Raw genomic sequence first — 72,089 nt, forward strand, 5'->3', positions numbered from 1 at the left:
AAATCTTTATCAATGTGCTATAGAAAGTGCCCTGTCTGCATGTGTAATAGCTTGGTTTGACAACTACTCTGCCTATGACTGCAAGAAACTGTAGAAAGTTCCTCAGACACTTCAGCACATCACAGAAAACCATCTCTCCTCAATGGATTTTGGTGGCATTTCTCTCTACCTCGATATATCAGACAGCATAGTCGAAAATGCCACGTACCCCTCCCTTCAGGCAGAAGGTATAAAAGCTTGAAAGCACATATAATCAGTTTCAAGAACTGCTTCTATCCTGGTGATATGACTATTGAATGGCTCTCTAGTATGATAAGATGAATTCTTGACCTCACAGTTTTTATGATCTTGCAACTTATTGTCTGCCTGCACTGCACTTTCTCTGTGACCGTAACACTTTATCCTGCATTTTCCTGTTGTTTTCCCTTTTACTACCTCAATGCATGGTTGTATGAAATAATCTGTATGGATGAGATGCAAAATAAGGTTTTTCACTATACTCCAGTACATGTGACAATAATAAACCAATTTACCAATCTAAGTGTGTACTTGTGTACTAAATCCATGGGATGCCTTCAAAAGCATCCTGGATATAACACTTTGGACTGGGACATATGAAAATCTGGAGTATAATGTCTACTAAAGAAGCCTATGAACTCAATTGAATTTTATCATTCATGAGTGCCATTGACATTCAGCTTTCCCTATTTAAGATTGATTATTGGTTCCCGCAGCTCCTAATAATAGAAGTCACTAATTTCTGTCCTTTAAGAAACTGCTGTGTAATTCAAAGAAAGAGGAATAATCTCAGAGTCTCCAGAAATTGTAATTGTCTCTAGGCTCCAAACTGACAAAGCAAAACACTCCAATTCAGGCTTCCAATTGGACTGCTGTTAGTGAACAGGTACTGACCTCTTAATTTGTAAGGCCACTCTGGAGTGTGATTGATTCTGTTCCAACCCAAGGACAATGTCCTCTGAACATTCTGATTGAAGGTTCAGGATACATTGCTCAACGAAACATTTCAACCTAAAGTGAAGTCTTGCATAAAATCGAACTAATCTCTGTACACTAAAATTCCATAATGTCTCAGACTTCCTACCGAGGCTCTCAAAGAACAGGATATGGTGGAGTACATTCCGGGACAATACATTCAGTCCACAGTTAATCTGGGATGTGATCACCTCAGTTAGTACTCTTCAATTCCTCCTGCTTCCTCACCATCCTTAATTACATCATTTTCCTCTTCTGCTTCACACTGAAGGTTTTCCTCTCCTTGTTGCATGTATTAATCGTTTTGATTAATAACCAAAGCTTTAATGTATAGGCATCTCAAAGGGAAAATTTGTAGGATAACTTTTTAGACAATGTTATATTTCAGTATTTCTAAAATTCTTATCATTGCTTACTGAGAGGTAGAATCTCTCAATTAACTTTCTGTTTGATATTTTTTTCTTCTAGTGATAAATGATTGGTATGTGTGCGTGTGTGTGCGTGTGTGTGTGCATGTGTGTGTGTATTTTCATGGAAAATTATAGCTCTGTATGCAGGAGGTAACATGTTTACATAGATTGCTGGCTAAGCAGAAAAAGAGAACGGACATGAGTGTCTTGCACTCTGAATGGTACATCCCTACTCGGATTGCAAGACATAATGAGCATTGTGCTGTAGGGATTAGTGCCACAGACTTTTTAAAACATTTATATTTATGACTTGGATAAAGGTACCATATGTTTGGTTGCTAATTTTCCTCTGGGCGTAAAGGTAAATAGCAAAGTAATTCTTGAAGAGGTTAGAAGGAAGCTATAAAGGCATATGGATAGATAAAGCAATTGGGCAAAAATGTGGCATCTGGAGTATGGGGGGTGGGGTGGTTGTTGTGAAATTAGGAAATCAAAAGAGAAGCATGTTATCTAGATGGTGAGAAACTGCACGAAGAGGCATCTGGGTGTATTAGATTCGAGCGGCATGATTTATGAAAGTCAAGGAGCAGTTAGCAAGTAATATGTAATTAGGAGAGCTGACAGAAAACTATTGTTTAATACTGAAGGCACTGAATACAAAAGCAAGGAAGTAAAGATTTGTAATATTGAGGATCAGTGAGGTCATGTCTGGAGTACTGTATTATGAACTGTATTGTGCTCCTTATTTAAGACGTTGAAAACAATACAGAATTGTACCTGGAATAGATGAATAATTTTTTTGACAAAGGGTAAGACAGAAACATTTATATCTGTTGTATCTGTGAGAGTTCTTTATTGAACATAAAAGATCCTGAAGAATTTTAAATGAGTGAATGTGGGTCACACATTTAAGATGGAGATGAGGCATTTTTCACTCTGAGGGTCATGAGTTTTCGGAACTCTATTCCTGAAAGAACATTGGAAGTAACTCTTCAGAAGTTTTATGACAAAGATAGACAGGTTCTTGATAAACAAGGTAGTTAAAGGTTAAGGTTGCGAGTCAGAAATACGGAGTTAAACCAACAAGCATATGATACTAAATAGCAGAGCAGGCTTGAGTGGCTGAGTGGGCTATTTCTACTCCTAAGATCTTTGCAATGTCGGTTTTTGAAATGCAAGAAGGGAAAGGGTATTAAGCCAGGCTTCAGTTATCATAATCATAGGCAGATCTCAGTAATATTTAATTATTAGCACTATCAGATAGACATGATAGATGTTAGATTGTATAATTTATAGAACTTTGCGGTAAGTTTCCAGAATAATATTCTGACTGAAATACAATAGCCCAGGAAACTATGCAATATTGATGATCCTATTCTTCATATAAAACAGAAAATGGTGGAAGCATTATTGCATATTAACTGAGGTTAAATATAATATCTTAGAATATGGACCTAGACATTAGACCTACTTGTACATACTGTATTTATAAATTTGTTTAATAAAATAAATTGCAGCAGAAAGCTGTGATTCAATAACCATCTGGGTCTTGAATTAAAAGGGATAGCTACACTCACTGGCCTCTTCTCTGAAATGTTCCTACAACCAATAATTTCACTTTAAGGACTTTTTAATCTCATGATTTCATTATTTATTGCTATTTATTTATACTTGTATTGGCACAGTTTGTGTCTTTTGCACTCTGGTTGATCTTTCATTGATCCTGATATAGTTACTATTCTATAGATTTACTGAGTATGCCCACAAGGAAATGAATCTTCGGGTTGTTTATGATGACATATATGTGCTTTGACAATAAAATTTACTTTGATATACAAACTTGATAAATAGATCTCAATGAAATGAGGTGATATGTGCATGAATTAATGACCACCATTCCCCCCACCCTACCAATCTCCATGACTCCCCGCATTATTTCTATGTGTATAAAATATTCCCTTAGTTTAATTTTAAAATATGATCATTTAGAAAAGTTGGAAATATCTGTCAGTTGCTGACTGTAGCCCACAGTCTATGTGTGGACTTGATGCTGTTGCTGATTGTGGTGGAGATCACAGAAACTGCAGATGCCAGAATATGGAGCAATAAACAGGCTGCTGAAGGAACTCAGCAGATTAAGCAGAAATATTTTTGAGGGGAAGAAGCAACTGTCAATATTTCAGGTGGAAACACTGCATCAGGACTGATGTCTGATAAACACCCTATCCTCACACAGATGCTGCTCAACCTATTGAGCTCTTCAAGCAGATTGTTTTGCAATTATAGTGCTTGGGGCCCTCCACAGCAACTGGATGCAATCTAACCATAGCTAGGGGATTTTCACCCCAGGACACTCAAGTCATCTCCCCATTTCCACTATTTTCAATGGTTTCTCCAGCCCTCACCCATCAGTTCTTACCTCTGCTGACATGGAGGGCTTTTTCTCAAGGTGCTGGCCTTTACAGATATCAGTGTGTCTGCCTGCCTTGCAAGAGGAATATCTGTACCAGTCGCTGCTCCGCTGATAGTGCAATTAAAGGAAAGGAAACAATGGAAATTTCTCAATGCTGTTTCTAATTTCATGTTTTTGCACTCTAAACTACAAATTATGATAAGTTCTATATATATATATATAATGAGACCTAATTATGGCATATAAACCATTAATTACTAAGCGCTTACTAGCTCTGTATTAAATACACCCAGACATTATTCTCTGTACTTAATGGCAATAAAATAATTTATCAGAGTGGCAAATAGTAGATATCTCCTTTCATACTGATGCAGGATACATAAATCTTTACTACAACATGTGTATTAATCAAAGTAACCCAAAGTTCAGTAGAAGGGTAGCCCTCTCAGAATTGTGCCCAAGTAGAGTGCATCTCAAGACAATTTGCTGCTTATGCAGAGGGCACCTCAGAGCACTTAGCATGTAAAGATGAGGGATCTGATGTGGGGAGAAGGGAAAGTCACATGGAGCTCAGGACAGAGACTTGATGACAGAATGAAAGGCATGAGACTGTGGTCACTTTTGAAGGTAGGGAGGTGGAAGACCAGAAGAATTAGCAAACATCTCAGAAAAGATAATTACCGAATGAATGGTGCTGATCAGAATATTTTTGATAGAATTGAAATCACTTAAAATCAATGCCTTAATTTAGCATTGAATACACTTAGATATTCAAATTGTTAATGCTAGTGATATTAGTGCGATGGATATTATCAGCACTAGCTCACAGCTCTGATTTGCGTTCACAGGTCTTCATCAAACAACATTGACCCAGTCTAAAAAAGGATGCCAGACTGAAGAATGTTAATTAAAGCTCGTCTCTTGCCTGCAATCACTTTGAAAGTTATAGAATTATTGATCAAACCATGGAGAAAAAGACCCCCTTGGCCTACCCCATCCATGGCAACTGTGAAGCTTATCTATGGCAATCCCTATTTGTCTGCATTAGGCCGGTATTCCTCTGTGCCTTCCTTATCTAGGTACTATCTAGATGCCCTTTAAATGTCATTGTATCTGTCTGTACCACCTCCTCTGGCAGCTCATTCCAGATAACCACCATACTTCATGTGGGAAACAGCCCTCAGACCTTCAAATTTCTCCCAACTCTCCATAATTCAGTCCCATCTAATTCTAAACTCCCCTGTACTGGTAAAAATAATTTTGCTATCTATTGGTCATATTTAATAAAATTTGTGGTCCACAAGAATGTACACAAGTAATAATTATCATTATTTCAAGAACTGCAGGGTACAATATTGCAAGTGAAGACAGAATTGTTATATTATTCAAATATAAAATTATTAATAATTCAAATTATTCAAATAAGGAAAATGATCAAGGCTGATAATTCAGAATAAGCCAAACGTTAAAATAGTTAATCAGTCAAACTCCTCTAACTTTATTAGCCCAGTTGATTTGCTATAAATGGACTAGAATAACTAACCACCTCAAAATGCTTTCTGGAGAAATGCAAGAATTAAACAGCTGATCGCTAAGTCAATTTCAACTGAACCTCTTGACCATGTCGGCATGCTTTTGTGCATTATGTTGCTGCCATGTGATGGCTGATTAAATAATTGCATGAATGAGAAGGTGCACAGGTGTACCTAATAAAGTAGCCACTGAATGTATGTATCCATTTCTGTGAATGGATAAAAAAATTCTCTGGGATTGTTGTCGACGGAAGGAGTGAATGAGAGGTAGGTTGTAAAATCATTGAGTCTGTGTTCTACTCCATTTGTGCCCTCTTTACTTCGTACAAAGTTGAATGGGTATTAAAGCACAATGCACTTAACCTCAAACACAAGAAAATCTGCAGATGCTGGAAATCCAAAGCAGCACACACAAAATACGGGAGGAGCTCAGCAGGCCAGGCAGCATCTATGGAAAAGAGTAAACAATGGAAGTTTCAGGCTAAGACCCTTCTTCAGGACTGGAAATGAAGGGGAGAAGTCAGAATAAGAAGGTGGGGGGAGGGGAAGAAGAAGTACAAGGTGGCAGGTGAAAGGTGAAACTGGGAAAAAGGGAGGGGGTAAAGTAAAAAAACTGGGAAGTTCATGGGAGAAAGCGATAAGGGGCTGGGGAAGTGGAAAGAAAGGGAAGGCAGAGGTGATGGGCAGGTAAGGAGATAAGGTGAGAGAGGGAAACAGGAATAGGGAATGGTAAGAGGGGTGGCAATTACCATAAGGATGAGAGATCGATGTTTATGCCATCAGGTTGGAAGCTACTTAACTTCTCGTTTCTAACAAAAGAAGTTTGAATTGAAAATATAAGTATATTTTGTAAAGTAGTGATTTTCACAAAAGAACTCGTTAGTCAAAATAGGGAGTTAATATTAGTTTTTAAATAATAATATATTTTGGGATAATTCAGTGAGTCTTAAAGGTTTTAAAAGAATATTATTGTTAGTTTTTAATTGTACTTTGATAATTTTCAATAAATCACAGCTGAATAAATTTACAAGAGATAGCAATGACATTAGAATTGTGTTTATGGAGGTTAGAATACTTTAGAAACACATTATATAAATAACTCAATTGTATTTACTATCAACGTAATTGTTAATCTGTAAGGTTAGTTACTGCACTGTAAAAATGGAGGGGATGTGGGAGATTAGATGTGAATTTAGATACTTGTTTGTCTCAAGAAAAGCCAGGAAACTAACTTTGATACAAGTTTGCTGGTGATAAAATCCAAACTATTAATATAGGATAAAATGGATTTTATTTTGGCTTTTATTTAGAAGTTTATTGAGGTTTGTTGAGTTTCCCTGTTGAGGTCATCCACGAGATGATGAAACTGACCATGTGCCCATCTGCTCAATCTTCTTATTTCCTCACAAGGATAGACAGATGAGGTGATCTACCCCTGAGAATTAGAGTGGGCTCTGAGTAGTAAATGGGCCTCAAGAGCCCATGTCCCACTCTCTCCTCCACCCCGACTCACCCTCCAACTTCTAACATAGCCTTTGACTGTTTGTTGCTGACAATGTCATCAATTTCTTTTGGCCTGGATGACACGGCTCATAGAGCTTCACAGCTCCAGAGAACAGGGTTCTAACCTGAAAGGATGCAATCTGTGCGTTCCCTCTCCGAATGCATGGGATTCCTCTGGATGCTCCAGTTTTCTCTCACATCCCAAAGCATGCTGGTTGCAGGTTAATTGACCACTATAGATTGTCCCTAGTGCTGATGGGAGTAGAAATAGAAAGAAATGGTTTAAGACTAGGTTGCAAGGAATATCAGTAGGGGAATGGGATTACTTTGTGAACCATATAACCATATATAACCATTTAACAATCGCAGCACGGAAACAGGCCATTCCGGCCCTCCTAGTCCGTGCCAAACTCTTAATCTCACCTAGTCCCACCTACCCGCACTCAGCCCATAACCCTCCACTACTTTCCTGTCCATATACCTATCCAATTTTACCTTAAATGACACAACTGAACTGGCCTCTACTACTTCTACAGGAAGCTCATTCCACACAGCTATCACTCTCTGAGTAAAGAAATACCCCCTCGTGTTTCCCTTAAACTTTTGCCCCCTAACTCTCAAATCATGTTCTCTCGTTTGAATCTCCCCTACTCTCAATGGAAACAGCCTATTCACGTCAACTCTATCTATCCCTCTCAACATTTTAAATACCTCGATCAAATCCCCCCTCAACCTTCTACGCTCCAATGAATAGAGACCTAACTTGTTCAACCTTTCTCTGTAACTTAAGTGCTGAAACCCAGGTAACATCCTAGTAAATCGTCTCTGCACTCTCTCTAATTTATTGATATCTTTCCTATAATTCGGTGACCAGAACTGTACACAATATTCCAAATTTGACCTTACCAATGCCTTGTACAATTTTAACATTACATCCCAACTTCTGTACTCAATGCTCTGATTTATAAAGGCCAGCGTTCCAAAAGCCTTCTTCACCACCCTATCTACATGAGACTCCACCTTCAGGGAACTATGCACTGTTATTCCTAGATCTCTCTGTTCCACTGCATTCCTCAATGCCCTACCATTTACCCTGTATGTTCTATTTGGATTATTCCTGCCAAAATGTAGAACCTCACACTTCTCAGCATTAAACTCCATCTGCCAACATTCAGCCCATTCTTCTAACCGGCATAAATCTCCCTGCAAGCTTTGAAAACCCACCTCATTATCCACAACACCTCCTACCTTAGTATCATCAGCATACTTACTAATCCAATTTACCACCCCATCATCCAGATCATTTATGTATATTACAAACAACATTGGGCCCAAAACAGATCCCTGAGGCACCCCGCTAGTCACCGGCCTCCATCCCGATAAACAATTATCCACCACTACTCTCTGGTATCTCCCATCTAGCCACTGTTGAATCCATTTTATTACTCCAGCATTAATACCTAACGACTGAACCTTCTTAACTAACCTTCCATGTGGAACTTTGTCAAAGGCCTTGCTGAAGTCCATATAGACTACATCCACTGCCTTACCCTCATCAACATTCCTCGTAACTACTTCAAAAAATTCAATAAGGTTTGTCAAACATGACCTTCCACGCACAAATCCATGCTGGCTACTCCTAATCAGATCCTGTCTATCCAGATAATTATAAATACTATCTCTAAGAATACTTTCCATTAATTTACCCACCACTGATGTCAAACTGACAGGTCTATAATTGCCAGGCTTACTTCTAGAACCCTTTTTAAACAATGGAACCACATGAGCAATACGCCAAACCAACGTAGACTTGATGGGCCAAATGGCCTTCTATTTGTTGCAAGAAAATATTCATAAGAAACATGAATTGTTTGTCCATGATAGTCAGTCTGCCAATATAAGGAGATCAAATTAAAACATAACCGGCACCTGACCTCCTGGTCATTTCAGACTTCTGTTGTTGGCTTTACAAAGACAGAGATGGTGTAAGATTCGATATTGAACACCAAGAGTTGTTGGTCAGATTCCTTCTTGCTGAAGATGGTTTGCCTGATATTAAGCACCACAAATGTTACTTACCAAGGTCAAGTCTGGTTGTCTGAAGACAAAGTGGCCCTTTTACCTAGGAAAAGAGTACAGTTGACATTTCGGGCTGAAACGCTTTAGCAGGACTGGAGAAAACAAGCTGAGGAGTAGATTTAAAAGGTGGGAGGAGGGAAGAGAGAAACACAATGTGATGAGTAAAACCTGAAGGGGAAGGGATGAAATAAAGAGCTTGGGAAGCTGATTGGCGAAAGAGACAGAAGGCCCTGGAAGAAAGAAAAGGGGGAGGAGCACAACAGGGAGGGGATGGGCAGGCAAGAAGAGAAGGTGAGAGAGGGAAAGGTGGATGGGGAATGATGAAGGCATGGGGTGGTGGGGGGCATTACCAGAAGTTCAAGAAATCGATATTCATGCCATCAGGATGGAGGCTACCAAATAGAACTTAAGGTGTTGTTCCTTCAATCTAAATGTGAATTCATCACAACATTGGAGGAGGCCATGGAAAGACATATCAGAATGGGAATGGGAAGTGGAATTAAAATGGGTGGCCACTGAGAGATCATGCTTTTTCGCAGGTGCTCGGCGAAGCGATCTCCCAATCTATGTCAGGTCTCACTGCTATACAGGAGGCCATACCGGGAGCACTGAACATAGTATATGACTCTAATAGACTCACAGGTGAAGTGCCGCTTCACCTGAAGGACTGTTTAGGGCCCTGAATGGTAGTGAGCTACACCTCAGCTTTTATTTTACTCCAGTCCTGCCGAAGAGTTTCAACCCGAAATGTCGACTATTCTCTCTTCCATAGATGCTGCCTGGCCCGCTAAGTTCCAGCATCTGCAGATTTTCTTTTGTTTGTGATTAGATGGCCCCTGTACCTGAAGAGTAGTGCAAGGAAGAGTCAGTGTAGTCATCATTTTACTTCTCCACTCTAACTGTATGATGGGGGAGAAGATTACTGATTGCTGGGTCGCAATTAATTCCTGCAGTAGGGTCTTTAAGGGGCAAAATCCTCATTCCTGCCCCACTATTGATCCTCAACAACACCACTCTCATTCCTGCCTATCATTTTTTATTAACGAACCTCAATGACACACTCAAATACTGTCTTGAAGGGTTAGGCAGCCGTTCTTGTTTGGACTCAGACTGTGATTAAATCTAGAGCTCCACTTCTAATGCAGAATCTGAAATGAAATCACAAGATGCTGTAAACGGGCCAGACAGCAACAGTGGAGAGAGAAAGAATGAATGGTTCCACCTCATAAACCTAGAATGTTTGCTTTGTTTCTTCCTCTGTCATGATGTTTAACTGATTTATTATATGGTCTATGACCTTACAAGAAACAGTAACGTTATTGAATGAACCGAGGTTTCCAACTCCTTCAATGAATGGGCTGTACGGTGTGACATGGAGCAGATCTCAACAGATGTTGTTCAGGGTTTTGTTTCCAAAGTCCAGCTAGTTTGAAAGGAAGGAAATCAATAAAGAGTGTGATCTATCTCCTCCCTTCCACTCTCCCTCCCCCTCTCCCCTCCTCCTTCCCCCTCCACCCTCCTTCCCCTCCCCTCCTCCCCATCTTCCTCCCCTCCTCTGTTCTCCTCTGTCTCTTTCCTCCTCCTCACTTTAATTCTCCCTCCCTTCTCCCATCACTTTCCCTCCCCATCCTCTCCCCTCCTTCTCTCCTCTCCCCTCTCTTCTTTCCTCCCATGCTCCCCTCCCTCTCACTCTCTCTCCTCTTCTCTCTCCCTTTCTCCTCCTCTCTATTTCCCCTCTATCTACCCCACCTCTCTCTCCCCCTCACCACTCTCACTCCCTCTCCCTTCTCTCTGCACCTCACCCCTCTCACTCCCTCCTCTCTGCCCTCCTGTCCCCCTCTCTTTCTCCCTCCCTCCACCTCCCCCTCTCTCCCCCGTCTTTCTCCCTCCCGCTCCCCTTTCTCTCTCCGAGTCTGGCTGTGCGGATAGTGCTGACATACACCATCCCCCCTCCCTTCTCGAGATCAGATTCCGTTGTTTTTTTTTTCTCCTCGGAGCTGCCTCCTTATCTCAGAGAAGTTGAACTGCAATTTCGGGCTGACGACTCGACGCTTCGCAAGGCTGACCGCTGGTATCGGCGCTATTTGAAGAGGTGACATGCAGTTACTTCTAACCCAGATAATGTGTGTCCTGTCCCTGCCTGGCACCACAGGTAAGTGCCTGCATCCCTCTTGCTAATGGCCCAATTTGCAAATAAATCATACGAGGAAAATAAGAATTGTATGAGTTTCAATCATTATAATTGCTCGCAGGAAGCAGGCTTGGCTGAACGGCAGACAAATGAATTTATGCGACTGGCGTGTCTTTTTGGACTCAGCGACAGAACAGGACCACTTATAGAAGATGGAGAATAATGATAATAGATTGGGAACCACAGTGACTTCACTCGTTGAGTTTACTGGCATATAATTACTTAAGCGTTTTATTTACTACTCAGCCGTTTAATCACCAGATTAATATTTAGGACGCAGGTATCAGGATTTGATGGCGGGCGAGTATTGCCCCTGAAGAATACTGCATTGGGCATATGGTTAAGATTAGAGGACATGATATAGGAAATTCTTCAGTTCATATTAGACCGCACAGGCAGCGCACAAGGGGTTATTCTAACCAAGAACACGCAGGCTCTTAAACAAATGGTAAAGTAAATTATTTAACTAAACTCGGCAACGTCTCGGGATCTAAGAGCTGACTGTTTCAATCGATTCCGCGCTCCACCATCTGGATGGTTCTTAATCCGATGATATTTGAAGTACTTTCATCAGGAAATACAACTGCTTTGCATTCAGACACTTTCAAAAACATATTGTTCAGGATTCACTCTACAGAAGAACAAGGGCTAAAACATTATGAAACATCCAGTACGTACATTGATTTAGTACACAATGAGTGAGCAGTAACATCTGGGATAAAGCTCCCTTGCTTAACTGAGATAGTAAAATGAAAGCACAATGAGTCAGGTCCGTGTGTAATTTAATAGCTGTTTTATACCACAAGACATAACACCAGAAACTACAAGCGGGATAGACAACTAAAGCCTGCCATAACATTCTACAGCAGATCATGGTAGATCTCTGCTGCCTTCAGATCTTCCTTAGATCCTGTTCCTTATAAACCTTAATTATTCCATCTTTCAGCTATTTAAGTATCTCCACCATAAGTACATTTAATGCTCTGGGCTCCACTGCCCTCTGAGCAGAGACTTCCAGAGATAATTTTTTCAGTGACTGTATCACCACTTGGTCAAGACCTGCACATTAGTGGAAACACCTCAACATCTACCCTATCAAACCCCTTAGGGTCTTGTATGCTTGAATAATGTCACCCCTCATTCTTTGAAACTCTGTGGAATTGTGACCCAAATAGTTTAAATCTCTCTTGACAGGACAAGGATAAGAATGATGTTTTATTCCATTCTAAGATACATTAAAGCATTCTGAACTGAGGGCTCAGTTTTAACATAGCACTCAAAATTAAAATTAATGAGCTAAATTTGCATAGGAAGTAAATGCTTATACAGAGATAGATTTAGACCATTTGTGTGTAAGCATACTTACTATTAAAATGAAATATTCATAACAAAACTAACAATTTTAGCATTTAATTCAATAATATTGGTGTAAACAATTACAGATATGAAACATTTATATTTCTTCTATTAAAACTGGAAAAATTGCTGCTATAGTTATTGCATAATTGCATAAGTGTATGTGAAGTACACTTGATATAAAGAGTTCACTGTAGTAATTTTATTTTATTTGTTTCCTTATAGTCTTTGAACTTTCCATTTTCATGTGAGTTCCTTAGTTTGAGGATTAGACAGGAGTCTATCTCCTAAGGTTACAGCAATGCTATCTCATTTTTTTATTCCTCCTTTGGCAGTTTAACCATGTTGTATTTTTCTTTGTACAACTGCAGATTATATATAGTTTGTTGTCAAATGGTTTGTTGCCTGACTATGCTAACTCTACCAAGCAATGGATAGCTATCTAAAAGTGCCTCAAATCATCTTGTATTACTGGAAAGAGTTAATGATATCAATATAAAATACATGCACCCAATGAAACAGTTTCAATATCTTATATTTTGGATTAATTCCTTGTTTCACATACTTCTATTTTTTATTCCAAAGTGGAAAGTAAACCTTTTCATACCGAATTTTCCTGCACTGAATTTCGATTCAAATGATTCATTCTGTTCAGTTGCGCTTTCCTGCTTTACATTACCCTTACTGCACACTCTTCTATTGTTTTCTCCCTCATGCACTCAACCAGCATCTCCTCATTCACCTTAACTCAGGTAATAATTATTTCTCATATAGATATTATAATGTAATATAAGAATGGGTGATGAATTCAGCAAGTATAATTTCTGATAAAACATAATAGGAAGTTCTGTGATGTCAGAAAAGAAACTTAAATGACATTTGTATGTTACTAACGAAAATTTTTACTAAATTACCAAATTCTAATTTACCTGTCAAAAATTTTCAGATCCTTGTTATTGTTGGTAAACACTTTACAACAAAAATTCAGCAGCAGTTCCAGCATAATTTTCAGTAAGACTGGATCATTTGAGAGCAAAGGACTTATATTTTTGTTTGGAATGAACAAGGGCTTGCATAAAAATCCCTATAGTCCTCTGAGATCTTTTATTAACTTGTCAGTACAGGTAAAGTGAAGTCATGCTGCGATTACACAGCTCAAAGAATGTAACACAATTTCTATTTAAGTTCAAAGTTCAAAGTAAACCTATTATCAAAGTACATATATATTACCATGGCAACATATATAACCCAGAGATTCATTTTCTTGTGGTTATACTCAGCAAATCTAAAGAATGGTAACTATAACAGGATCAATGCAAAATCAACCAGAGTGCAGAAGGCAACAAACTGTGCAAATGCAAATATAAATAAATAGCAACAAATAACAAGAATATGAGATAATGATAAACTCAAGTCACTTTACAAACACCTTCTCACCATCATATCCAGACCGATGACTGGAACTGGTAGACACTTGGTGCAGACCTGAAAGCTGATATTATCAAATGTTTTCATTATATTTGAGGTAACCTTGGACAAATGTCACTTCAAGAATATTGGATGGTATTACAGGACACTGATGTGCTGATCAAATAGTTTTGATGCTGACGCCTCTGCTTCTGATATTTAATATTATCACTCTCATAGTCTCTGTGTAACACCATTACAATGCACAGTAACAGCTATTGCACACTGTGTTGTGTTAAAAATATTTTCACTTCAAAAACCAATGTATTATTATTTTCAGTGGTAAGAGGATCATTGACAAAATTCTGTTGATCTAAACTAATCGGGGAATGAAGAAGAAGCCGCAGGAGGACTAGAGGCACTGAATTATTCACTGATGTTATGGTCCGGAATGCGCTGTATGGAAAGGTAGCAGAAATAGATTCATGAAGACAACAGGAGAGTGGGGAAAATTACAGTTGTATGAAGTGGCTGGGTAGTGATTGTTAGAGAGTATTCTGGAGTTATGTGATTATAGCAAATATTAATTCAAATAAGAACCGGTTTTTGGTTGTTAATGCAAAATGTAAATTGCAACCTTCCGGCAAGATGGGAGCCCGTTTGGTTGCAATGGATTCCACGGCGTCAACAGAAGATCCTGCTGTACATTAAGAACTTAAAGTACTGCAGGTCTACCCCATCAGCAAGTTGCTCATTGGTGGAGAGAGTGAAGGAGCAGTGCTCTGTGCTGCTTCCTGAGTCAAAGGAGGAGTACAGGCTAATAGTGAGTGGCTGCCTTGGTCACTTTTCTTGTGATCACAAGACCCTTTCGGAGATTGTGTGGTTGTATTGTTAATGCAGTATGCCACATGTTCGATTCACTGATTTATTGGCGGATGGCAGGGAAGCTGAGTGACCTCAGTCTTAAGGAGGACGAGGCCTTGAGCCACCGTGTTGCATGTTTACAGCCGCTAGGAGAGAGGTGTCGGAGCTTGTGCACTTCACCGGGGGTAGTGTGGCGCATCGTCCAGGCTGGAGCTGGTGCTGGCTTCAGTGTTCACTCAGCAGAGGACAAGTTCTATTGTGGTGAACCGCAGACTTCTGTGGCATTCAGTGGACTGAGGGTCTGGACTATCTATCTATCTATCTATCTATATATATATATATCTCGTGGCTGTATTTTACTGATATCCTACATGTGCTTGCTATCTTGTATGTGCGACGACTAGGCCTCAAGCTGCAGTGTCACCTATTTACAGTGCCAGGAGAGAGGCATTGATGCCTGTGCATCAGGAGGTGGTGTGATGTGGCGTCCGGACTGGATTCTATGCTGCCTCGCCCACCCCCTCCTGCCCCCCCCCCCCCCCCCCCCCCCCCGTTTGCTCAGGAGAAGACAAGCTCTGTTGCGGTCATCTATAGATTCCTGCTGTGTTGGGTGGCTTGAGTCTGGACTCTTTTATCAAATGGCTCTATCTTACTCTCTTATACATGATATACGTCCTTTGTACTGTGTGTGACTGTTGGTGCTATGTTTTGCACTTTGGCCCTGGAGTAATGCAGTCATGTTTGGTTGTATTCATGAGTATTCCTGTATGGTTGAATGACAATTAAACTTGAATTGAATTGAACTGAATTAAACTGCAGTCAGGTAAACAATACTGGCTGTGGAGCACAGCGCTGGCTGCTCGAGAGATGCAACGTATGACAAAGGGGTTATGTTAACTGGGCCTGCATCAAACCAAGCAACAAGCTATTTGCACCATTGTAAACAATTTCAAGGAAACTTTCAGACCAGAGTGATATTAACAATTAACACATCAAATAGCTGATCTATCAATAGTTGGGATATTTGTGTACTCAGAGTCAGGCGGGACAGCATTAATTTTGGGTGTCTAGGATCTCTGTTCCCAGAAACTTCTCGACATTCTGCGTGAATTATTTTGTCTGAGTAAACGTGTTTGAGCATTCAGTCATGTCTACCGCTGTAGATATGTAACTCAAAGCAAGCATTGTCAATCCAAAATATTGAAATAAAATCTATGGCATTATAACTATTGAAATTGTATTGAATCACTGGCTGTTACCTTTGATGTTGAGGATATAAAAATGTGATGTACTTTGAGTTTGTATGACTCCACCGAGATGTTCTTCTGAAGAATGCCTGTTTTTCATGATGAATAGAGACTTCTGTATCAGAAGCTTCAGTATCTCTCTGGTGACTTTGATCACAGTCACAGCACACCTTCAAACTGCTGGCACTAATTCAGCAGGTCAACTTGCCTCCTTCTGTTGCATATCACTGATAATTTCTGCAAACATCTTTACTCCTCATTGATGACTATTGCAATTTTCCTAAGTGATTGTCAACACCATTTTATGTTGAGCCACGGTTCTTAAGCTAATGAAGCCATTTAATTGCTGAACAAAATTGTCATTGTTGTTCTCTCATCAATTGTACAAAGCATTCTTGAAGTTCATCAGGAACACTGCCACTGGGCAAAAAAAAATGCTGATTAAAGACAACAAATACTGTACATTGAATGACTAAAGCCTGCCTAAAGGTTCAGATATGATTGGAAATTACTGCTACGTTATATCAATAATTAATGATAACATCTGAAGTTATTATGTTAAAAACTAACTGAAAGGATTTAGTTTTGTACGATATTCATACTGTGATTCCTGTATTACATACTTTTGTCATTCACAATGTAATACATGTAGTCGTGTCAACAACCTGACACAGACTCTGAAGACACTCTCTTCAACATTGCACTGGGCAATATTTAATTGAAAATATGGAAAAAATATGAAAGGCTTCAGGCAGGAAAGAACAAATATCAATGTTGAATATTATTACTGGTCATTATAAATGATGAATTACTAATTTCAGCATTGTACCTAATTTTGACTGTAATACTAGAACAGAGCCAATGAGTTATATTTTTCTGAGTTTATATTATTCTTTCAAATTTAGTGAGTTTTTATTAGTCTTTTATCAAAATAATATTTAAAAAATGGAGTTGAGGATGATTGAGAGTGGCTGCCTCTTTTTTTGGAAGATTAAAAGAGGAAATCTTATTTGATAATGTCATTTTTTTTGGTCTATGTAAATTAAACATTTTTGATATATCAAACAGCATCATGAATAAAGCAAAACATCGGGGATAGAAAACAAAAAACAAACTTTAAAAAATAGAATATCTTCTTATTGGTTGTTCTTTGAATTATTAACCCTCATACCTTGCAATTGTTAGATTTGGATTAAACTCATGATGCTTTTCTTTTTACCCAATGATATGATTAATAGTTGCCCTTTGGAATTAATTTGTCAGGTTTGGTGAGACTATGGTTCAGTTGCCAAATTAAGTCAATAGGATCTGAATATCTTCAGATGTGTTCAAAGCCAACAAGATGAGAAGTAGGTGGCACAGCTTTGAGATTACAGCTTGATAAAGAAAAAACAGGTTGAATATAGTGGTTTGAGGAAATCACATCCTCTGTGTATCTTGTAAACAATTACATTTGCATGCCTAAATTACTTTTCTTCCAGAACATGCTGCAAATGAAATATCCTGAGTGTTTTTAGCAAGCTAAAGAATCACACTTAATAAATAGCAAAATGAAAGCAATTTAAGGAAACAAAATGTAGTATAGATAAAGATAGTTAGAAAGACACTTTATTGATCCCAAAGGAAATTGCAGTGTCACAGCAGCATTACACGCACACAGGTAAATAAATATGGTAAGAGAATTATACCACAAACAGTCTACCAGGAGGGGGTAAGTGCCCCAGCTATAGGTTGACTCATTATAGAGTCTAATGGCCAAGGGTGAGAATGACGTCATATAGTGCTCTTTGGTGTAGCACAGTTGTCTTAGTCTATTACTAAAAGTGTTCCTCTGTTCAGCCAAGATGGCATGCAGAGGGTGAAAAACATTCTCCAGAACTGCCAGGATTTTCTGTGGGGTCCTTTGTCTTATCACAGCCTCCAATGTGTCCAGTTTGACTGTATAACACAGCCAGCCTTTCTAACCAGTTCATTTAGCCTGTTGGCATCACCTGCGTTGATGCCATTGCCCAGCACACCACTGCATAGAAGCCTATACTGGTGACATCAGGCTGGCAGAACACGTGAATGAAAGTCCTGCGTACTCCAAAGGTCCTCAGTCTCCTTTGGAAGTCGAGGAGCCACTGGCCCTTCTTGTATACAACCTCTGTGTTGGTGCTCCGCCCAAGTCTGTCATCCAAGTGCGCCTCCAGGTACTTGTAGGTTCTCACCACATCCACATCCTCACCATCAATGGTAACAGGGAGAAATACAGGCTTACATTGAGGAAATGATACCTCCTCCCGCCTCATCTTTACTGCATTTTAAAGGAGCACCATTGGGAGAATGCTGACAAGCTGTACCTCCATCTGGAGTGAGCACAGCTAAGCATTTAACTGGAAGTCCCTACAGTGAGTGTGGCTGAGAGGATCACAGGGGTCTCCCTACCATCCACTGGGGACTTTTATCAGAAGCGCTGCCTACACAGGGCCCTTAGTATTATCAAGAATCCCACCCATCCATCCAGCATCCTCTTTGACTTTCTATCATCAAGCAGGAGACTCTGATACATAAAACAGGATTGGTCAGAATGGGAAACACTGCCTTCATTGGGGAAAGCTGATCACAACCTGGTTTTGTTACAGCCCAGATATAAATCAATTGTGATGAGGCATCCCACTACCACACGCTCTTTTAGGAAGTGGTCTCCTGAAGCTGAACAGGCCCTGAGAGACTGCTTCGGTACTACTAACTGGGAAGTACTGCAAGGGGGGCTCTGTGGGGGCGTTGAGGAGGTCACTGAATGCACAACTATATTAACTTTTGTGTGGATGCAGTTGTCCCTGTTAGAACTGTTCACTGCTATCCCAATAATAAGCCCTGGATCACTAGTCACATCAAAGGCCTCCTAAACCAGAAGAAGAGGGCCTTTAAAGATGGTGATCGGTTGGAGCTTAAAAGAGTTCAGAAGGAACTCAGAGTACAGATAAGGGGGGCAAAGGAGCAGTATAGGAGGAAGCTAGAACAAAAGCTGCAGAAAAAAAGCATGAAGGAGGTGTGGGATGGGATGAAGATCATCACCGGATGTGGTGCAAAGCGGGGGGCGAACATAAGTGGAGATGTGGAGAAAGCGAACCAGCTGAACAACTTCTTCAACAGGTTCGACAGCTCAATCTCATCCTCACCGCAGAAATCCACACCAGGCTTACTTCCCTCACAGGAAAATAGCCACTCACAGGAGACCTTGCCCACGCCCAGGATTACGGCTGCACAGGTGGAAGGTTAACTGAGGAAGATCTGTACCAGCAAGGCGGCTGGACCGGATGGAGTTTCCCCACGATTACTGAGGGCCTGTGCGACTGAGCTGGGAGAACCACTACAGCGCATCTTCAACATGAGCCTGGAGCAGAGAAGAGTACCCAAACAGTGGAAAACATCCTGTATTGTCCCGGTACTGAAGAAACCACAACCAAAGGAGTTGAATGACTTCAGACCTGTTGCCTTGACGTCGCACATGATGAAGACCATGGAGCGGCTGATAATACAGTATCTGAGGCCACAAACCAGGCACGCCCAGGATCCGCTTCAGTTTGTGTATAAGGAGAAGGTGGGAGTGGAGGATGCTATCACGTATTTGCTGCACAAATCACTCTCTCACCTAGATGGGGTCAGTTGTGCTGTGAGGATTACATTCCTTGACTTCTCTAGTGCCTTTAACACCATCCAGCCCAAGATCTTAAGGCACAAACTAACGGAGATGGGAGTAGACTCTCACATGGTGGATTGGATAGTGGACTACTTGACAGATAGACCTCAGTATGTGCGGTTGGGAGACTGTAGGTCTGACACGGTGGTCAGCAGCACAGGGGCGCCGCAGGGAACCGTACTCTCTCCGGTCCTGTTCACCCTGTACACATCAGACTTCCAATATAACTCGGAGTCCTGCCATGTGCAGAAGTTCGCTGATGACACGGCCATAGTGGGGTGTGTCAGGAATGGACAGGAGGAGGAGTATAGGAAACTGATACAGGACTTTGTGATATGGTGCAACTCAAACTACCTGCGTCTCAATATCACCAAGACCAAGGAGATGGTGGTGGACTTTAGGAGATCTAGGCCTCATATGGAGCCAGTGATCATTAATGGAGAATGTGTGGAGCAGGTTAAGACCTACAAGTATCTGGGAGTACAGTTAGACGAGAAGCTAGACTGGACTGCCAACACAGATGCCTTGTGCAGGAAGGCACAGAGTCGACTGTACTTCCTAAGAAGGTTGGCGTCATTCAATGTCTGTAGTGAGATGCTGAAGATGTTCTATAGGTCAGTTGTGGAGAGCGCCCTCTTCTTTGTGGTGGCGTGTTGGGGAGGAAGCATTAAGAAGAGGGACGCCTCATGTCTTAATAAGCTGGTAAGGAAGGCGGGCTCTGTCGTGGGCAAAGTACTGGAGAGTTTAACATCGGTAGCTGAGCGAAGGGCGCTGAGTAGGCTACGGTCAATTATGGATAACTCTGAACATCCTCTACATAGCACCATCCAGAGACAGAGAAGCAGTTTCAGCGACAGGTTACTATCGATGCAATGCTCCTCAGACAGGATGAAGAGGTCAATACTCCCCAATGCCATTAGGCTTTACAATTCAACCGCCAGGACTTAAGAACTTTTTAAAAGCTATTATTAATGCTTTTTGAGATAGTGATTTAGATGCATATCATATTTTTTACTGAGTTAAGTATTGTATGTAATTAGTTTTGCTACAACAAGTGTATGGGACATTGGAAAAAAGTTGAATTTCCCCATGGGGATGAATAAAGTATCTATCTATCTATCTATCTATCTATCTTCACTCAGGCCATTAGGCTTCTAAACTCACTGCCGCATCACATTCAAAGTGTCACCAGTTAATCTTACAATATTTAATATATGCACTTTAGTTTGCTTCTTTATGTGTAACCTATCTGTAGATTTCATCTTTACTTTCACGTTATTATGTGTCATGTGTATTACGGTGCTTTACACCCAAGTTTGGAGAAATGTCTCGTTTGTGGTATAAATGACAATAAACTGACTTGACTTGATGCCCTGTTCTATTGTGCTCTGTTCCAGCTGCTAAGACAATGAAGCTCCTTGCAGAAGTGGAGGACACTCTGTTGAAGAACTTGTTTCAAGGATACCAGAAATGGGTGAGACCAGTTAGAAACCGCAATGATACAATAAAAGTAAAGTTTGGACTTGAAATTTCCCAGCTTGTTGATGTGGTAAGCAAGTTTAAGAGCAGGTATTTTCAGGAAATGCAGATTATGTTTTCTAAAGTTAGCTTTACTTGTTCTACTCACTTGATAGGATTTGAATGTTACTGAGAAGGTCCAGTGTTTATGTACATCCACAAACACTCATTGAACTGAATAGCTTGCTGGGTCATTTCATTGGAAATTTAAAGTCAACCACTTTAGTGTGTAATATATATGTACAAGTAGCATATATATTTCTTGATTAATTTTTAATAACAGTCTAATAGTTTTAGCATCACTGATATCAGCTCTACATTCTAAGTCAAATGAACTTGAATTTCATAGCAGTATTGGTAGGATTTAAGCTAGCATCTCCAATCAATAGACCAGGAGTCTGAAGATGAAACCAATATGGACTTTACTGTAGACAATAGAAGCATGAGTTTGCCATTCTATCATTCAATATGATAAGGACTGATACTCTATCTCAATATTATATTCCTGCTTTCTCCCAATCACACTCATGTTATTTGTATCTAGAAATCTAACTGCTTCTTCCTGAAGTGTATTCAGCCTCTTAGTCTCCATTCACTTCAGTGGTAGAGGATTCAGAGTATCATCACCCCTTGAGTTAAGAATCTTACTACAACTAAGTCTGAGTTGTCTTGCTCCATATCCTGAAACTGTTATACCAGATTCAAGCCCACCCCTAATCCTGTCCCAGGGTAAACATCCTTCTCTCAAGATTAGACAGTATTCTGAGATGACATCACTTCTCATTCTTCTAAATTCTGGCGAACACATGCCCAGTCATGACAATTTATTTTTAGTGAGATTCCCAGCATCACAGGAATTTAAAACAAAAGGCCTTGTCCAAATGTGAATGGGAACTGTAATATTCCATATGCAAGATTGCAGATGAGACCACCATAGAGGACCGTCACACCTACTATGACAAAATGCTTTGTGAGGTTGGTCTTATCTAGAAATAACTCCTGTTTGAACAAGGACCTAGACTGGCACAAAATGTCTACAGCAGATCTGATCTCTCTGGCACTCTACTCTATCTTGGAGTAATCAAGACAACATCAAAACAGGTGTTAGGCTGCTATTCTTCGATTGCAACCCGGTTCAAGTCCATCATCCCCTCAGTACAAATTAGTAACCTTCAGAACCTGGTCCTTTGTAACTCTGTCCGAATCTGGATTCTTCCCTTCCTTATTGGGAGACCACTGTTGGTATAGATGAATAATAACATCCCCTGCTCACTGTTAATCAACACGGACACACTTCAGGGATGTGTGCTTAATCCAGCACCCTCTCTACATTCATGACTATATGGCTAGGCACAATGCAAAAGTCATCTATAAATTCACTGATGACACCATTGTTGTTGGCAGACTCTCAGAAGGCATACAGCAATGAGGTAAATTGGCTGGTTAAATGGCGTCACAACAACAACCTTGCATTCATCATCAGCAAGACCAAGGAGCTCTTTGTGGACCACAGGAAGGGGAAGTAGGGAGTTTCAGTTCTCATGGAGGGGTCAGCGATGGAAAGCATGGGCCTTAACTCCTCAGACAATCTCTCTGGACTCAACACATAGATGAAAGCAAGAAGGAGGTCTATCGGTGGCTCTACTTAGTGAGGAGTTTGAGGAGACCTGGTGACTCTTGCAAATTTCTGCATATGTATAGTGAAGAGTATTCACACTGGTTGTAGGGTCCAATGCACAGGATCAAAAGAGACCGCAGGGTATTGTAGACTCAGCCAGATCCGTCATAGGCACAGCTCTCCCCACCATCAAAAACATCTACGAGAGGCAGTGCCTCAAAAAGGCAGCGTTTACAATAAGGATCCTCTCCATACAGGACGTGCCCTCTTCTTGTTTCTACCACTGGGGAGGAGGTACAGGAGCCTGAAGACTCACACTCAAGACTTTTGTTACAGCTTCTTTGTCATTGCTATGAGATTTCTGAACCTTTGAACACTACCTCATTATTCCTCACTACTTCAGTCCCTGACTATCTCATTACTCCTCTTTTGCACTATTTATTTATATTTGTAACTTGTAGTAATTTTTATGTCCTGTGTTGTACTGCTGTTGCAAAATCATAAATATCATGACATACGTCAGTGATAATAAATATAATTCTGAAATGACCGGACAAGGGGAGAAAGAATAATATCAAGGTACAAGGTTAGATTTTTGTCTTTGGAATAACTCTTCATATTGAAATTGCTTAACACAACTTACTTTGGATGCTAAACTAAAGAGAAAATGTTCAACTTGAAAACTTTTGTTCAGGTTGCATAATTTTAAAAATAGATTTATGATTATGTTGTATTTGCTTGTCTGTTTCTCTTGTTACAGGATGAAAAGAATCAGCTGATGGCAACAAATGTTTGGTTAAAGCAGGTGAGGATATCATTCCATGGCTTATGTAAAGTTTAGTAACACCAACACACATAGTGATTGGGTGTGGTTCTGCGGGATAGTTCAACCCTACTGTCAGGTGAACAACTATAAACTCCCGTTTGACACCTATTAAAACAGGCAGGATGAATATTTCATCTCCTCTTCTTGAAGATAGTAAGAAATGGGTTAAAATCACAACATGCCTCAAATCAGCCGTATACTTATGGATGCACTGCAGTTCTGTTTTATTTTATATATATGCATTTATTAGCTGCTTAACAAAGGTATTTTATTGGTCATTTTGTTTTCCCTTTTCTATTCCCATCCTGTGAATGAAAATGAGTATGTTTTAATTAGAAACACTGTCAATTCAAGAGGAAGAACTTAATTATAACCCAACAAGCCTTAGTTTCAATACTTTCATAAGCCCTGTGGTTTTATTCTCCTCCTCAGGGAAAATACCGTAAGTCTTATTTGACAGCTACATGATTGAAACCATAAACACAAGGTCAAATTCAGTTTTCTTTGATTAATGATGACAGTCATGAGAAGCTTATGTAATGAAGTTTAACAGTTGTATTAAAGACACTCATAAAAATATTCATACATTCTTAATAATCAAGGGCCTGACAGAATAAAATATGAGTGCTGCGGTGAAATGTGTCGGACCATCCTTGTGAAATCCTTCAGATTCTTTTGATGGATCTTTACCTTTAAGAAAATAACATGACTCTATCTGTTAAACTTCCGTTTTAATTTGGTGTTGAATATGGATTTATGAATTTTAAATGCTTTTTTATCACTGATTATCTCTGACGCACAACCTGAAAAGTTCAAAGTTCTAGGTAAATTTTAGTATCAAAGTACATGTGTGTCACATATATAACCCTCAAATTCAGTTTCTTGTGGGTATACTCAGCAAACCTATAGAATGGTAATTATAACAGGATCAATGAAGGATCAACTAGGGTGCAGAAGACAGCAAACTGTGCAATTGTGAATATAAATAAATAGCAATAAATAATGAGAACATGAGATAATAAGATAAGGAGTACTTAAAGTAAGATCATTGGTTGTCGGAATGGATGGGAAAGTGAGTGTAGTTATGCACTTTAGTTCAAGAGCCTGGTGGTTGACAGGTAGTAACTATTCTTGAACCTGGCTATGTCTGGATTTTTTCTCATTACATGATTACTCTTTTATATTGTAGGAATGGTATGACTACAAGCTAAGCTGGAATCCAGATGATTATGGTGGCATTAACACAATCAGGGTTCCTTCTGAGTCCATATGGCTGCCCGACATTGTCTTATATGAAAAGTAGGTATTGCATATTTCTCTATCCTTTTAAAAGATCTGTACACTGTTGTACTGGTGAGGTTTCATGAGCCCATAAGGGTCCACAGTAGAAAGGGTACTGGTCTATGCAGTACTCAAATCCATCTTGCCGTGGTGCCACACATAGATGCTTATCCTTGGTTACTTATGTTAAACATACAAGGGCTACACAGATTGCTCCCATAATTTTTATGAATGCAGTTGAACATAATTTTGGCAATGGTGTGAAATGGAAATATAATAACTCTATCAATAGCTGCTACATGCTCCTTTATAACCAAATTATCGGTTTAGAGATGGCGGCTTCAACTGTAGAATATACTGGTACAGGATTTGGACCTAAAAATATTGTTCCTTAGATTTATTTCCTCCTGATGTCGAAAACATTTTAACATCAACATTAGCAGCTGTGTGTCTAGTTTGATGGCAATGCTTCACTTGAATATATGTGCTGATCTGGATAACGTAACATGATGGAAGCAGAGCTTACTCATGACTTTTTGGTCTTGAGAGCTTGACCATCACCAACAGTGGCACCAACCATGTTCATGCCACAAAATGTAACATCTATCACCAAGGCCGCTTCAGTTGGGGTAGAGGGTGCGGGGAAGCAAGCTAGTGGTCAGAAGTCTGGAGAGGTATGGGAGAAGCATTTTGCATTCAGGAGTGAGGCCAGGGTTAAGTTGCTAGAAGGGTGTTACTAGTTGAATTCAGCCATTTATGACTGGAGGTGGGGAATGGATGAGCTACAGTAGACAAGAGTACTGGGGCAATTTGTGGTAAGTTAGAAATCAGACCTTCAACAGTGTAAGGTTACGGTTGGGGCTGGTTGAGTGGCTTGGGGAAAAGATGCTGGAAATAGCTAAGTGGCAGATGTGGTGGAGTGAAATGAAGGCACATTTTCATTTAGAGGTACAGCATGGAACAGGCCCTTCTGGCCCCAACGAGCCACACTGCCCAACAACCCTCCAATTTAACCCCAGCCTAATCATAGGTCAATTTACAAGGACTGGTTAGCTTAGAGCTTTGGAATGTGGGAGGAAACTGGAACAACCAGAGAAAACCCACATGTTCATGAGGAGGATGACCAAACTCCTTACAGATAGTGCTGGAATTCTTACAGCGCCCTGAACTCCATGGCGCCTAGCTGTAATGGCGTTGTGTTAATCACTATGCTACCAATTATCCAGGAATGATCATTGATAGGAGCATTCTGACAACATGGATCAATTATTCAGACATTACATAAGGAGCAACATCATTTAATGCATGTCTGATACTGAAAACTAATTGGATGTTCAATCACGGAAAATTCAGACCAGGAAACATCTGTCTGAGCCTCTGGAGTGAACCATTGCTTTTGTATTTCACTCCAGGAATAGGTTCGTTTTCAGTCACTTGATAGTGCAGTCAAAAATGATACAAGATCTAATAATACCGAGGCCTACTCCGGGAATTGTATTCAACCCTGGGAGGCATTCCTTGAGTTGTATTATGTATGAAGGAGACGCAGAGCTAATTTATCAAACTCACACTTGTGCTAAATGTGGCACATAATGAGGACACATTACTTATCTGCAGTCCTGTGCAAAAGTCTTAGGCACACACACACACACACACACACACACACACACAGTACTGTAGTAATTTTATGTATTGCACTGATCTGCTGCTGCTGTAAAAAAAAATCAAATTTCATGACATATGTGAGTGATGATAAACCCAGTATTGATATGGATCTTTATAGTGGGAAAGTGGGCAGACAAAGGGGCATCATGGTTTGGAAAAGGGGATGGTAGAGGGAAGCACTGAAGAGACATTCTGTAATGATCAATAAACCAATTGTTTGGAATCAACTGACCTTGCCTGGTGTCTCAGAGCTGGGCGTCTCTTTACCCACTCCACCACCTGCCCAGGCACTCCTCTGCCACCTATGGTGAGGACCAATGTAGGCAAGTGTATTCAGCATTTCAAGGGAGATAATATGGCTACTAGTTTAATATCAAACTGTAAGGTATGGAAGTCTCATATCTATGAATGGCTTGCTCCATGTGTCATGCATAATTACCATTATGCTCTAAGTATTAGAAATAGCAATTGGAAATTAACTGATCTCTGCTTCAACACTATATCTTTCTTTGATTTGTCCTGTTTTATCTTTCAGTGTATCTACTGACTTACTAAGTGAAGACATTTTTATCTCTAAAGAGAAGGCAATGTCACCTTTGGTCACTGGATAGACTAAAGAGTGCCTTCCATTTCTGGAAATTCTGCAGTTATTCTGGTGACATTGCTTTGTGATAGTCAGAGTGTCCTTCATAGTTTGTCTTTGGACTAAGTAACAACTTCGACTCAGAAGGAGAATTATAGCTGACAGTGTATCTGCCTGCTGCGCTACCCTCCCTACAAGAGAGCAGTCCATCAGATGAAGGATACTATGTGTGCATTGACTTACATAAAATGTACAAGACTTTGTCTTGCACTTGAAACCCCTTTCTATTGGGCGTCTCCAGAAATTCGACTCGTTAGCCCCTCACTAACAGCCACCGGACTCGTGAGGTTGGGATGTCTCGCCCAGCCACACCCCGGTTTGTGAGATGCTGTGTGATTTGCTGCCCCAGGCAATCACTTATCAGCAAGAAATATGTACACTGCATACAATTATAAAGAAGTATATTTAAGAATGTTAACTTAAGCAAACAGTTATTAATGGAAAGAAAAAAAACAAAAAGGGCCCATTATTCTTAAAAAGTCAAATGTGCGATTTAAGTTGGAGCTCATCTTGAACTTGTCTGTCACTCACACGCTGAACTCTCGGTCTGCGTGAAAGCACACACCACCTTCCAAGTGTCACTCGAAATCCATCTCGAACAAACAAGCTCTCCCACAGGAGTACTGGTCCTTCCTCCTGGAAGCCATTCATCTGCAACTGTGCAACAGGGGTGGCAACCTCAGCCATCTTCCCAGCTCCCACAAAAAATGAACTCAACCCGGCGTTTTCCAGAACCTTCTCCCAGTTCCACCATCCTGACTGGCTGGTAGCACATTCCTAAGTTGACCAATAAAGTCTCTTAGCTCAGCTCAAACCCAAACAGGCTGAAAACAGAACAGACTGCTCTTGTAGAACTGCTAAAATGATATACCAATTGTAAATATCTGCATAGTAGTAAAAATCTTAACCAGGATGTTACACGTTGAAACAGGCCATTCAGTTTACCTGCTTCATGCAAGTGCTTATAATTTGCAGCAACCTCCTCAAATCCATGTTTCCTGTTCACAGCGAAATCTTAAACATATTCAGCTGGTTTTTGGATTATGGTATGATGGTAAGGTAATGTGTGGTAAGATTCTTGCATTCACTTTCCATATGAGCTTTGATTTTTCAGTACAGTTCCTTGAGGCTCCAATCATTCTGATTCACCTGTTTTACTGCCTTATGCTCATCAGAGCTTTAATTTACAAATGATAACAAATGCAAAGAGACAACTCGGATATTTGATTTGATATGCATTGCTGTAATAACTCTGATGCATTCAAATCTGGTGCATACTCATTCTTACCCTGTTATTTGTGGTTCAGGTGTAGCACTCTCACCCCTGAGTCATAAGATCAAGGATTCACAATTCCCCTTCCTCTCTGTTTGAGAATGGAGTTCAGAGGCCTGATGTGCAGTTACATCCAGCTCCCATGCCATGGGGCTCTTTGCTCAGGCAATCAACACAGTACAAGCTGGTCTGAGGGACAGATAGCTTTAGGTTAACTATAACCACTTAAGATAGCACGAGAGCATGATAAGGTTGCTGAACTTAATTTTAAAAATAAGTACAAAATGAAGGGTCCCGGTCCGAAACGTCGACTCTTCATTCATTTCCATAGATGCTCCCTGACCTGAGGCCTAACTAGCATTTTGAGAGTGTTGTTCTGGATTTCCAGTATCTGCAGCATCTCTTGTGTTTATAGTACAGGTAAGGGGGTTGTTTGCTTTTTCGAATGCTTCTAATGAATTTATAGTAATTGAAGTATTTTTAAATCATTTTTCTTTCTAATTTTCATTTTATTTGATTAGTTAAATCTATGTGAACAGTTTCTAATTTTTCGATATTCAAAGGTGCTTAGAGCAGTTTTTTGTGTTGACACAAGTGACTGCAAATGCTGGAATCTGGAGCCGCAAACAATTTACTGGAGGGGCTCAGTGGGGGAAAGATTGTCAACTGGTCGGGCTGAGACTTGCATCAGGGTTTTGGCTCGAAGTGTTGGCAGTTCCTATCTCTCCACAAATGCAGCTTGGCCTGCAGAGTTGTTGGGGCAGGTAGTTAATTGTGGTTGAAAGGCCATCATGGCATTCCAGGGGCGGAAGCTCATCTCCGCCGTCTCAGGCCGAGTCATCAGTCATAATTCACGGCACCTCAGTCAGCTCCACAGAGCCGCGAAACTCAAATGCGGCATTGAGAAAAGTATTTTGGGAGGGGCGGGAGTTGTGGGCACTGCTTAGGAAGGATAGTGGCATAAGCGTAGGTTACAGCCAAGTTCTGTTCACCCTGTCAGGGGCACATAAAATATTTCCAGAGCACTGTTCACACTGGAGCAGGACAGGGTCATGGATTAATATTTATTCTTCAAGCCAATTATTTATCTGGAGATAGCATGGGATAGGCCCTTCTAGTGCTACTCAGGAACCCACCGCTTCAACAGCGTAATCACAGGACAATTTACAATGACCAATTAGACTACTAACCGGCATGTCTTTGGATTGTGGGAGGAAACCGAAAGACCCGGAGGAACATCTTGCCACAAAGAGGAAGGAATGTAAAAACCTGCTTACAGAGGACGTTGGAATTGAACTCCAAACTCTGATGCCCCAAGTTGTAATAATGTTGCAGAAACTGTTACAATACCGTGGTACGCTATAGAAATTTATCTGACCATTTACCCTACCAAATTTCCTCTCCATTGTTCCTGTTATGATATATGCAGGTATATCTTCTTTGCTATGTTCTTTAAAGAAGTTAAAGAAGTTTACTTCTTCAGAGTGGGATAATGTATAAAAACCACACAACTTTATTAAAAAGAAACTTTTCTTTGTTCTGCTACGTCCCTCATATGATCTGACATGATGTTGAAACTGCTCCGAGCTCTTAATCTATTTTGACAAAGGGAGTAATAGTTTATGTGATGGACATTGGCAGAATCAAAAAATTGTTAAGTTACAAGGTTGACACTGAAAGATGGGAGAATAAGTCGATGAGACAACCTGTGTTCAGCGGTCTTCAGAATGGAGACATCGGTTCAGAGCTGGCTGATGGTAGGATATGCCTTTGTAATACATGCCAATACTTGATCCATATTCAAACAGTGTGCATACAGTAGAAGCACAAGGGTTGTCACAAAAAAAACAAAATTCTGTAATCCCTTGATTTTTGAAAATGGTGGAAAGGACAAGATTCAGTTACATATTCAGTCGACAAGAGATATGAAGTCAGACTGTTAATCCCCTAGAAAATGACAAGCTAGCTAAAAATTCAAGGCGGAGTAGGAGGGAAAATTCTGCTTTGTCTTCCTTATGCAAATACACACTAGTTGCAAAAATTGCGTTAGTGATGCTTAAATAACAAGGTAATTTTAGAAATTACAGTGTGGAAATTCATGCTGTGTAATGGCTGTTAAACACACAACACAATGGAGCAATCATTATACTTTGCTTCTAAAATTTTGCTCAGGAATTTCAGAAATGGGGATGAAAGCTTACTAATTTCAGTTGATCAGCTAAGTGGGAGGTGATGCATTTTGGAAGGACAAACCAGAAGGCTGAGTACAGGGTTAATGGTCGGTTACTCAAGAGTGTGGATGAACAGAGGGACCTTGGGGTTCAAATCCATACATCCCTCAAGGTCACTGCACAGGTTGATAGGGTAGTTAAGAAGGCCTATGGGATGCTAGGCTTCATTAACAGGGGGATTGAGTTCAAGAGTAGAGAGGTCATGTTGCAACTCTACAAATCTCTGGCGAGACCACACTTAGAGTATTGTGTTCAGTTCTGGTCACCTCATTATAGGAAGGATGTGGACGCTATGGAGAGGGTGCAGAGGAGATTTACCAGGATGTTGCCTGGATTGGAAAACAAGACTTATGAGGCAAGGTTAGCAGAGCTGGGACTTTTCTCTTTGGAGCATAGAAGGATGAGAGGGGACTTGATAGAGGTCTACAAGATTATGAGAGGCATAGACAGGATGGATAGTCAGTACCTGTTTCCCAGGGCATGAATAGCAAACACCAGAGGGCATACATACAAAGTTAAAGGAGGGAAGTTTAGGGGAGACTTCAGGGGTAAGTTTTTTTACACAGAGGGTTGTGGGTGCCTGGAATGACTTGCCAGGGATGGTGGTGCCAACTAAAACATTAGGGGTATTTAAGAGCCTCTTGGACAGGCACATGGATGAAAAAACAGATGGTTACGGGGTAGTGTGGGTTTAGTACTTTTTTTTAAGGATATGCTTCAATAAAAGGTGAAGAGAGGATCCAATGAGAGATAATCAGGTATTTGTGAGATATATATCACTGAAGTAACTGAAAATTGAGGGCATGCAGGAAACTCCCAGATATTATCTGTGGAGAGAGGAAAACAGAGTCAACACTTACTGACTGATAACCTCTTGGATAAATGCTGTTCCTCAAAATCACATTAGGCCACATTGGAACAGTGCATGAGGCTAGAGGCAGAGAAATAAAAGCTAGAGTAGGGCAGTTTCAAAGGCACCAACAGAAGAACAACAAAGCAATAGGAGCCTCAGGATTCACAGCAAAGGTTCAAAGGTTAATTCACTATCAAAGTATGTATGCAGTATATACCTCTGAGATTCATCTTCTCCTGGTAGTCAGATAACCACCAGGTTCAGGAACAGTTATTACCCCTCAACCATCAGGCTCTTGAACCAAATGGGATTCAGTAACTTCACTCAACTTCCCTTGCTCCATTATTGAAATGTTCCCACAACCAATGGAAGACATACAAATGCTTGTGGAACTCAGTAGGCTAGGCAGCATCTTTACACAAAATGCTGAAGAAAATGGTGATTTGTCTAAAACGTATGGACTCACTTTCAAGAACTCTTTATCTCGTGTTCTCAATATTTATTGCTTATTTATTTATTATTATTATTCTTTCTTTTTGTATTTGCACATTTTGTTGTCTTTTGCACACTGGTTGAATGCCCAAGTTGGTGCAGTTTTTCATTGATTCTATTATGTTTATTATTCTATTATTGATTTATTAAGTATGCTTGCAAGAAAATGAATCTCCGGGTTGTGTACAGTAACATATATGTACTTTGATATTACTTTGAACTTTGAAATTCTCCCCATACTCTTTTGATGTCTGTTCAGCATTCCACAGGTACTTGCTGAAGGTGTGAAGTTGTTCTCTGGCAGGGCCTGAGGAATAAGCTGTAGAGCCCCTCAGGCCTGCTCCAGGTGACGGATTTGAGGCTACTTCCACACTAGACCGGATAAATCCATAACCGAGTTTTTTCTCTTCGTTTTGACCCTCCGTCCACACTAAAATGGTGTTTTCCTCTCCTGAAAACGGAGCTTTTCTAAAACGCCCTCCAGAGTGTATAAATTTGAAAACGCCGGATTGGCTGGAGCAGTGTGGATAGGATAACTGGAGAAATCTAAAAATGCTGTCATAACATGCCGGAACAGATGGTGACGGCAGCACGCCATTTCATTGTTTTCTTGAACGCAACCTAATAATTACAGAACAGACGGCAATGAGACTGAAGCCAGAAGAGTTAGAAATGTACTCACCAAATACTTTGACCCATAACTTACTAAATAAATAAGTATACTCACTTTGTCCTGTTTTCTGTCCTTGCTCATATGAAGGTGGTTTACCTATTTATGCAAGTACTTCTCTGACAATAGATGTGTCACAGCCTAATGTAACATTATATGAAAATACAAGATAATACTGATGCAGACATGTTTTATACATTTAACAAGGTGCTTTATTAATGCAACAGAGTTAGTCATTTTTTCAATGTTCGTCATCAGCTGGGTCATACTGTCCGTGAACTCCCTGTTGGTTGCTTCCATACGCTCCAGTATTTGGTTTTTTTTAGTTTTAAGTCCTCCTGTGTGAGAGCCAACAGCTGTCTGTTGTTTAAGTTTTTCTAGTCTGTAACTGCACAAATGCGCACCAAGTCTTTCACGGCGAGATTTGACATCAAACATGTCGCTCGTTTTCGGTAGATGTGTCCTGCGCATGCGCAGTAGGAGGAGATTCGCCGAAATATCCATTTTAATGTGGACAGAAGTATTTTCAAAAACGCTTAGTGTAGACTCCTATCGTTTTTACGCGAAACCAGCGTTTTCAAAATTATCCGGTCTAGTGTGGACATAGTCTAAGTTGCACGAAACAAAAGTCACCATTCATTTGCTCTATTCCTGACTACCAATTTATGACATGATGGCAGAGGGAGGAATTTTGCTTCAAAACATTCCTACAGTTCCTATAACACTACTGCCCAGATGATCTCATCTCATTGTCAGCAAAACCTTGGAATTGTTCCTTTAGCTGGATTTATAGTTCGTCAGCCCCAGGAAAATGTTTGTGGAAAGCAGCTGGAGTATCGCACTGACTTAAAAACCATCTCCTCTGATATGAAACTGCACTGGGGCAACAGAAAGGCTCTACAAAGGGTAGTCAAAACTGCCCAATGTATCACCGACACCAGCCTACCCACCATCAAGGACAAATATATACAGGAATGTGCTGGAAAAAGGTCCACTCACCCTGCTCATGGATTGTTTGTCCCATTCCAATGAGGCTCTGTAGCATCCACACCAGGACCACCAGATTCAAAAACAGTTACTGTCCCCAAACAGTAAGGTTGGCCACCACCTCTACCCATTAACCTATCCCTTCATATCCCTCACCATTACTATTATATCATTTTCTGTCAGTCATCTTATGTACAGACACAAGCATCACTTCATGGACATATAGACAATCTATATATAACCTATCTTGTGTATTTAGATTTATTGTGTTTTTTTTAATTATTGTGTTCTTTATCTCAATGTGGTATTTTGTGCTGCATTGGGTCTGAAGTAACAATGATTTTATTCCCCTTTACACTTGTGTACTGGGAATGACAAAAAATTCTTGCACCTTGAATCTTGAAAGATAGTTAATCATCTCTCCATGCCCAGATCTTTACTATATTTAGGTCTGCTTTGCACAATGCTATCTACAAAGATGAATATTGAGTACATCTCTCCAAACTTTAGGCATCACAAGAAAAAAAACAGGAGAAAGGCTTTTGTTCAAAGGCAGCATCAGGCAACATCATTATGATAGATTTTCTGTCCTGCATAGAAATTAGCTGCCTTTCTCAATATTAGCACAAGGAATGCACCTGGAGAATTGACTATGATGCACTCGGGACTGAATTCAGAAAGTCTGTTATAGATATTAAAGTCCCTTCTTTAGTGCTTTATATAATACAAGTTCAAGAATTGGTTTGCAAACTCAAGGACACGAACCCAAAACATTGACAATTTCTCCTTCCATGATTGCTGCCTCATTTGCTGAGTCATTCCAACAATTTCTGTTTGTATATCAAACTTCCAGCATCTGCACTCCTTCATTTTTTCACTTTCACACAACTCAAGAGGAATGGATTTCTCTTAGAAAACCTTGTGATTCCAGGGTATTTCTGGACGAACATTCTACTGGAGGTAGATTTTAAATTAAACGTGTAGCAGTGTGCAGGAAGCCAAGTCATGCTGGCTGTGGCTGGGAAATCAGAACAGAACCGGCAGCTGTCAAATAGTCAAATCAAAGTTGTAGACTTGCTGTCTGAAACAGAGGGAGGAATCTATCACTGTACTCTGCTGTAGAACTCCTGTGAAATCCAGAGCCTTATTGGGATTCCCCAGCACTAGACTGAGCAAGTGCCTCTGATCCTATGCTCATTTGGTGCAGGAATTAACACTCCATTGATACATTGGATTCTATACCTGGAGACAAGGATTCAAATGGATTTTGATTCAGTTTAATGTATTTAATGATTCCTAAGAGTTTTAAAATATTATAAGAAGCATTTTAAACATTTTGATTCTTTAACTTTAGATTCCCTTTAATTTTTAACAGTCTAAAATGACTTTGGCTATTACATTTAAAATCCATTAACTTTAATGACAGCTTCAACTAAACACGAAGTTCCAACTTGGACTGTGCTTTCAGTCAAATGCTATTGGGGCAGGAGGTCTACTTTTCACACCACATCTCATTCACTGCTCAGAGCACACATTTGAATGCATGAATTGACCCTCTGCACCTGAGCCAGGTAAATATGTATAAGTGGGGGCCATGATCTTTTGATTTTTTTCAATAGGAAACATCCATCAAGAGCCAGCCAGATATCATGTTGCTGCTTGCTGCTCTATTGTGCTCACCTGTATGTTTTGTTACCTTTAGCGCAGATGGACATTTTGAATCCTCCCTCATGACAAAGGCTATTGTGAAATACAACGGGACAGTGAGGTGGGCGCCTCCTGCAAGCTACAAGAGCTCCTGCACAATAGATGTCACCTTTTTCCCATTCGACAAACAGAACTGCTCGATGAAGTTTGGATCTTGGACCTATGATGGTGGATTGGTCGACCTGATTCTAGTGGATGAAGATGTGGACCAGAAGGACTTCTTTGACAATGGAGAGTGGGAAATATTAAATGCTACTGGAATAAAAGGGACGAGAAGGGATGGTTATTATTCCTATCCATTTATCACCTACTCTTTTATACTGAGGCGTCTGCCTTTGTTCTATACCTTGTTTCTGATTGTCCCTTGTCTTGGTTTATCACTCTTAACTGTCCTGGTATTTTACTCACCATCAGATGAAGGGGAAAAACTTTCATTATCCACTTCAGTTCTAGTTTCCCTGACTGTGTTCCTCCTGCTTATTGAAGAAATAATCCCTTCCTCCTCAAGGGTCATCCCTTTGATTGGTGAATACTTGCTGTTTACTATGATCTTTGTCACCCTCTCGATCATTGTCACTGTTTTTGTTATAAACGTACATCATCGATCCTCGACCACTTACCACCCCATGGCACCATGGGTCAAAAAGCTGTTCCTTCAAACCCTTCCCAGACTTCTGTGTATGAGGGGCCATACTGATCGCTACCACTGTCCAGGAAGTGCCCCCAGCAGTCCAAAGGGAAAACAAAAAGCCTTTGAAAATCCTCAACATGCTTCAGTTAGGAACAATGAAAAGGCAATGGTGGCCATCCTTGAAAAGGCTGCCGAATCAGTCAGATACATCTCAAGCCACATAAAGAAGGAACATTCCATTCGTGAGGTAAGGATATTGTACACAAAAAAATAATATTGGGGGTCGTCAAAATCGAGCAATACAGTAAGATCTATTCATTGCAACTTAATTTAATGATGCTGGCTATCTGGATTCAACTTAAAGCAATAAAAATAATTGGTCATTTAGTATTGCAGTCACTGAGACCTCTCTTAGAAATAGTATGCCACAATTTCCTTTTCATTTTTCTATTTCAAAAAGTTGCTCTTGTGTGACGTATATAAGTGACCTGGATGAAAATGTAGATGGGTGGATTAGCAAGTTTGGTGGTGTTGTGGATTGCATAGAAGAATGATAAAGAACACAATGTGATACAGTACAGTTGCAGGTGTGGGCAGAGAAATGGCAGATGGAGGTTAACCTGGCCAAATGTGAAGTGTTGCACTTTGGTAGGACAAAAACAAAGAGACTGTACGGTGTTAAGGGCAAGATCCTTAACAGTGTACGTGAGCAGAGGGATCTTGTGGTCCAAATTCAAAGTGGCTGCACAAGTGGTTAGGGTGGTTAAGAGGTATATGGCATACTTGCCTCTATTAGTCAAGGCATTGAGTTCAAAAACCAAAAAGTTATGTTGCAGCTTTATAGAACTAGTCAGGCTGCTTCTGGAATAATGCATGCTATTCTGTTCGCCCTATTATAGGATGGACATCAAGACTAAGGAGAGGGAGCAGAAGACATTTATCAGGGTCTTGCCTGGATTAGAGGGCATGTGTTACAATGAGAAGCTGAACAAACTTGAGTTGTTTTCTCTGGAGTGGCGGAGGCTGAATAGAAATCTGTCGAGGTCTATATGACTATGAAACATATAGATAGAGTAGACAGGGAATATCTTTTTCCAAGGGTTGAAATGTTTAGACCAGAGGGCATGTACTTAAGGTGAGAGAGAAAGCAATTTCAAAGGAGATGTGAGGGGCAAGTTTTTAATACAGAGTGGTGGGTGCCTGGAAGGTATTGCCTGGGGTGGTGGTAGAAGCAAACACATCAGACCTTCAAGAGACATTTAGATCAAGAATAAGTTTGAGGAAAATTGTAGGATATGGGCATTGTATAGGCAGAAGAGTTAGCCATTTGATTACTAATTTAATTGGTTTGGCACAAAATTGTGAGCAGATTGGCTTGTTCCTGTGTTGGACTGCTTTATATTCTATGTTTATCTGCTCCAAAACTAATGTTTGATGAGAGAGCAGCAAAGTAAGATTTCTTGAAGTCCAGACCAGTTGGGGATGCATTATAATAAGCATTTAGATACATTCTTTGTTTATCTTAAAGCAAGAGGACTCATTCTAATATGGGCTTGGAATTCCTATGCCATGCATTAGATGTCCCAAATTCAAATCCAAGAAACCTGTCATTTGAACTTAGAGTGTAGGTTGACAATTTTGCCGTTAACCAAAATAAATTTTGAAAATGGCCCATCCATCTTAGCACCATAACTTAATTGATGTCAGATGCCTTTTTTAATTCAAAGAAAAAATAGATGATTCATCAACTCAGTAATATGCAAGAGGCTGTAGAATATAAATTGATGCCAAATGAGGAATAGTTAGAGGACTGGTCAAGATTTTTAAAGTGGCAGCAGTGTTCTTTTTCCAGAAGTCCATCAATTCATCCTTAATCTCTGCTCAATATGCCATTCATTAATCTGTTTGTTAATTTGCCAATATTTGATGCATATCATCTTCTGTTCACCAAATTCTTTATCCCCTCATATGTCAGAAAAATTGCCTAGTCTATGAAGGAATTGGTGGCTTGGTAGATGTATATCACTCCATCTCTCTTATCAATAGAGTTTATATTTCAAACTTCCATTTATAAATCTCATGTTTTCCCAGATAACGTTCAGATTATGTTTTTAATTTTCATCTTCCATTTATAAATCTCATGTTTTCCAAGATAATGTTCAGATTATGTTTTTAATTGTGCTTTCTCTCTGTTCAGGTTGTGGAAGACTGGAAATTTGTAGCTCAAGTTCTCGACCGAATTTTCTTATGGCTCTTTTTGCTAGTGGCCATTCTTGGATCAATACTAATATTTGCACCAGCACTTCAAAAATGGGAAGGCAATGTCATCATGCCCAGTGTGAATTATAATAATTAATCTAAGATATGGTCCATTAATATTTTGGAGTTGGTTTACTAATATATCACTTGTTAACTAGATTCAACTATGTTGTAAAGGAGAACCAATAAGCAATCATTTGAAAGGCATAAGAAAATGCATCTACATAGATAATAAGCAGGATTTTTTCATTAGATTGCCATGGAAGTACCAATGTCAGCAATCCTAAGAATTTGGTGGTAAATTATGTGCACACAAATCAGATTTCCATGGATTTTGAAAAACAGATTGAAGAGTTGGATAGTGGCCTTATTACAGATTGATTGCACTCTTCTGAATGAATCAGTCACTACAAAAAGTTTCCACTAATCACACCTCTCTTTGAACATTTAGTGGAATCATGAGTATATAAAAAGCAGAGGTTCATGGTTTCTTGATTAGTAAAGGTATCAAAGGTTACAGGGAGGAGGCAGGAAAAGGGGTCTGAGAGGGATAATAAATCAACCATGACCCAATGGCAGTGTGCTCAAATGCTCTAATTTTGCTCCCATCTCTTAGGGTCTTAAAGACAAGCAAGTGTAGTCCATTTGGCTATTCATGTCTGCTCTCCCATTCAATATAATGTCCTATCTTAATAACATCTTCTGCTTGTAAATTTCAAACTCTTTAGATGCACGCATTATAGAAAATTTAAAACTTTTTCATTTATGATGACCATTTTTAACTGAAATGATTGGTAATTACTTCTGAGTGTGTATTTCAGGAAGTTAAAACTTATGGGTGGTGCTTGGGACACAAAGTAAAAATCACATCACACTATCACTAACAAGAAAAAAATCTGCAGATGCTGGAAATCTGAGCAACATCCATAAAATGCTGGAGGAAATCAGCAGGCCAGGCAACATCTATGGAAAAAGAGTATAGTCAACGTTTCGGACCAAAATGTTTCATTTTGTGTGTGTTGCTCATGCTATCACTATTAATCACTATAAAGGATAGTTGTATCTTTGCACATTATGGACTTACTTTGAATAACCTGTGTGGGTATGTGATGTATTCACCTTTTCAAAGTTATAGTCTCAATTCATTTTAATATCTTATATTTTGATTTGTGAAAGAAAAATTCTTCCTCAGAAAGAAGGGAAAGCATATCAGTCACTGTCAATGTTCACATCTGGACACATGGACATGTTTAGTAAGTGAATCATTTTTTGGCAAAAGGGGACAGCTTTGAAGATTTTATAGAACAAGAAAGATTTACACTTGTTTTTGGACATTTTGTCATTGTTTGATTGAGGAGTGACTGATGATGGCCACTTTGTTAAAATGTACCAGCCAACTAGGTCTTGTTGACATCAGTGTTGCTGGTTATTTAGTTACCTTGTTCAAAAATGCTTTACCTTTAGAGAATAAAAATGAGGAACATTAGATCCATTGTCAGTGGTACATTCGTACTGTCTCCACTTCAATATGATGTGCTGGCTTGTCTCAGTTGAGTTCATTGGTTTGAATCACAGTCAAGATTTCAGACAATTGATATGCATACAGTATATCCTGGCTTTATTCCTTACAGATATACTAATCTATCTTGCAATCTACAAACCTTGTTAAATTGTACGTCAGTGTGCTTTTTAAAAATAAAATACGTTCTTGTTATGATTATCTTCTAGTCTTGTTACTTATTTTGTCCACTTCGAACAATGGTGATATTAAAATATGTTTTTAAATAACATGGATCCATAGCATTTCCTCTGCTAATTAGGTATGGGTATTAGGTGCTAAATGAAGTCTTCCAGTCCTGTGAGACCCTATGATTTCCACTCAAAATTACAATGGAGAACAGGACATTTATCATATCAACACACCTTCATTTACACAACCTCAAACATCGATTCTTTCTCAGTTTTCCACTGATGCATTTCAGGGTGTGGGTGTGTTGGATCATGAATGTAGAAATGTTAACATGAAGGCATAGCAAGGTGTTCAGCAGGTAAACACTATCATAGCCTTTAATGTTAGGGGATTAAATGCAAGAATAAAATAAACCTCCTGTGAACATTCGTGGCTTGAGACCACACCTGGTTTCTGGGCTATGACCCTAAGGAAGGATAGATCTGCCTGGGAGGCAGTGCTAATATTGAGTCATGAGATGGAGGTGAGGAGATCACACTAGAAAGTGAGGTTGTTGAAGATTGAAACAACACACACAAAATGCTGATGGAACACAGCAGGCCAGGCAGCATCTATAGGAAGAAGCGCTGTCGATGTTTCAGGCCGAGACCCTTCGTCAGGTCCTGACGAAACATCGACAGCACTTCTCGCTATAGATGCTGCCTGGCCTGCTGTGTTCCACCAGCATTTTGTGTGTGTTGTTTGAATTTCCAGCATCTGCAGATTTCCTCGTGTTTGTTGAAGATTGATTTATGTTTGCCTAAGTTAAGAAGAATGAGAGAAAATGTCACTCGGAACTGAAAAATACAGAGAAGGATGTACCAGGTAGATGCCAAGAGGCATTTTCCTTAAACTAAATAGCTTAGAATTGGAGCATGGTTTCAAGATAAGAGACAGTTCAATTTAAAACTGAGATAAACAGAAATGAGGGTTGCAGAAGATCATTCACAGAGAAGAATCAAGATTGAAATGGGTAGATGGCTATGGAGACTGGGTAGGAGAGTATAGATGTAAGCTTTGGAATTATTTATTTAATTGGAGAGGCCCAAGAGCCATATAACCTATTCTTGACCGTGTTTCTTATATTTGAGCTTGACCCTTAAATCTCTCTGAGATAGAATATAAAATTCACTTTTTATACATTGTATGAATGCACAAATAGCTTTCATACAAACAGCAATTTTACAAAGGTTTTTATATGGAACTTTCTCACAAAAAACAGAAGTCATTGCATTGTAGCTTACATGATCCTTAATACTGTCAAAATTGTAAAAGGAATATAGATATATTACAATTTAGGAATAACCTGACGTAGATAATGTAGTATAAAATGCCATTTTTTCCTCGATTTTCCCTCTTCCTCTGGTTATACTGTGCTAAAAGCACAGCAAAGTAGACATGACAGTTGTAACACAGTTCTGAAATCTGGTTCCATTGATGTCAATGGAAACAAATTTTGAAACTGGAGTATAACATGCAAAACCATATGTGAGGTGGATCCTAATATCAGAACTTGGAGATTGTCAATAAAAAAGTCCAAGGCGTTATCTGTTAGGTACCTGGATGAAACACCAGCCTGCCTCTGCCAGCCACATCCCCATGTATTCCACATCAACTGAAAAACTCACCTGATGACAGAGTGTGCATTTTTCTGCCATACAGACTTGAAGAAAGACCATAAAACTAATACCACCATTGCAGATTTTACTGAATTTAATTTAATTATTTTGTAAAATTCTGATAATTACCTATCTGACCATTTCGGAATCCTCAAGGTTAAATCTTTTGCGCACTGGCTGATAATTCTCGTACTGTCTACCCTCTTGCCGCAGTCCTGGTTTCAAACTCCCTTCTAGTTGAGGCAACAGTTCCCAGGCTCCTTGGCCACTCACTCGCACCCTGTTTCCTGCACACCCCACTACAACCACCAAGCGCCCAGCTTCTGTACTTCCTGGCCACTCACGATACTGGTCTGTAGACTCCTTTAAGCCTGCTGGGACTTTGTTTCCGGCTCACTCTTTAAAGTTACAAGGTTTAAGGATTGAATGTCGTTGTGTCATAGCTAAAATAAAGGCAACTTAAAAGTGCTGGAGTATGACTAAAATAACATTATATTCATAACTAAGATACCTCAAGGCATTACAAATATATCTGTCCATTGGTCCCTTCTGCTATCTTGGTTATTAAAATGTCTGCTCTTAATACACAAATAATTTCTGCAATTATGTCGTTTCCCAGAGCTGCAATTCCAAGTATAGAGTATTTGGTTCATCAGGAAATAAAACCAATCATCTGATGCTCTATTTTTGTTTTGTTTTTGTTTTAGATTTATCCTCTGTGAGACCTGCTCAGCAATTTACACTTCATTCATTGTACTTTAAGGGTATAAAATACACTTTCTCAATTGATTTTTTTTGCAATGTGCTGTATTTAAAGTATATGAATAATAATTTCATAGCCTGAAACTTTAACTTTTGTTAAAGAGTGTTAATATAGTTTGTGGATGTAGCATTTTCTGCAGGTTGTAGAAAACCATCTTTTACTCATGGTTTTACAGTTGTTAAAAATTGCGTAATTGTACATTAGCAAATTGATGCAAGGATGGGTATAATTTCAGCTCCTGATTATTATCCAAAAGATAATTCCACCCTAGTACATTAGATGATGCATCGAGACATGAGTAACATTTTGCAGTTTTTACTTAGCGCAATGACCTGAAGAGCATGCAGACCTGGTCGAGAGGTTCAATAGTTGAACATCTAGTAGAACTCAGGAATCCCACTTTGGCTTGGCCTCCTTTTCCACATTAGCAGTGGTTGGAAGCTTTGGGTGAGATTTGCAAGATTTTTCCCAGCAACTGAGTTGTGTAATTCTGCACATGTGATCACTGCTCAACAGCCAGATGTCAGAGATGCCAAGTGTTAGCAGTAATTTCCCAGTTTTTTGAGCTGGTGTTCAGCATGTTTATGACATACATTCAGTAGTAAAAATATAGATGTGCAGGGAGTCAGGTAGAAGAGGACCTCGTGTTGTGTAAATAGATACAGGTATTCACTGTTGGTGATCTGAAGATACGTGTAGTGCTCTGGTTCACATTTTTGCTGTTATACTGTAGGTATTTCGTTTAGCAGCTCTGTAAGAGCTGTCTGTTCTGCTTTCAACCTGTTTGGTTTATTGTTGAAGATAAGGGATGATGTGGAATGTGTGCCATCTAGTTAGCAGGAAATTTTTCTTGGTGAGAGACAATAAGGTTGGTCTTGGGCTTTTTTCAAGCGGAGATGAAGAGAGAAGAGGCTGGGGAGAATCGGTCGTAGACTGTTTATTGGAGATAGATGGCAGGTGATGTTTGCTAGGTGGTGTGTGCTTTCATGTTTACTGAGGGTCCAGAACATGAGTGTCAGAGAAGTTCAAGATGAGCTCCAACCTGCGCACATTTGACTCTTTAATTAGAATGGGCCCTCTTCTTTTTTTGTTTTTTTTTACTAACCCTTTCATTAAGATTCATAAATATAATTCATTTAATCGTATGCAGTGTATTGTCTGTTATCTCGTGGCATTTATTTGTAACGGTAGCGAATTACACAACATCCACACAAACAAGGGGTTGTGGGGACCTCGTGCCTCAATCTCACATGTTTGGCGGGGTTGGAGGTTGTCTTCGCTAGACGCACGCAGCCGAGGAAACCCGAGTGTTTCATATGCGACAGTGACAGGGAGATGTAGGGGCATGATTTTATGCTTTTTTTTCTGCAACAGTGATCCAATCAGTTCCCCTCCAACAACATTATGATCTGCCTGGTTCCTATTCAGATATACCTACCTGAATATATTTTCTTCTGCCTCTTCTTACTTTCTGCAAATTAAAGGTATTGCCAGAAGCACTTAGAACCATAGAACCATGGAACACTACAGCACAGTACAGGTCCTTCAGCCCTCCATGTTGTGCCGACCCATATAATCCTAAAAAAAAGTACTAAACCCACACTATCCCATAACCCTCTATTTTTCTTTCATCCATGTGCCTGTCCAAGAGGCTCTTAAATACCCCTATTGTTTTAGCCTCCACCACCATCCCTGACAAGTCATTCCAGGCACTCACAACCCTCTGTGTAAAAAATTTACTCCTGATGTCTCCCCTAAACTTCCCTCCCTTCATTTTGTACATATGCCTTCTGGTGTTTGCTATTGGTGCCCTGGGAAACAGGTACTGACGAACAGGTATGCCTCTCATAATCTTGTAGACCTCTATCAAGTCCCCTCTCATTCTTCTATGCTCCAAAGAGAAAAGTCCCAGCTCTGCTAACCTTGCTTCATATGACTTGTTCTCCAATCCAGGCAACATCCTGGTAAATCTCCTCTGCACCCTCTCCATAGCTTCCACATCCTTCCTATAATGAGGTGACCAGAACTGAACACAATACTTTAAGTGCGGTCTCACCAGAGATTTGTAGAGTTGCAATATGACCTCTCTACTCTTGAACTCAATCCCCCTGTTAATGAAGCCTAGCATCCCATAGGCCTTCTTAACTACCCTATCAACCTGTGCAGCAACCTTGAGGGATGTATGGATTTGAACCCCAAGGTCCCTTTGTTCATCCACACTCTTAAGTAACTGACCATTAATCCTGTACTCAGTCTTCTGGTTTGTCCTTCCAAAATGCATCACCTCACACTTGTCTGGATTGAACTCCATCTGCCATTTTCTGCCCAACTCTGAAGTTTGTCTATATTCTCTTGTATCCTTCAACAACCTGCAGCTCCATCCACAACTCCTCCAATCTTCGTGTCATCCGCAAACTTACTCACCCATCCTTCCGCCTCTACATCCAGGTCATTTATAAAATAGCAGGGGTCCCAGGACAGATCTCTGCGGCACTCCACTAGTCACCGACCTCCAGGCAGAATACTTTCCTTCTACAACTACCCTCTGCTTTCTTCCTTTAAGCCAATTTTTAATCCAAACAGCAAGGTTCTACTTATCCCATGCCTCATGACTTTCTGAATGAGTCTCTCATGAGGGACCTTGTCAAATGCCTTGCTAAAGTCCATGTAGACCACATTCACTGCCCTACCCTCATCAATTTCTTTTGTTACCTCTTCAAAAAACTCAATCAGGCTCATGAGGCATGATCTTCCCTTCACAAAGCCATGTTGACTATCCATGAGTAGACTGTACTTTCCAAATTCTCATAGATCCTATCCTGAAGAATCCTTTCCAGTAGTTTGCAGACCACTGACATAAGACTCATTGGTCAATAGTTCCCAGGTTTCTCCCTATTACCTTTTTTAAACTAGGGAACTACATTTGCCATTCTCCAGTCCTCCGGCACTTCTCCTGTAGCCAAAGAGGATTCAAAGATCATAGCTAATGCTCCAGCAATCTCTTCTCTCAATTCCCACAACAACCTGGGATGTATCATATCCAGCCCTGGGATTTATCAATCTTGATGTTTTTAAGAAGATCCAACACTTCTTCCGTAATCTCCACATTGCCCAGTACACAGGCCTGCTCTATTTTGACCTCACCCTGATCAAGATCCTTTTCACTTGTGAATGCTGAAGCAAAGTATTCATTTAGGACCTCCCCGACCTCCTCCGCCTCTAGGCACATGTTGCCCTCTTTATCCTTTAGCGGTTCCACCTTCGTTCTTGTCATCCTCCTGTTCTTCATATATGCATAGAACGCCTTGGGGTTCTCCTTAATCCTACATGCCAAGGCCTTCTCATGCCCCCTTCGAGCTCTCCTAAGTCCTTTCTTTAGCTCCTTCCTGGCTACCCTATATTTCTCATAAGCCCCTCCTACTTCCTGCTTCTTATATCTAACATATGCTTCCTTTTTCCTCTTAACGAGTTGCCTCACGAGTTTCGTCAGCCACGGTTCCCTTTTCCTACTATTTTTTCCTTGCCTCAGTGGGACAAACCTATCCTGAACCCAGCTCAAGTGGTCCCTAAACTTCTCCCACATTATTTCTGTGCTTTTCTCTTTGAACATCTATTTCCAATTTACTCTCACTTGTTCCTGCCTCATCCCTTCAAAGTTAGCCCTTCCCCAGTTAAGCACTTTACCATTTCATCTGATTTTATCCCTTTCCATAGCTATGCTGAAGCTAAGGGAGTTGTGGTCACTCTCAGCAAAATCCTCCCCCACCAAGAGTTCTGTCACCTGAACTGGTTCATTACCCAGAACTAGATCCAATATAGCCTCTCCTCTCGTCGGCCTGTCCACATACTGTGTCAGGAATCCTTCTTGAACACACCTGACAAATTCAGCCCTATCTATCCCCCTTGCACTCACAAGGTGCCAGTCAATATGAGGGAAGTTGAAATCACCCATAACAACTACCCTGTATTTCCTGCTCCATTCTAAAATCTGCCTGCTTATCTGCTCCTCGGTGTCCCGAGGGCTATTTGGGGGCCTATAGACTACTCGCAGCACAGTGATTGATCCCTTCCTATTTCTGACTTCCACCCAGAATGACTCAATGGACACTCCCTCTGCAGCGTCCTCCCTTTCTGTAGCCGTGATACTATCCCTGACCAGCAATGCTACTCCCCCCCACTTTCTACCTCCCATCCTATTCCTTTTGAAACACCTGAACCCCGGGACCTGCATCATCCAATCCTGCCCTTCCTCCAACCAAGTTTCAGTAACGGCCACAACATCGTAGTTCCACGTACTAATCCATGATGTAAGTTCATCCTCCTTGTTCCTAATACTCCTAGCATTGAAATAGACACGTTCCAACCCCCTTAACTGGCTACAATTATGTTTCATCCCCTGCCTGTCCTTCCTCATCAACTCAGAACTCTTGGCATCATGCCCTTGTCCTTCTACCTTAATCCCTGCACTCACATTCTGATTCCCACCCCCCTGCCAAACTAGTTTAAACCCTCCCTAACAGCTCTATCAAACCTGCCCGCCAGCATATTGGTCCCCCTGGGATTCAAGTGCAACCCGTCCTTTTTGTACAGGTCACACCCGCCCCAAAAGAGGTCCCAATGATCCAGAAATCTGAATCCCTGCCCCCTGAGCCATTCCCTCAGCCACGCATTTATCCTCCACCTCATTCTATTCCTATTCTCAGTGTCGCGTGGCACAGGCAGTAATCCCGAGATTACTACCTTTGAGGTCCTGCTTTTCAACTTCCTTCCTAACTCCCTGTAGTCTTCTTTCAGGACCTCTTCCCTTTTCCTACCTATGTCATTGGTCCCAATATGTACCACGACCTCTGACTGTTCTCCCTCCCACCGCAGGATATCTTGGACGCGATTAGAAACATCCCGGACCTTGGCAGCTGGGAGGCAAACTACCATCTGAGTTTCTTTCCTGCGTCCACAGAATTGCCTGTCTGAACCCCTGACTATAGAGTCCCCTATCACTACTGCCTTCCTCTTCCTTTCCCTACCCTTCTGAGCCACAGGGCCAGACTCTGTGCCAGAGGCACGGCCACTGTCACTTCCCCAGGTAGGCTGTCCCCCCCCCCCCCTACAGTACTCAAACAGGAGTACTTATTGTCAAGGGGTACAGCCACAGGGGTACTCTCTAGTACCTGACTCTTCCCCTTCCCTCTCCTGACTGTGACCCACTTCTCTGTCCCCCGTGGCCCCGGAGTGACCACCTGTAACTCCTCTCTATCACCTCCTCACTCTCCCTGACCAAATGAAGGTCATCGAGCTACATCTCCAGTTTCCTAACATGGTCCCTTAGGAGTTGCATCTCAATGCACTGGGTGCAGATGTGGCCATCCGGGACGCCAGGAGACTCCAGGACCGCCCACATCTGACACCGACCCCAGAAAACCAGCCTCACACACATACTACCTCCTTTTGCAATCAACAACTGCCTCGCCTCGTCCCGTTACCGCCAAAGCCCATTGAACCAAAGCCCTTTCACTCTGCTGCCTCTCACTCCACTGCCCGCTGGATATGGCTGCCTTCTTTTTAAACTGTTCGCACTCAACTTGTTGATGTCACGTGCCTGCACAGTCTGGCCTCTCTCTTCCCCCAAGAACTCAAAATGTCTTCCCGCTGGAAATCCTTAGGTGCTCTCCTGCTGCCTTCTTGTCCCAAATCAAAAACTTCTGCAGATTCCTTGCCCTTCTTAAACTGTTCTTGCATGATATCTATTTAAACCTGGCTTTTTGTTGGGTATGTGGAGCAATCCCTGTTTCAAATCCTCTCTGGTATTACTCCCCAATTATTTCTCTGTTACATCAACAGCTGCTTTGGTTCAATTTGGAAGATACCACTGGGGTTACGATGTTATTCCTTTTTCATTCTCATATACAGTACCTCTTACTTGACAAATGAATTAAACTTGAAATGTTATAACCTTGAATTTACACATCAGATAAATTATATTCTAGAACTGACCATTTAAGTTGCCCAGCTCACACATTGAACCATCTAGTTAATTATATAGGGCTCACTTACCTTACTGACCTGCTAGCAGAGCTGTGGTCTTGCATTGGCATTTAGTCTGATTGGATCTAGTCATAATTTTAGGCATCAGGTCAAATATAACCACTGTTACGTACCCCGTAACTGGGTCACTTACCAGCAAAGATAGAGAGGTCCGTTGAAGTCTGATGGTACTAATTTTAACAGTATTTATTAGTAAAGATACACAAAAATAATATCAATGCAAACATACAGATAATATATGTTGTCAATACTAAATCTAAAAGCGCGGGTATCATAATAACCAATAAGAAATAGCTCTATCGTTGTCTAGGGGATAATGTATTGTCCGATGGAAGTATAAAAGTCACTGTTAGTTCGTTCAAGCTGCAGCGTTTTGGGTTTAAGAGAGAGACGGTTTAACTTGCCCAGGTCTTTTATGATGCCAGTCCTTTGAGTCGGGGGAGTTGGTTCCCCGTTGTTAGCTAAAAGCCGTTTTCCGTGTTACAAGCCACCAGGCCCAGGCAACGGAACTGAATGCACGTGGCCTCTTTCGAATGGCTTCCCGCTATCACGGGAGCGATAGTGTTTCTTCTGGAGCGTCTGAGGGGCTGTTCCCACAGACCCTCTTTTTATCCTGACTCACAGGGTCTCAGGTGTCAATCAGGTTGGGGATGATGCAATCCTTTCACCAACCTCCTCCTTGGTTCATTTCCTGGGGCTTTGATTGCATCGTCCAGGATGCAATACACAAGTCTGTCTCCAAGAGACAATAGCCGGTATCAATGGGTCCGCCTTTCGGAGGCCAGGACACATTCTAACCCTTTTGTGGATTCTGCATGTCTCTCTCTCATTTCCTGTGTCTCCTGAATTGACTCAATAGTGATCTTGCGATTCTCACAAAGGAGGGGACTGCAGGCATAACACCACTCTTAAAAGTAAGTTACTGCATGTATACTGAATATTGTTCCCATTGGAATAAAGTAAAAATTAAGTCAGTGTAAAACACAGTAATGGCAATACTCTTAACAGTGTTGAGGAGCAGAGGGAGCTTGGGGTCCAAGTACATAGCTCCCTGAAAGTGGCTACAGAGTTGAAAAAGAAGGCATATGGCATGCTTACCTTTTACTGCGGAGGAAATGAGTTCAAGAATTGAAAAGTTATTTTGCAGCTTTATAAAACTCCAGTCTAATTCTCCACCTAAATGTTCACTCATTTCACAATCTACCTACCAAGGTTTCTTTACCAGAACCTTCAAATCCATAACTTTTACCGTCTAGAAAGAGTGGGGAACAATGGATGCAGATTCTCTTCTCAGTCACAAGCCATCCTGAATTGGAAATATACAATCAGTGGCTACTTTATTAGGTAATGAAAATGCTTAATCATCTAAATGCATGGCATCAACTCAATGCATAAAAGCATGCAGACATGGTCAAGAGGTCCAATGGTTGTACAGACCAAACATCAGAATGGGAAGGAATCTGATCTAAGTGACTTTGACCATGGAATGATTGTTGGTGCCAGATGGGTTGGTTTGAATAGCTCAGGGACTGCTGAGGGATTTTTATGTACAAGAGTCTCTAGAGTTTCCAGAGAATAGTGCAAAAATCCAGTGAGCAGCAGATCTATGGGTGAAAACACCTTAATAATGAGAGAGGTCAGAGAAGAAGGTACAGCAGATACATAATAAAGTGGCTACTGAGTGTATTGCCATTCCTTAATTGCCACTCTCTGCCAAAAAGCACTGTGGAATTCTCTTCAACAAAAAGGACAACAAGAAGCTGGCTCGCTACTGCCTTGTCAAAGGCAATTAGAGACAAGCAATAAAGATTGGGCTTGCTAAAGACTCTGACATCCCATGAATAAATAAAACTAACTTCTGTCACTGAAATTGAAGGACTGACAAGGATGTTCTTTAAAGAAGGAATCTTTTCACTACCATCTTAAACATCATTTTGTAAGTCAGGAACTCAGACCTAATATTAAGCAGTCCTTTATTTATTCTATCCTTCCCCTTAATGAATTCAGAATAAACTTTTGTTGAACAAATATAATAGTCAATGCATGCATATTTTTTTCTGGAGTTAACTATATTCTAGCAAAACTGCATTATTCATATTAATAGTCCCCAAGAGGCACCTGCTCAAAATAGAAAGAAAAAATATCATGATTGCCTTTCTTAACTGAAGACCCATGAAACTTCTATTTGTGACACTTCTGAGTATTTAAAGTAAGTGGGTCAATGCCTCCATTAAAATCAGCCAAGTATGCTCAATTATCCCAAGGGTTAATTTCAAACATGCCCTTTCAATTTGCTAAGGCAGTGTCTCAGGACCCACCAGCTGCTCAATTGTGATCATCTTGAGGTGAAATTACATTAAAGTCAGCTCTATTTGAACAAACTCAGGAAAGAGAACTAAATGAAGTGAAAATAAAATATTTATTCAGCTCTTTTGAACTGGTCCACAATAGTCTCTTTGGTTAGCCTGTTGACACCAAGTACGAATGCCTAGAGTATGTATGCCGCGAGTTCTTCTCGTTTTGCACCTAAAATTTCTGTTGTTGTCTTAGACCTTTATACTCATGATTTGCTGATACAATCCTTTGGTTCAGATGAGCCCATTTCCACCACTGATTAGAATAGCAATGCACATTTCAGCAGTGGCCATGTATTGACAAGAAGTATACTATTATCTGCCATGGTCACAGCCTCTTTTCACTCGAACACAAACAAAAATATGGACATCCACTGTATGTATCTAAATATAAGTGGCAAGACTGATCTTAACATATTACATCTGTTCAGCTATTAGGGTTAACTTTAGCTTTGGTCAATATGAAACAGAATACCCATATTAAGGTACCCTAAATTTCCTTCAAGTGAAGTCAATTGTTAGCTTCAATTTAACACTTCATTCAGACTAAAAATCATCCTCATGTAAAATAGGTTCTGTTTTACATTACATTCTTGTTCTCTGGTTTCTAATGTAGAATTCATGCTTAATTATAGATTGATGTGAGTCCTGAATTAAATTTAAAATTTATTAGATAGGTTTCAGGTCATACCAGCCTAAGGTAAACCTCAATCACAATGACAGACTGCCACCAGCTCAGTTGTAATTATACAGTGAATCCTGAGTCACAGCATGGAAATCGATTTGTGACCAAGCAATGGTTTCAGTGAAACTACCCTGAACAAGGCAGCCATCCAGTGTAAATGTCCTTTCTGATTATGTTAATATCCATCAAGAAAAATGTCACCCATTCTCTATGAGGAAGGTTACTCTTCTACGTTCCGTATAATAAAATACTGAAGAATTCCTTTGGAAATCATGGTAAGCTTCCTGAACATTCAAAGCTTTTCTTTAGCAGATGTAATTTAATAGTTGTTTAATAATTCTATGACATTGTTAGGAGACCAAATTAATTACTTTGTTGATGGTGCAGATGAAGTGTTTGCCAAGTTTTTTTCTCTCTCTACATTTACGAAATTTAGCAATAATTCAGTATGAACAGATTTCCCTTAGGTTAAGAATGCCAAAGCATGCCCTAAGAGAGGTCTTCAAATTGATGGAAGTTTTGGTAGAGTGCCTTTAGAGATAATATTTCTATTGGTGACAAAAGGAAACAAATAGAGGCAGCAGTTTAAAGAAATCCAATATGAAACTTATTTACCCAAAGAGTGATGACAATATAAACATCACTGCCAAAGAGAATGATTAAATTACATAAGGAAAGCTGACAGGATGATGAGGGAGAAGGGACTAGAGGGTATGCCAATAGACTTAGAAGAGGAAGGTATTAGCAGGCTCAAGTGCCACATAAGCCTCGTGGCCAATAGACTCGTTAGTCTATTCTGTATCTGTTTCTGTATTGTATATCCTATGTAATTCTATGGGTTACGTCCTTCCAAAGGAGGACTAAGCTGCTCCTTCCTTCCACAAGCCTGCAGGTCACCATTGGGCAAAGTCTAGAACCTACTTAGCCCTCTTGATCACGGTCATGTGATGCCATATGAGCAGCTGGTGCCTATCACAAGTCCTGGTTGTACGAACACTGATGCTAGACAGGCAATCTTTGAAGAGCACTGATAATGACTGGGGTCACCCATCTTGCAAAGATACTGCCCAGAAGAAGGCAATGGGAACCTACTTCTATAGACAAAATTTGCCAAGGACAATCATGGTCATGAAGATATGGCATATTATGATGATGTTGATGTAATTGTATGTATCATTTCATTCATTTAGTCTATTTATTTCAGGCTATTCAATCATCCTGTATGGCAAAACAACAATAAAAACTCCCCCTTTGTCACTAAAGGATTGGATTATAATTCTGAAACATCTTAGGTTTCATTTACACATTTAAGTAGCTTAACACTATTGGCTATAATCATTTCCATCATTTTCATCTGATTATCTATTCAATTTTCTCAATATAATGTTCTACATTGAAATCATTAGCAGTTGCAGGCATTGTTATCTAAATGCATTAATAGCAGTGCCAATGATTCAAGCTACCAAGAGCCTGGAGCATAATAGGTTTAATATTTATGCATTTAAAGAGAACATTTTTGACATTCACACTACAATCATTTTTTGTAATTTTGTCCTGATTATACATTTGATCTTCCAAATGTATTACCGTTGATTGAAATACATCAGCAGCCTTAGGCGCAATTCCCTTCTACTGTAGCGGCACCAATGATCACAATCACTGAAGAAACAGTAGGGGGCAGTATAGCATTGACAAGCATGCTCTCTCTACAGAACTTATCAAGAGGCATAGGCAATACCAAAGAAAATATTATAGACTTTCCACAAATGCCTGTTCTGTTTGTGGTGAAGCTATTTGCAATATATTTTAATTTAATATTAAACATCAGAATGATCACACGTTGTAGAAAACACACAAAATTAACATGGGCACAACAGAAAATCAAGTCTCGAAGGTTGACAGTCTGCCTTGATCTCATTAAGCTGTTGCATATTTTAGGCATCAGTCAAAAATCATTAGGAGCCTCATTACATGGATAATGTCCTGTGATTAAAAGAAGATGTCATCCTATTTTCACTGACTACAGGGGAGAGTGTGTGCTGGCATCCTCCTCATTGGATTTTGCTGAAGCAGAAATAGGGTCCTGCTGTGTAATCAATATATTACATTCTGTAGCCTATATTTGTTATTGATCAGCAGTATTCATAGGCATATTTACCTAATAGTAATGCAGGGTAATGTAACCGGTGGAAATATACATAATTCACAACCACCCACATTGAGTTGCAGTTCACTTTAACAGGCTGGTCTGATATGATGACGGAATTACGTGAAGTATGTTTACCGTACTTTGTGTTCAGTTTTTGGAGAACAATAAATGAGTTGCTACGGTTTTTCTTAAACAACCTCAAGCTGTTTTATTTACAAAAACCTACATTGGTATTGCCGATGTATTATTATTGAACATGTCGGTCGATGCAGTTACTTTGAAACTGCTGAAGTTTAGGGAGCAAAATGCCATTGCTTGGTTTGTACAAGAAGAGGCCCAATTATCACTGCAAGAGATCTCCGTCAATGATACCTTATTCTACTGTGTGGTTGCTTTACTCGACATACCTCAATAAGCCTGGTCAGCAAGGCCCCCAACATGATGTCAGTGGCTGCAAAACAGATGATGTTAGGCCTCACTTTGTTACGAACACTAGGAAATGCTGACCTCCTTGAAGTTTCAACAGTGTCAGCGCATCGGGACATCAGAGGTCTGTGAACACCGTGGGTTCCAGCCGCCAGGGTCGTCTACAGTTCATTACAGACATTCTTTCGGGCCTACACTTCCTGTGTGACACAGGTGCTCAAGTGAGTTTGCTGCCAGAATCGCCTATTGATGAGAAAGCAAAGAGCAACAAATCCTGTCTGGAGGCCACCAATGGCAGCAGGATCCAGACTTACAGGACACAATGGGTGACACTCTGCTTCAGTGGGCAAAGTTACACACGGGACTTCATCCTGGCTAAAGTGACTAGACTTCGGCTTCGTGCAGATTTGTTGTGTGCTCAAGGATTGTCGGTTGATTTGAAGAACTGACAGCTTGTCAATGTCAAGGAGTTTGGCTCGTTACCCTGCTCCCCACAATTCTGTCAAGTGCATGCATTGCTGCATATGACTTTACTTGAGCTGGATGAATTCCCAAATCTCACCAAGCCCACATTCTCCACTACAGTCGCAAAAGATAGGGTCGAGCACTACATTTCTACAACTGGCCTGCCAGTCCATGCCCGTGCGCTCAGACTGAACCCAGAAAACCTGGCAACTACAAAGGCTGAGTTTGCCAAAATGGAAAAATTTAGAATTGTAGGCTGGCTTCGCCTCTCTATATGGTCCCTATGTCCGATGGTGGTTGCCGTCCATGTGATAATTACCGATGCCTTAATGAAGTCACCACGCATAGTCGATACCCAGTCTCACACATCATATACCTATGACCTTCTTGGTCTCTATCTGGCTGTCTGCCATTTTATTTTTCTTCTAGAGATTCGCCATTTCACAGTATTCGTTGAACACAAACCCCTCATGCATGCGATGGCTAAAATATTAGCCCCTTGGTCTGCATGGTAGCAATGCCACCTGGCCTACATATCAGAGTTCACAAATGATATCCAATATACCAAGGGGAAAAATAGTGATATGTTTGATTGCCTCCCATGTCCAGCCATTAAGACCATACATGTAGGGGTTGACCATGGGGCTGGCAGCTGACCATGCTACTGACCCAGAGGTCCAGGCTTATCAAACAGCAGTCACGGGCCTGCAGTTGGCTAACATTAAGTTTGGGAAAGCTGATGTTTCTCTTCTGTGCGATGTCTCAACTGGTAACCCTCGCCCCATAGTGCCCGCAAACTTAAGGCAGACTGTTACTGACTCCATACATGTCCTCTTGTGTCCAGGCTAGAAGGTTTAGTGAGGATTGGAGTCCAGCTTGTGTGGCGAGCCAATGGGCAAAAAATAACAGTGAAATGCAAGTGTCATTGACACCTCTTGAGTTCCTTGAGTGACAGCTTGACACTGTCAATGTGGACTTTGTTGGTTCTCTTCTCCCCTCCCGTGGTTTCAAGCACCTCCCCACCATGGTAGCACTAGGTGGTCAGAGGTTGTACCTTTAGCATCAACTATGGCTGTAGATATGGCTCGGCCACTCATCAGCAACTGGGTTGCTCAATTTGGCACCCCATCTGATATTTCCTCTGACTGCGGTCCCCAATACATTTCAGACCTCTGGTCATCTCCTGTGGGTCCGACTGGAACTCAGAATGGCTCCAAAAAAGGACCTGCTGTGGTCCGAGGATGAGCTGGTATACATGTAGCCATTACGACTGCAGGAGATTTTATTCCTAATCCCATGGCCACCTGGTCAGCCTCTCAACAGCATTCCACCTTCCTCAAAACATTAAATTCCTTTGCACCTATTCCTACCTCCTATCGTGGCATACAGCACCTTGAGTTTCGAATTTCGAAAATTGAAAGGGTTGGACAGAGTGGATGTGGAAAGGCTGTTCCCCTTGGTGGGTGAGTTCAGGACAAGAGGTCACAGTCTTAGAATTAGAGGGTACCCATTTAAAGCAGAGATGAAGAGAATTTTTTTTAGCCAGGGGGTTATGGATTTATGGAATTCGTTGCCACATACAGCTGTGGAGGCCCAATTATTGAGGGTGTTTAAGGAGGAGATTGATAGGCATCTAATTAGTCAGGGTATCAAGGGGTATGGGGAAAAAGCCGGAAATTACATGGGAGAATAGTTTAGCTCATGGTGGAGTGGCAGAGCAGACACGATGGGCCAAATGGCCTACTTCTGCTCCTTTGTCTTGTGACCTTGTGATCTTGTGAGTTCCTGTTGACTGACATTCTGCCTTGTTTGTTTTTGTCCACCATGATGCACACCAACATCCCCTTAGGCCCCGTTACGATGGCTCATTGCGTATTTTGGAATGGAGAGAAAATACTTTTATCATAGATAAGGGGGTAAACCTGAATGTATTTTAGTAAATTGAAAACCAGCTCACCAAGATTCGGAGGATTCCATTATCATGCCCCTGCTATCACAACATGACCATGAGCGTGTCAACACACCTCTGGACGAGCCAGAGGCCTCTGGTGTTCCTCCACCCATGGAACATGGGGCCCGAGTCGGGCAGCTTGTCTGAGCTCTGGACTGGCTCACAATGCCAGTTTTAGTGAATTCTGGTGGGGCCTGTGGTGGATGGGCGGAAACATCCATGATTCACAATCACAGACATTGAGTTGGAGTTCACTTTATGAGGCTGGTCTGACATGATGACATAATTACATAAAGTGCTTTGTGTTTGGAGTACAATAAATAAGTCATTATGGTTTTCCTTAAACGTAAAATGCCACAAGCAAAAACCTACAGTAGCAGGATATCAAACCGCCTGATCATGAAGAGTGCTTTTGGAGAAATGTGGTCACCATTCCTGATAAAATCAGTCTCCCAACAACACTGCTGGAGAACAATACAGCACAGGAACACATCTTTTGGCTCACAATGTTGTGCCAAACCAGATAAAAAGCAAATCAAAAACCCTCAGAAACTAGTCCCTTCTACCTATACAATGTCTATATCCCTCCATTTTCCTCACATTCATCTGCCTATCTAAATGTTTCTTAAAGCTCTCTAATGCATTGTCTCTATCACCATACTAGGCAGCATATTCCAGGCATCCAACGCTCTCTTACCCCTCACATCCCCCTTGAACCTACCCTCTCTCACCTTCAATGCATGCCCTCTGGTATAAAACATTTCTACCGAGGAAAAGGATACTCCCTGCCTACTTTATCTATGCCTCTCATAATCTTGTAAACTTCTATCAGATCTCCCCTTAGCCTCCGCCGCTTCAAAAAAAATCCCGTTTATCCAGCCTCTCGTGATACCACATGCCCTCTAAACCAGGCAGCATCGTTCCCACAGCGGGGCAACCAGAACTGCATGCAATATGCCAGATGTGGCCTAACCAGAGTTTTGTTAAGTTGCAAGATAACCTCTTGACTTAATGCCTCGACTGATAAAACCAAGCATTCCATAAGCCTTCTTAAGCATCATATCAACCTGTGTAGCCACTTTCATGGAGCTATGAACTTGGATCCCAAGATCTCCCTGCTCAGTAATACTGTTAATTTTCATCAGAGCACCAGTATAATTACCTTAAACTACCTTAGAATAATTTTAGTGATGACTTACATCCAATGGAAAACATTTCTGACAGGATAGCATCTACTAACAGCTCCTCCTGAAAATATCAGTCAAGGTTTTATGTTTGTACTTATGAAGGGGCTTTGGAACCGATACCTTCTATGTCAGCATACACGACAAAATCTGCAGATGTTGGAAATTCAAGCAACACACACAAAATGCTGGTGGAACACAGCAGGCCAGGCAGCATCTATAGGGAGAAGCACTGTCGACGCTTCAGGCCGAGACCCTTCGAAGGGTCCTGACGAAGTGTCTCGGCCTGAAACGTCGACAGTGCTTCTCCCTACAGATACTGCCTGACCTGCTGTGTTCCACCAGCATTTTGTGTGTGTTCCTTCTATGTCAGAGGTAGGAGGGCTATCAGTAATCACACAGGTACCAATTTACCAGGAAGGTAGTCATCTCAAAACGACAGACCAGCCAAAGTTCAGATATTCAAAGTAAATTTATTATGACATTAAATAAATATTACCATAAATTGAGATTCATTACACTGCAGGCATTTACAGGAAAAAATAGTATAGAATTTAATGCAAATCTACACATGAACAAAGACTGACAAACAACCAATGCACAAAAGTAAACAAGCTGTAAAAGCATTACTGAGAACATGAATTGTAAATGATCCTTGAAAACGAGCCAGTAAATGGTAGAATCAGTTCAGAGTAATGGTGAATGAAGCTTTCGGCTCCTGTTAGCTAGCCCAGTGATTGCAAAGTAATAACTGTTCCTGAACCTGGTGGTGTGGAACTTCAGGTTTCTGAGATCTTCAGGTCAAGATGGCACCAGTGAACAATGATTCCACAGGCGACGTCTTTCAGATAGCAAACCTATCTAATTCCTTCACTTTTTCTATGCCTCCTGCTTGTTCTTTTTGTCTTCTTTGTGTCCTGGAAGCTGCTGGAGCCTGTGACATACTGTTTGGAACTCGATCGAAGGATCCAGTGCTGTGCTGCATCCAGAGAGCTGCCTCATAATCAGAGACAGAGGGCCAAGAAGGTCCGCGAATATAAATTGACTTGTGGAAAAGACCAGAGATCAGACCTGGGGTCATGAATGACTCCATCTCAAAGTGGTGAGGAAGACTGAAGCATCGAGGTGAATGTGAATGGATTCAGCAATGGCTCCCAACGGAGGGGGTAAGCAGCTGGATCAGCAGCGTTCAGACCGAGGTCAGTGCATTTGGCCCCGGATTGGCTGCGTTCGGACCCGGGTCAGTGTGTTTGGCTCCGGATTGGCTGCGTTTAGACCCGGGTCAGTGTGTTTGGCCCCGGATTGGCTGCGTTCGGAACCGGGTCAGTGTGTTTGGCCCCGGATTGGCTGCGTTCGGACGCGGGTCAGTGCGTTTGGCCCCGGATTGGCTGTGTTCGGACCTGGGTCAGTGTGTTTGGCCTCAGATTGGCTGCGTTCGGACGCGGGTCAGTGCGTTTGGCCTCAGATTGGCAGCGTTTGAACCCGGGTCAGTGTGTTTGGCCCCGGATTGGCAGCGTTTGAACCCGGGTTAGTGCGTTTGGCCCCGGATTGGCAGCGTTTGAACCCGGGTCAGTGTGTTTGGCCTCAGATTGGCTGCGTTCGGACCCGGGTCAGTGCGTTTGGCCCTGGACTGACAGCGTTTGAACCCGGGTCAGTGCGCTTGGCCCTGGACTGGCAGCGTTTGAACCCGGGTCAGTGCGCTTGGCCCTGGATTGGCAGCGTTTGAACCCGGGTCAGTGCGTTTGGCCCCGGATTGGCTGCGTTCGGACCCGGGTCAGTGCGCTTGGCCCCGGATTGGCTGCGTTCGGACCCGGGTCAGTGCGTTTGGCCCCGGATTGGCAGCGTTCGGACCCGGGTCAGTGCGTTTGGCCCCGGATTGGCTGCGTTCGGACCCGGGTCAGTGCGTTTGGCCCCGGATTGGCAGCGTTTGAACCCGGGTCAGTGCGTTTGGCCCCGGATTGGCTGCGTTCGGACCCGGGTCAGTGCGTTTGGCCCCGGATTGGCTGCGTTCGGACCCGAGTCAGTGTGTTTGGCCCCGGATTGGCAGCGTTCGGACCCGGGTCAGTGTGTTTGGCCCTGGATTGGCAGCGTTCGGACCCGGGTCAGTGTGTTTGGCCCTGTACTGGCAGCGTTTGAACCCGGGTCAGTGCGTTTGGCCCTGGACTGGCAGCGTTTGAACCTAGTCAGTGCGTTTGGCCCCAGATTGGCAGCGTTTGAACCCGGGTCAGTGTGTTTGGCCCCAGATTGGCAGCGTTTGAACCCGGGTCAGTGTGTTTGGCCCTGGACTGACAGCATTTGGACCTGGGTCAGTGTGTTTGGCCCTGGACCGGCAGCGTTCAGAACTGGGTCAGTGTGTTTGGCCCCAGATTGGCTGCGTTCGGACCCGGGTCAGTGTGTTTGGCCTCAGATTGGCTGCGTTCGGACCCGGGTCAGTGCGTTTGGCCCCGGATTGGCAGCGTTCGGACCTGGGTCAGTGCGTTTGGCCCCGGATTGGCTGCATTCCGACCCGGGTCAGTGCGTTTGGCCCCGGATTGGCTGCGTTCTGACCTGGGTCAGTGCGTTTGGCCCCGGACTGGCAGCGTTTGAACCCGGGTCAGTGTGTTTGGCCCCGGATTGGCTGCGTTCGGACCTGAGTCAGTGTGTTTGGCCCCGGATTGGCTGCGTTCGGACCCGGGTCAGTGTGTTTGGCCCCGGATTGGCTGCGTTCGGACCTGGGTCAGTGTGTTTGGCCCCGGATTGGCTGCATTCCGACCCGGGTCAGTGCGTTTGGCCCCGGATTGGCAGCGTTCGGACCCGGGTCAGTGTGTTTGGCCCCGGATTGGCAGCGTTTGAACCCGGGTCAGTGCGCTTGGCCCTGGACTGACAGCATTTGGACCTGGGTCAGTGTGTTTGGCCCTGGACTGGCAGCGTTCAGAACTGGGTCAGTGTGCTTGGCCCCAGATTGGCTGCGTTCGGACCCGGGCCAGTGTGTTTGGCCTCAGATTGGCTGCGTTCGGACCCGGGTCAGTGCGTTTGGCCCCGGATTGGCTGCGTTCTGACCTGGGTCAGTGCGTTTGGCCCCAGATTGGCTGCGTTCGGACCTGGGTCAGTGTGTTTGGCCCCGGATTGGCTGCGTTCTGACCCGGGTCAGTGCGTTTGGCCCCGGATTGGCTGCGTTCTGACCTGGGTCAGTGCGTTTGGCCCCAGACTGGCAGCGTTTGGATCTGGGTCAGTGCATTTGGCCCCGGACTGACAGCGTTCGGACCTGGGTCAGTTTGTTTGGCCCCGGACTGGCAGCGTTCAGACCTGGGTCAGTGCGTTTGGCCCCAGATTGGCTGCGTTCGGACCTGGGTCAGTGTGTTTGGCCCCGGATTGGCTGCGTTCGGACCTGGGTCAGTGTGTTTGGCCCCGGATTGGCTGCGTTCCGACCCGGGTCAGTGCGTTTGGCCCCGGATTGGCTGCGTTCTGACCTGGGTCAGTGCGTTTGGCCCCAGACTGGCAGCGTTTGGATCTGGGTCAGTGCATTTGGCCCCGGACTGACAGCGTTCGGACCTGGGTCAGTTTGTTTGGCCCCGGACTGGCAGCGTTCAGACCTGGGTCAGTGCGTTTGGCCCCGGATTGGCTGCGTTCGGACCTGGGTCAGTGTGTTTGGCCCCGGATTGGCTGCGTTCCGACCCGGGTCAGTGCGTTTGGCCCCAGATTGGCTGCGTTCTGACCTGGGTCAGTGCGTTTGGCCCCGGACTGACAGCGTTCGGACCTGGGTCAGTGTGTTTGGCCCCGGACTGGCAGTGTTCAGACCTGGGTCAGTGCGTTTGGCCCTGGATTGGCTGCGTTTAGACCCGGGTCAGTGTGTTTGGCCCCAGATTGGCTGCGTTTAGACCCGGGTCAGTGTGTTTGGCCCCAGATTGGCTGCGTTCGGACCCGGGTCAGTGTGTTTGGCCCCAGATTGGCTGCGTTCGGACCCGGGTCAGTGTGTTTGGCCCCGGACTGGCAGCGTTCAGAACTGGGTCAGTGGTCACTCTTTATGGAAGGGACCGAGTTTGTGTGCCTACTCTCTTCGTATGCAGATGCATATTCTGAGATTTATGTGATTATTGGACTGTACTCCATGTTCGTCTCCTTCAGTTTTTTTGGTGTTTTGTGGTTGATTGACAGGTGGGTGATCTGTTAATTTTTGTGTGTAACGGAGGGGTTGGGGGTTTGGAGCTACTGTTGTTGCTCTGTTCTGCAAGTGAAAGGGTTGAGGATTATTATGTTAGGCAATCTCCATGTTATGTCAATGTGGACCTCGTTATTCCTCTTCCCCACTCCTGTGGTTTTACTAACCTTCTCACCAGGTAGCCAGGGGCTGACCCTCTAGCATCAATGATGGCTGCAGACATGGCTCGGGTGCTCATCAGCATCTGGGTTGCTTGGTTTGGCACCCCATCTGATATTTCCTCTGACCACGGTCCCCAAATCATTTCAGGCCTCTGGGCTGTGATGGCCCAGATCCTCAGTGTTAGGCTACATCACACCATAGTGTATTACCCGCAGTCCACTGGCCTATGTGAGACCCACATCCCCTTAGGCCTCCTTACGATGATCTGTTACGTGTTTGGAATGGAGAGAAAAGAGTTTTATCATAGTTAAGAGGGGTAAACCTGAACATATTTTGGTAGGTCGGCCTAACCAGCCCACCAGAATTTGGAGTATTCGGCTGCCACGTCACTGCCATCTCAACATGACTATGAGCGAATCAACACACCTCTGGATGAGCCAGAGGGACACCTGCTGTTCCTCCACCCATGCAACACAGGACTCGAGCCGGGCGGCTCGTCCGAACTCCAGACAGACTCACAATGCCAGTTTTAGTGAATTTGGGGGGGGGGAGGGGGATAACGTAGGATAACGTAATTCGGAGAAATGCACATGATTCACCCCCACTGACATTGAGTTGAAGGAGACTGATCTGACGCGATGAAATGATCACATAAACATTTCTGGCATGCTTTTGTGTTCAGGTTTCCGATTTCAAAAAATTCAGTGATGACTTTTGAGGGCTATATAGTTCTGGACTTCTTCAGGATATGGATAGGTCGTCACTTATTGCTGTTGAGAATGGAGAGCCTTTCTCGAATCATCGTATTCCTTCAGGAGGGGTACCTCCCTCAGTGCTTTCCCCATGACTTTCCCTGTCCCTGTGAGAAGAAGCTTTTCCAAGGCACGCTGAGGTGAGATTTGAAGAAGAATCTGCTACTGGTGATTTTCCATGCATCGATTGCCATTGATCTTCTTGGTGGTAAGAGGTTATGGTCAAAGAGGTTGTCTTCAGAATATTTCTTTCCTAGATGGTGTGTGCTACAGCTGCCGTGAATCAGTGGAGGAGAGAACGAACATTGGAAGTGATGGATTGGGTATCAATCGACACTCTGCTTTGACCTGATGGTGTCAAGCTTTGTAAAACTTATTGAAAATGCACTCATCTAGCTGAGTAAGTTTATTCCATCACACTCCCGATTTGTGCCTTGTCACAGTCTATGCAAAATTTCACTCCACAGATTAAACACATCAAGAGTAGCTCATCCATCACAATCCATGATTAGCTTAAATAGTTGTTAAATTCCATTTGTGCTGCCAACCCTCCCCATCCCCAGTCCCACAATTGCCTAAAAGCTCTGTGGCTCTAGACGTGACCCTCCACAGCTTCAATCTTCTTTCCCACCTCCCCCCAATGGGACCAAGGCCTTAAATTTTAGAGATCATTTCTTTTCTGTTACTCCTTAAAGCCAAATTATTTAACCAAAGATTTGGTCACTTGCTATAATTCATTTTACATGGATCAAACTTCAAAGACAATGTATATTTTATTGTCAAAGCACATATATGTCACTATATACTGTACAAAGCTGAGATTCATTTTTCTGCAAGCATACACAGCAAATCTATAGAACAGTAACTATAACAGGATCAATGAAAGATCTACTAGAATGCAAAAGACAACAAACTGTGCAAATGCATATATAAGTAAATAGCAACAAATAACGAGAACATGAGATAATGAGATTAAGTGTCCTTAAAGTGAGATCATTGGTTGTGGGAACATCTCAATGGATGGGAAGGTGAGTGTAGTTATCCACCTTAGTTGAAAGTTGAAAGGTAGTAACTGTTCTTGAACAATTCTTGATTACGGTAGTGTCATGCTTTGATAGCACTCTTTTAGAATATATTGATCTTTCTGGAAAAGAAAACTGTGAACAAATGTACCATAAGTAATTCCATGAAGTGCAATAATTAAATAACAGTAACAAGTGGCAGTCAAAGACAACTCCAACAAATAAAAGTCCAACCACTTATCCTGGTTTTAAAAACACCACTGTTGCCATTTCCACCACTGTCGACATCATCAGGGTCGCCATTAGGTCATAAAGTGGCCACCATTGTGACCACAAAACATAATTGAAACAACCACATTAATAACTGGCTGCAAGAGCAGGCCAGAGCCATCACTGAAAGAGGCCCTTCAGCCCAACTTGTTCATGCTGTCAAAGGTGACCATCTAAACTAGCTCCAAGTGAGTTAGCAATTGTGGCAAATGAGTTAGCAATTGACTCATCAAAACTTTTACACAATCTGCAAAACAATAAGTGACTGGTGCCTGAAGGAAGTTCTCCCAAATGCCCAAATAAATATTGCTCCAAAATCAGTTAAAAGAAAAGCTCTACACCATTCAGGAGAAGTAAGTCGAACTGATTATCACCCAGTTCTCTTTTCTTCTTCCCCTCCTACCTCACCATCAGCATATAGTGGCAGCAGTAGTTTCTATCAACTAATTATATTGCACATGTTTACCCAGGCTATTCTGACAGAACATCATAAACCTAAACCTTTACTGTCCAGAAGGATGAGCCTGAAGGTGCATGAAAACACCACCACTTAAACATTCCCTCCTAAGTCACGTTATCCTTTATTGACCCAATTCCTCGATTGTTACTGGCTCCAAATCCTGGAACACCCTACCCAATAGAACAATCAGAGTACTTTCACCTCATGGAGACCAGCAGTTTGAGAAGGTAGCTCATCTCCACCTTTCTCAAAAGACCTTCACGGATTAGCAATAAATGTCAATGACAGTCATGTTCTGTAAATGACTGAAAAGATGTCAGAGCATGAATGAGTGGATGTAGATGCTAGTATAAAGTCCATAAAAATTCAACTGATTTTGGACTGATATAAAATACAACTAAAATTCATAGCATGTAGAACATAAGATATGTTAAAATTGAGGTCTTGCAATAAGTTTGTGAAATAGAACACAGATGAAATCATAAGTCTTTCAGTGTAAAAAAAATAGTACCACTCTATGGTGCATATCACCAGCTATGAATAATAAGACAAGGTGGTGTTTACATGGTTGGAGAGGAGTGTGAAGGATTGGACACTTCAGGCATTGAGTGGCATGTTTGGGATGGATGGGCTTGACTTCTAAAGAGACAATGAACCAACTCATGAGCTATTTTGGTTAACTTTTTGCACTACTTATTTAAGTTAATATTTCTTATTTTAATTTATATAATCTTTTTCTACCACAAACCAACAAATATCATGAGATACGTCAATGGTTTTAAACCTGACTCTGGTTCTGACCTTAGCACAGATGGCACTGATGTCCTTGCTACGAGACATGGGATAGAGGCAACGCATAATTTCATATTCCTTTCAGCACTTTACAGCCAGTCCAGGACTTTTGGAGTGCACTCTCCTCTGCAATATGATGATGAGACCTTGGATATAATAAAGCCATTGATGCTTGAAGTGAAACTTGTGCTTTGAAAGAGGGTGGCAAAAAGAAATGAACGACTCAACTTGGAACAAAACAAAATGTCAAAGAAAATCACTGGAAAATTAAAGAGAAATGTGGCAAAGTAAAAATAGGTCAGAGATTTGATTAAAAAAAAGTCAGAAAGGTAGAAGCTGGTTTGAAATGTATGTGCACAAGTACACAAAACACTATGAATAAAATTAGTGACATGTCAGCATAAGAAGGAAGGTCCAAAATACCATAAATAGCAGAGGTAGTGCTTAGCCTAAAGTAGTGGTTTGAGCAGTAAATTCATAATTCAATGGGTCTAAAACCATCAGACTGTCATTATGAATAAGTATTGCATTAGTGCAGAGGGCATTGCTTAGAAAATGAAATTAATTTGTTAGATTCCAAAATATTTCTCCGTCTTCCTGGGTGAAAAACAATAAACAAACTTTGCTTGAAAGGCAAAAGGCATCTCTTTGGCACTGAAATGCATTTCTAATATTCAAAGTTGCTCTGAAGATTTTTAGATTCACGAGATGGTAAATGGCTGGAATCTGGAGCAACACAAAAGGTGACAGAGGAACACAATGAGTCAGACAGCATCTGTGGAAGGAATGGACAATGAACATTTTGGTTCAAGACTCTTCATTTGGACTGAAAATTTCTACACTATTTGGATTATGATAGATCATAGTTTGCAAGAACAACCCCTTGTGTTTACACAACAGCTTCGCTGCATGAAAATATCGCAGGAAGACTTCTATATCTAATATTCAAGAATAATTAAACAATGTCAATTGATTGAGCAATGAGTCAGAGTTTGGATCTGTGTTCAACCAAGTGCAGAAGACAGTCAGTGGAGAAACAGGAATTGCAGCTCATTTGCAGTACATCACTTCAATCCTACACACGATTGTCTCTGCACGCGGCACAATATACATGAAATAGGGCTGTCTCCAGCTTAATAGCTATAGATTCCTGTGGTTTATAGGATACTCATCAGCTTCTGAGTAGCACACAGAAAATGCTCTGACTTATGCTGCATTTTTGGACCTGAGACTATACTAAGATTTGAATTACACCTGTGTCAAAAGCCGTAATGCTCTGTTCCCAGCACTGATCTACATCATTTTAAGTAAGAGCATCTTCAACTGGAAATCACTCTTAACTAATAATGGTAGAACTGTCACTGGTACAAATCAAGTCAATTATTTCTGAGGAAAATGGCAAATCATTTACTAATAACCAAGGCCACTGAAAAGTGAAATTATATCACCATAGGCTGATGATTCAATGAAAAAGATCAGAGGAAGTTACTTCAAAATTCTAACACAATTAAGTTTCTTTTTGCATTTATTAGATGGTGTACAGTAGTGGGAATATGGCAAAGGAAAGAAGTGAAGGAATTGTCTGTGTTCCCCGAGCCTATTTACCTTAGAGTCAGGAATTGACTGAATCATATAGGTGGTAAGGTCTGATATTCTTGAGATGGGGTTCAAACTTTTCATGCAGCTCCTGTTTTAGTATGTAATTCTGAATGTAAATTACAACAGAGTTTTTTTGCAAATTTTTACTTATTTTCTGAATTTCTTTGCAGGGGATCCAACTGGTTGTTAGCATATGTACATTTAACGCACCAATCAGGGACAACATTCCATTTCTTGGCCATATTTCCACAGTAAAAAACAATTATTTTTGTCAGACCATTTCTATAGTGTGAATCCAAAGGTACAATGTAAACTAGGATATTTTTTTCAATGAGGTTTCTATCTTATTGGTTATCAAGATGGATGCCAGATTCACAGACATTTTCCTCATCTGAGGGCTCACAATTCTCAATGAAAAACAGAGCAGACTGGAATGCAGGGATGGGAACAAAATTATATTGAGGATATTGAAGTTAGAACATGCAATGTAGGCCATTCAGCCCACAATGTTGCACATAACTAATCTTTTCTACCTACATCATGCCCCTATCCATTCATTCTCTGCACATTCACTTATCTATCACAGAGGATCTTAAATATCTCTAATGTGCTTAACTTCACTACCACTTCTAACAGCGCATTCCAGGCAAGAAGCACCCTTGCACCGCACATCTCCTTTGAAGTTACATGCATGTCCCTTAGAATTATACATTTCAGTGCTGTGGAACAGATACTGGCTGTCTACACCTCGCATAATCTGATAAACTTCTATCCAGTCTCCGTTTGGCCTCCACCACTCCAGAGAAAACAACCTCAGTTTGTTCAGCTCATGAACAAGAGAAAATCTGCAAATACTGGAAATCCGAGAAACACACACTAAGTGCTGAAAGAGCAAGGCCTGAAATGTTGACTGTACCTTTTTTCCGTAGATGCTGCCTGGCTTGCTGAGTTCCTTTAGTATTTTATTTTGTGTTGCTTAGTTTTATTCAGCCTCTGGTTCCGCAGAAGATGAGGGTTATTGGTGGTTTTCGTCAGAGAGATATTAACAAGATAAAGGAGAGGCAATCAGAAGTGACCAGCAATAATTTGCAGCATGTTGGTTTGAAACCAGAGATTTGCATTAAATGCATATTTCCTGATTATCTGGTGATCTTTGTTAAGAATGGAATAATCAGCAATAGTTGTAATGTAACTAGTTGAAACCGGTGCTTCTCTCCAGAGGGAAGGCATACAGAAACAGTCTCACAGCTCCAGTAATCCGTTTCAACCCTAACCTCTGGTGCTCTCTGTGTGGAGTTTTTACACTCACTTAGTGACTGTATGGACTTCCTCCAGGTGTTCCAGCTTCCTCCCCCATCCCAAAGACATACTGGTAGGTTAAATGGCAACAGAAAATGATCTCAAGTGCAAGTATGTAGTATGTGGTAGGAAGATCAGGTGGTGGTGAGGAATTAAGGAGTATGTCTTAGAGAATAAGTAACAGAAAAATAAGTAAAGGTAGGATTGTTCCATGAGCCAACGTCAGCGCAATGGGTCTAATGGCCTCCACCAATGAAATATCATATGAACATGAAACTCACATGTATTATCCAAAATGCTACAGCTGCTTGAATCTTGATAGACAAAATATTCTTAAAATACTTATCAAGTCAGGCAGCATCTGTGGGGAGGGAAACAGAGTTAGTGTTTCAGTTCAGTGAGCTTTTATCAGAACTAGAATGTCCATTGATAATCATAATTCTTTTTCTCTATCCACAGGTGATGTCAGACCCACTAAGTATTTCCAATACTTTCCAATATTTCTCATCACCAGTTGCATTAAACTGGTGTTTGTAGCAATCACTTTGGTATGGTAAAAATGGCCATATTTAAATAAAGACTCCCAGTAAAGAAGATTTAAATTAGATGTGGAGAGGTGGAAATTAATGCAAATTTGAAAGGAGTCAGAATGTACATACTTGAAAATGACAGACACTAAAACAGAAATCCCAGCCAAAAAAACAAATGGAGCATGTAGTATGTAGCTTCAGGGTAAAAGAATGATCGTGGGATTGGAGAAGTGACAGGGCAGAGATGGGAGGCAGCGTGTATGGAGGCAGTGCTTGCAATGACAGAACTGTCATGATTGTGGCAGGAACGCCAACCATGGCACAAGGGTTTTAATTGTCGTGGGTGTTAGAATATAGTGGTAGGGAAATTCTAACCTCTCTTTGGGACATGTTAATCCTCTAATTCATGCATTTCTGTTTTGTTTAGCAACAAGGGAAGCGAGCTTCATTCAGCATTCAGCTGAGGCAGAGGAAAGGTTGCATTGTCCAACATTTGGCTGTACTCAGTCACACCTGATGTGCCTTCATGCTGAGAATACACTGTGGATTTCTCATGAAAACTCTCCATGGATCACCGCAAATTTGTTGACAGATTAGCAAAACCTCCAGAGAATGAGTACTTGTCATTGTTTTAGGTGCCCCAGGGTTTCTGATGAAGCTACAGCAGATGAAACTATGACAGCTCTAGATAAATGACTGCTGCAGATTGGGAATGGCAGTAGAATTTCAGTCACAGACCTCACCTCATCTCACCTCAATGAACACAACAGTCCACAGTAAAAATATTCTGCAAGATGCATTCTGAAACACTAATGCCTGGAAACTGGAACAGGTTTTAATGGGAATGCATGGTTATGCTTTAACAAAAAATAAGCATAGTATAGAATCAAGGAATTGGTGTAAATTAAATAATATTTATTCTATGTTAGTATTTGCATTGGGCATTCATATAAAAAAGCCCAGGCAATATGGAGTGGCATATTGCAAGCGCCAGGCACCCAGATATCATAACCATAAATATTATTCATACACAATAGGTGCTTAATCTCTGTCCTGCCATTATTGTCACCGCTATTATATGATGGCTCCAATTAAGTATCTAGTCAATGGCATTCTAAGAATGTTGATGGTGGAAGGGGTTGTTGTGGAGTTTAATGATGGTATTACTAATAAATATCAATAGTGGATGGTCAAACTCTCCTTTATTGAAGAACAATATTACCTACTCATTGGACATACTCATTTCTGATGAAAGAAAGGTCACACTGGACAGAAATTTTTTTTTAACTATTGCTTCCTTAGAATTTTTTTTTGCTTATGATAGATTGCTCGAAGCCGAACACAAATATAATTTCAGACTTCACGTATTATGAAGGAATTTGGAGTAGCAAGAAATTAACTTTTATTGAATATAGTGTGTTTAATTGCATAATGGTGTTAATGGTTTCCAGTAGTTCAACTAAGCTAAAATGTTAGATGGTTTTCATTGTTACTCTGTGTTTGAGGCTTCTCGCTTAAGTGTTCAACAGTACCGTAATTAGCCAACACTGATGGATTCCAGTTGCCCTGGTATCGTTTCTCCATGACCACAATGTCCTGGAAAAACGTTTCACCACGCTTATTACTGACAGTAGCAAGATTTGCAGAGAAGAAATCTAAATGGGAATGCAGAAAATGCATTTTTAGTGGCATGCCCAGAATTCTGGACTCTGGCCAGAGGACTGGAAAACAGCAAACGTCACTCCACTCTTTAAGAAAGGAGGAAGGCAGCAGAAAGGAAATTATAGACCAGTTAGTCTGAGCTCAGTGGTTGGGAAGATATTAGAGTCAATTGTTAAGAAAAAGGTGATGGGGTACTTGGTGACACTGGACAAAATTTTACAAAGTCAGCATGGTTTCCTTCCAGGAAAATCTGCCTGACAAAACTGTTGGAATTCTTTGAGGAGATTACAAGTAGGATAGATAAAGGTGATGCAGTGGATGTTGTATATTTGGACTTTCAGAAGGCCTTTGACAAGGTGCCACACATGAGTCAGCTTACCAAGTTAAGAACCCATGGTATTACAGGAAAGTTCCTAACATGGTTAGAGCAGTGGCTGATTGGTAGGAGGCAGCAAGTAGGAATAAAAGGATTATTTTCTCGTTGGCTGCCAGTAGCTAGTGATATTCCGCAGGGGTCAGTGTTGGGACAGCTTCTTTTTATGTTGTATATAAATGGTTTAGATGATGGAATAGATGGCTTTGTTGCTAAGTTTGCAGATGATATGAAGATTGGTGGAGCGGCAGGTAGAGCTGAGGAAACAGGTAGGACGTAGAAGGATTTAGACAGATTAGGAGAATGGGCAAGAAAGTGGCAAATGAAATACAATGTTGGAAAATGCATGGTCATGCACTTTGGTAGTAGAAATAAATGTATAGACTATTTTATAAATGTGAAGAAAATCCAGGAATCTGAGATGCAGAGGAACTTGGGAGTTGTTATGCAGAACACCCTGAAAGTTAACTTGCAGATTGAGTTGGTGGTGAGAAAGGCAAATGCCATATTAGCATTCATTTCAAGAGGTCTAGAATACAAGAGCAAGGATGTGATGCTGAGGCTTTATAAGGCATTAGTAGGACCTCACCTTGAGTATTGTGAACAGTTCTGGGCCCTTCGTTTAAGAAAAGATATGCTGACATTGGAAAGGGTCCAGAGAAGGTTCACGAGAATGATTCCAGGAATGAAAGGGTTATCATACAAGTAACATTTGATGGCTCTGGGTCTGTATTCACTGGAATTCAGAAGAATGAGGGGGGATCTTATTGAAACATTTTGAATATTGAAAGGCCTAGACAGAGTAGATGTGGAAAGGATGCTTTCCATGGAGGGAGAGTCGAGGAAAAGAGGGCACAGCTATGCGGAGAAATTTCTTTAGCCATAGGATGGTGAATTTGTGGAATTTGTTGCCACATGCAGCTGTGGAGGTCAGGTCATCGGGTGTATTTAAGGCAGAGATTGATAGGTTCTTGATTGGAACTGGGCTTGAGGAAGAGAAAAAAGGATCAGCCATGATTGAATGGTGGAGCAGTCTTGATGGGCGAGCTGGCTTAATTCTGCTCTATTGTATTTTAGTCTTATGGTCTTATATTGTGCTTCATGGTTTTATGTATTTGGACCATGTTGTCAACCAGCTGCATGTTAGCTTGATGCTGCGTAGTTGCCAAGAAAATTTTCAACAACATCCTTGAATACCATCCATGCAATTTTCTCTGGTCCCACTAGAAGTTCTTTGAATTGCCTGTGTGATTTGTGGACCAACAAAAATGCCTTCCTTAATCATGGCATCAGTTATTCTGGGGAACATCAGTCTCAAATAATGATCTC

General features: G+C 41.4%; 1 protein-coding gene across 2 annotated transcripts; it reads left to right on the forward strand.

The window, feature by feature from the left end:
• The first annotated feature begins 10,755 nt into the window (after positions 1-10,755).
• LOC140729176 (neuronal acetylcholine receptor subunit beta-3-like) lies at positions 10,756-40,030 on the forward strand. Of its 2 annotated transcripts, none has more exons than XM_073048648.1 (6): positions 10,756-11,082; positions 21,078-21,229; positions 23,577-23,621; positions 24,832-24,941; positions 35,440-36,322; positions 38,273-40,030. In XM_073048648.1, exons 1-6 carry the CDS (start codon positions 11,028-11,030, stop codon positions 38,429-38,431), a joined length of 1,404 nt encoding a protein of 467 aa, XP_072904749.1. In that variant the 5' UTR covers positions 10,756-11,027; the 3' UTR covers positions 38,432-40,030. The 2 variants fall into 2 exon arrangements, with proteins under 2 accessions (XP_072904749.1, XP_072904750.1); XM_073048649.1 differs by having other exon boundaries at positions 21,078-21,154.
• The last annotated feature ends 32,059 nt before the right edge of the window (positions 40,031-72,089 follow it).

Source organism: Hemitrygon akajei, chromosome 6, assembly GCF_048418815.1.
Source record: "Hemitrygon akajei chromosome 6, sHemAka1.3, whole genome shotgun sequence".
Lineage (NCBI taxonomy): Eukaryota > Metazoa > Chordata > Chondrichthyes > Myliobatiformes > Dasyatidae > Hemitrygon > Hemitrygon akajei.

Coding starts and splice junctions, on each gene's coding strand:
- LOC140729176 (XM_073048648.1), top strand. CDS start 11,028: ATGCAGTTACTTCTAACCCAGATAATGTGTGTCCTGTCCCTGCCTGGC. Junction 21,230..23,576: donor TTTCCCAGCTTGTTGATGTG/GTAAGCAAGTTT, acceptor CTCTTGTTACAG/GATGAAAAGAATCAGCTGAT. Junction 36,323..38,272: donor AGGAACATTCCATTCGTGAG/GTAAGGATATTG, acceptor CTCTCTGTTCAG/GTTGTGGAAGACTGGAAATT.